The 72,089-nt window shown below is 45.9% G+C and overlaps 3 protein-coding genes across 3 annotated transcripts; all 3 read left to right on the top strand.

Annotated features, from left to right (window-relative positions):
• Positions 1 to 2,398: 2,398 nt before the first annotated feature.
• On the top strand, positions 2,399 to 8,158 carry LY6H (lymphocyte antigen 6 family member H; the record flags this gene model as incomplete). Its single annotated transcript, XM_069959604.1, has 4 exons — positions 2,399 to 2,409; positions 4,884 to 4,939; positions 7,658 to 7,777; positions 7,929 to 8,158. Coding segments are annotated over 4 exons (396 nt in total), but the record flags the coding sequence as incomplete, so codon positions are not given.
• A 10,913-nt stretch (positions 8,159 to 19,071) lies between these two features.
• LOC138784268 (lymphocyte antigen 6E-like) lies at positions 19,072 to 30,872 on the top strand. Its single transcript, XM_069959782.1, has 4 exons — positions 19,072 to 19,094; positions 22,268 to 22,440; positions 30,349 to 30,462; positions 30,658 to 30,872. Exons 2-4 carry the CDS (start codon positions 22,389 to 22,391, stop codon positions 30,858 to 30,860), a joined length of 369 nt encoding a protein of 122 aa, XP_069815883.1. The 5' UTR covers positions 19,072 to 19,094; positions 22,268 to 22,388; the 3' UTR covers positions 30,861 to 30,872.
• A 6,722-nt stretch (positions 30,873 to 37,594) lies between these two features.
• LOC138784266 (lymphocyte antigen 6E-like) lies at positions 37,595 to 66,241 on the top strand. The gene is made up of 5 exons (XM_069959780.1): positions 37,595 to 37,767; positions 42,288 to 42,349; positions 57,856 to 58,033; positions 65,734 to 65,847; positions 66,019 to 66,241. The coding sequence occupies exons 3-5, from the start codon at positions 57,982 to 57,984 to the stop codon at positions 66,219 to 66,221; spliced, it is 369 nt and encodes a 122-aa protein (XP_069815881.1). The 5' UTR covers positions 37,595 to 37,767; positions 42,288 to 42,349; positions 57,856 to 57,981; the 3' UTR covers positions 66,222 to 66,241.
• Positions 66,242 to 72,089: the final 5,848 nt, after the last annotated feature.

The raw sequence follows: 72,089 nt of genomic DNA, 5'->3' as shown, positions 1-72,089 counted from the left end.
CTTATAAAGCGATCAACGACTTCTCGTTCGGTCGTTAATCGTTAACTGCATTTCAACCGAACAATTATCGTTTACATTCGAACGATTTAACGATAATCTGAACGATAATCGTCCGGTGGAATAGGGCCCTTAGAGTGAGACTCTTGCAGTCCAGACTCTTGGCTGTCAAGGAGATGACTGTGTGGATGACTGGGTGGTGGACATAATAAACAAAATCGAGAAGTAGAAGGGGTTCTCCGAGCTGTCAAAAAGGGTAGTATAGACTGTCATAGAAACAAGGCCAGCAATCTTAGGCAGGGGTAGCAGGTAGCTCCATTCCTGGGTGCGACCCGGTTCCTGCCTCCACAACGTTGACCCAGTGTTCCATCAGGGAGATGTAGTTCCCTTGCCACAAGCGCTTGTCCATGTGTCGGTGGTCAAGTGGATCTTTGCGGTAACCGCGTTACTCAGCCCTGCTAGCCCGACCCTACTAGCCATGCCCCAACTAAGAAAAAATGGCAGCTCAATGTTGTCTGTGGAGTGGATTATTGGTAGTATGCTATCTATTATGCATTTATCACATATCTATCTATCTACACTTGACAAATCAACGCAGCACTCTAGGTATAGACGGTGGGTGCCAGCTGTCAACCGAGGATCAGTCGGCGTTCAGTAGATATAAAAAGCAAAGCACTGAGGCACTCCAATGATAGTGAATATTCAATCCATATGACAGGTTATGCGACGTTTCAGCTCTGACAAGAGCTTTTCTCAAGCATGTGAACAGATCTAAGGGCCCTTTTACACAGAAAGATTATCTGACAGATTATCTGCCAAAGATTTGAAGCCAAAACCAGGAACAGACTATAAACAGAGATCAGGTCATACATGAAAGCCTGAGATTTCTCCTTTTCAAATCCATTCCTGGCTTTGGCTTCAAATCTTTGGCAGATAATCTGTCAGATAATCTTTCTGTGTAAAAGGGCCCTAACACACAGGTGTATTTATTCAAAGTTCAAATTAATTAAATGACAATCATCTTAAAACTGTGCTAAAAAAATAGTGTTATAGTGCAATGTAAGGTCTGATGCATATTACGTCAGACAAATAAATACATATTGTGCAAGGTGAAAACTAAATTGTGTTGTAAAAAGGAAGTGTACATAATGAAATTCATGAATATATTTAAATTAACTAATTCAGAGCAGCTGGTTGTTACTCACCAAGCGCCATCATTATGAAAACAACTGTTAAACAGCACTGCCGGTGAGAGACCATATTCATGAGTGGTAACTGTGGAACGCACGCTATCTTGGACCGCACAGCATCGTGAAACGCATCTGGGAATGCGCACTTGTTCATCTCCTAGAATGCAAAGTCCCCCATGTTGGAGCGACTATCGTGAACGCCAGTCATCCTGCGGACCAATGGTACTTGTGCTCAAGTCTGACGTGTTAAGTAAGTGGGCAGATTAGAACCGTCAGTCCGGAATGTATGAAGAAACTTGTGGATAGATGGTGTGAACTAGGGATGTCACGATACCAAAATTTTTAGTTCGATACCGATACCAGCTTTCAGATTTCGATACTCAATACCAATTCGATACTAAATAAAAAGTTTGAGAAAAAAAAAACACGTAAAAATACAAATATAATTTCCCTCCTCCCTGACTACAGATATGTTCCCCCCATGCACAACATTTTTATTTATGTGACTTCTTGATCACTTTGTTACATTTTATAGTTCGGACAATTCACATGTAATGGATGCCAAATACATGTATGGTTTTTTTTTGTTGTTGTTTTTTTTTTTAAAAAAGGGAAAAGGGGGGATTATTAGAACCTTTATTATTTTTTTTTGTTTTATTTTAAAAACACTTTTTTTAAAAAAATTTTTATTCCCCTCTAACCTCAAACATACCTCCCTGTGCACAACAACTCCCAGAATACCTTCTTGTGGGGAGTTGTAGTGCACAGGGAGGTATGCTAGGAGTTGTAGTGCATAAGAAGGTATGCTGGGATGTTTTGAAAGGCTGCTGCTATGCAACTGCAACTCCCAGCATACCTCCTTGTGCACTACAACTCCCAGCATACCTCCTTGTGCACTACACCTCTCAGCATACCTCCTGGTGCACTACAACTCCCAGCATACCTCCTGGTGAACAACAACTTCCAGCATAATTCCTTGTGCTTTGCAACTCCCCACAAGAAGGTATGCTGGGAGTTGTAGTGCACAAGGAGGTATGCAGGGAATTGCAGTTGTGCAGCTCCTAACACAACAACTCCGTGCAGCATACATTCTTGTGCACTACAACTCCCAGCATGCCTCCTCGTGCACAAAGAGGTATGCTGGGGGATGTAGTGCACAAGGAGGTATGCTGCTGGGAGTTGTAATGCATTAGCAGCCTCCTGGCACAACAACTCCCAGCATGCCTCCTTGTGAACAACAACTCCCCACAAGAAGGTATTCTGGGAGTTGTTGTGCCACTGTATCGGTGGGCCCCGCGGGAACGGGGGGGGGGGCGACAGGATTGTGGACCCGGAGTTTGGGGAACTGGCTGGTGTAAGGGACCGCTGCCGCAGCACCGGCGGGTCCCGTATTTGGAATGGTTGAATGACTGCCGCCCGCGGGATTGCGGGCCGCAGTCATTAGCAGTGAGGGGCCGATCCATATGCAGCAGACTCGTGCTGCATATGGATCAGCTCTGCGGGGGTTAAATGCCGCTGTCGGTTATGACAGCGGCATCTACCCTTTAAAATAGCCGGCACTAGCGATCGCTATGTGCCGGCTATTTAAATTTGGCGCCGCCGGGAGCGCAGAGCGCGCTCAGGTAGCTGCCGGCCGTGTTCTCTGCACCATACTTCATGTTAATCTGCACTATTATGCAGATTAACATGAAGTATCGATACCAGGAAATCCTGGTATCGAACCGTTTTTCTGCCCAAAATATCGATAGTAGTATCGATATTTCGGTGCATCGTGCATCACTAGTGTGAACAGTCACTAATCATTCATACTAAGATCGCTACCACTAAAGCTCATCTGCATGGGGTGCAGGGATCGGCTCTGGAGTCATTTCACTGACATCAGTGTATTGGTTCCCCTCAGACATAGTCTCAGATGGAATCATATCACTGACCCCCATGGGGGCTATAGGGCGGTGTGTCTCACAGTCTACATATACTACACCATATTGTTTCTGACGGAGGCAAATGAAAATAAATTATATGGATATGCTGATATAAGGCTTCTCACGGGTAGCGATGTACAATGCAAAAAAACTACTGATTGGTTGATCGCCCAATGTGTGCTCTGAAGAAATTGCTTGATTTAGATCTAAAAAAAGAAAATTAAAAAATATGATAAGTTTCAAAGTAAATAAAATATAGACATGTTCATTAATTCTGAAGGAGAAATGTTACACAACCAGGTAAGTATGAGAGGGTACTATTTTCAGTATCTAGGTGTAATTTTCCAGCATAGAATGATGATCACCCCCTCCTAGTAGTGGGGTAATTTGATCAATGATCATCACCCGGATATCACTCTCTCTGTGTTGGCCTTCTGAGAAGTGCTTCGAAACTGGTAAGTCTAACCTGTTTTTACGTATCGTGTAGCGATGTTGGTATCTATCTATCTATTTATTATCTATCTATCTTGTGGCCAGAGGTATAATGCTGCTTTTGGCCACAAGAGTGGCTGGCAGAGTGAAGGGCCAATAGCTCTCTGACAGTCAGGGGGCCGCGGCTGCATCGTTTACCTGCGAGCGTTCATTGGAAACACTTACAGTTAAAGGACCGGAGCACAGAGCCGCAGCGGGTGACCGGGGTTATAATGTAGGCAATCTCCTTTGGCCTCCCTGGAGCTCAGGACTCCGGGTCGTAGCCCACATTGCCCTCATTATAATGAGCCTAAGCCTGCTGGTGCAAGGCAGGGACGGCACAGTGGAAAAATTAGTGGCGGCTAGTCACTGAATACCATGGGACGGCGACCGCCATCCGGGTGTGGAAAGCTTGCATTACCACAAGCCTAAACATCAACATCTCCAGGGCCAGCAGTTCGGAGATGGCTTCCCCATGTGGGTGACTTGTTTCAAAATTTAAAGAGGAAGTGTCTGACCACATCACGCACACACATACTGTATACACACACACACACACACACACACACAGACTATGACAGCTAGCCGTGGGTGCTATTTGATGTCCCCCTTGCCTATGCCATCTGTGGCTGTCATAGGGGTCAAAGGGGTGCATAAAAATATTTCTTTTGCTTAAAATGTGGCTTCTCACCATACTAATGTAGAGGAAAGAATGTTTCCTGGTGTATTTGTGGTGGAGTGTATAGCTGAGAGGCTGTGATAGTGGCTTAATACTGTGACTTTGGCGTGTTAGATGCAGCCAGGCATGCCTCTCCTGCTGTCCCAGTTGCATCCAGAGGTGGTGGCACCATTATCTGAGTTACCATTGTGGACGTGGAAACCTAAACTCAACCATTTAGGGATCACAAGTCACAGGCATTTTTTCCCATAGACTTTGATGGGGTTCAATATTCGGTTGAATAGTTAAACATCACGGTCCGTTCGAATCGAGCTTTCAAATGTTTCACTACTCACTCATCTCCAAAGGTGTGATATGTGGCTGGGTAAGTCAGGTGATACTGTATGGAGGATGTTGTATATACATCAGTGACAGCTTCTTTCCGCACATATTTGTGACAATAGGTGACGCATGGATGGTATGTGTTACTGTACAACCTATACACTAATACTCACTGTAGGACGGGGATAGGCTGAAGGTAGTTATAGTTTTCTTGTCTTTTTACACACCTCAAAAAACATATATATATATATATATATATATATACACACAGGGCGAGCCTCCCCGTTGCCACAGATCACAGAGCACAATGGCAGCGTACACAAGCCTCCTCCTGGGGATCACCCTCTGTGCCGCCACAGGTAAGACCCCACACCTGGTACCATACTGTAATGATGGGGGGGAAAGGTAGGACCCCACACCTGATACCATACTGTAATGATGGGGGGGGGGGACACAGGTAAGACCCCACACCTGATACCATACTGTAATGATGGGGGGACACAGGTAAGACCCCACACCTGATACCATACTGTAATGATGGGGGGACACAGGTAAGACCCCACACCTGATACCATATTGTAATGACGGGAGGACACGGGTAGGACCCCACACCTGATACCATACTGTAATGATGGGGGGGGGGGACACAGGTAAGACCCCACACCTGATACCATACTGTAATGATGGGGGGGGGGGACACAGGTAAGACCCCACACCTGATACCATATTGTAATGACGGGAGGACACGGGTAGGACCCCACACCTGATACCATACTGTAATGATGGGGGGGGGGACACAGGTAAGACCCCACACCTGATACCATACTGTAATGATGGGGGGGGGGACACAGGTAAGACCCCACACATGATACCATACTGTAATGATGGGGGACACAGGTAAGACCCCACACCTGATACCATACTATAATGATGGGGGGGACACAGGTAAGACCCCACACCTGATACCATACTGTAATGATGGGGGGACACAGGTAAGACCCCGCACCTGATACCATACTGTAATGATGGGGGGACACAGGTAAGACCCCACACCTGATACCATACTGTAATGATGGGGGGGGACACAGGTAAGACCCCACACCTGGTACCATACTGTAATTATGGGGGGGGGACACAGGTAAGACCCCACACCTGATACCATACTGTAATGATGGGGGGACACAGGTAAGACCCCACACCTGATACCATACTGTAATGATGGGGGACACAGGTAAGACCCCACACCTGATACCATACTGTAATGATGGGGGGGGGGGGGGAGGACACAGGTAAGACCCCACACCTGATACCATACTGTAATGATGGGGGGGATACAGGTAAGACCCCACACCTGATACCATACTGTAATGATGGGGGGGGGACACAGGTAAGACCCCACACCTAATACCATACTGTAATGATGGGGGGACACAGGTAAGACCCCCACACCTGATACCATACTGTAATGATGGGAGGGGGGCACAGGTAAGACCCCACACCTGATACCATACTGTAATGATGGGGGGACACAGGTAAGACCCCACACCTGATACCATACTGTAATGATGGGGGGGGGGGGCACAGGTAAGACCCCACACCTGATACCATACTGTAATGATGGGGGGATACAGGTAAGACCCCACACCTGATACCATACTGTAATGATGGGGGGGACACAGGTAAGACCCCACACCTGATACCATACTGTAATGATGGAGATGACACAGGTAAGACCCCACACCTGATACCATATTGTAATGATGCAGGTTGTAGTGCTGTATGATACCTATGAGATTGTATCACACATGGAAAGGTTACATTTGGTATCTCAGCAAATAGTATTATATGTGATGGGATTAGATACAACAGCTCCTTGTAACAAAACATAATAGGAAACATAATAATAATAATAATAATAATAATAATAACCTATTATATGTTATTATTTATAGAATAAGAGAAATACCAATAATAAGGAGAATAGTAACAATGAATAATCCCCCGAGCTATCAGTGGTCAGTATAGGAAATCCATACCGCCATCACCCGATCTCGCTTTCGTTGTATTTTAGCCTGGGATTCTTGGAATTTTGAATCACTGAGGGGGCAAGTTACTGCAGAAGAACACGACACAGTCCTATAGGTGTGACTGTCTCTTGGGGTCTGTCTATACTTGGGGATATGCTTGATCTCTTGGGGTCTGTCCCATGTCTTTTAGTATCTCTAGCTTTATGGGTGTGACATCTCTTGAAGTTCTACTTTCATTTGGGCCTTTCCTGTCTCTTGGGGTTTCTTTTGGTATGTGTAGCCTTTGGGGTATGACTTATCATTTGGGACCTGTTCTGTCTCTTGACGTGTTTCTCATCTCTTGGGGTATACCCTGTCTCTTGACGTGTTTCTCATCTCTTGGGGTATACCCTGTCTCTTGACGTGTTTCTCATCTCTTGGGGTATACCCTGTCTCTTGACGTGTTTCTCATCTCTTGGGGTATACCCTGTCTATTGACGTGTTTCTCATCTCTCGGGCCTGCCCTGTCTCTTGAGGTGTTTCTCATCTATTGGGTCATGTAAGTTTCTTGAGGTGTTTCTCATCTCAAGGGGTATACCCTGTCTCTTGAGGTGTTTCTCATCTCAAGGGTCCTGTCTCTTGAGGTGTTTCTCATCTCTTGTGGTATATCCTGTCTCTTGAGGTGTTTCTCATCTCTCGGGCCTGCCCTGTCTCTTGAGGTGTTTCTCATCTCTTGGGCCTGCCCTGTCTCTTGAGGTGTTTCTCATCTCAAGGGGTATACCCTGTCACTTGAGGTGTTTCTCAAGATCTGAATGGTGGGTATGTGTATTTTTTTTATTCACCCCCCACTCTTAGCACCTACATATAAACATATTTTCTCAAAAAACCCTTTTAACTAACCAGTTCCCAACCAGTGACTACCAGGGATCTCACTATAAACCAATGGTGAGGAAGGGAACGCGAGCCAGGTTAAATGCATACTAGACTTAGATGCACAGCTAAGCAGACAGTATCACACATGACGGGCTTAGATACACAGCTGTATGTAATCTATAACCCCTCTTCCTGCAGCTTACTCTCTGCGATGCTACACCTGCGATACAGAACTTACCAACACCAACTGCCTGACCGCGACCAACTGCACCAGTAACACAACGTCCTGTCAGACGGATCTCCTAATAATCAGAGCAGGTGAGTTTATCGCCCCCACCTCACCTATTATCATATCATGTAGCCCTGGTGATGGCTGACAGGTTGTCACAGCCCCGCCTCTTTTGGTAAGGTCACTGAGTAGTCACATGACTTGGACCGGTCAGTTTACAATTTTTTCCCTCTGCCATAGGTTCAGCCTCAGTAACCAGCATCACCAAGGCGTGTGCGGCGTCCTGCTCTGCGACCAGCTATAGTCTCGGTACAAACACCTTGTCCACATCCTGCTGCAACACCGACCTGTGTAACACCAGCGGGGGCGCCGCCATCACCTCCAGCTACACGGCCATCATCCTGGCGCTGGGATCCGTCCTGACCGTCCTGTGGAGCTCAGTGCTGTAACCTCACTGTATAATACACCAATAAAGAGAATATCACTATGAGATGTCGGCTCGCTGTCAGTCAATGGGAACATAGAGGTGACCCAATACTTCTCACAGCTGAGGGTCTGTTACACTTGTATCCAGATTAGACAACTATCTGCCTGGTGGTAAACAGCCTGGACCATAGACAGATACACTGTCTTAGTAAGGATGCCTTCACACCCACCAGATCCGCAGCGGGTCTCACTTCTGCGGTTTCGTAGTGAGAACCGCTGCGGATCCGGTATCAATTCACCCCTATGATAGCACATATTCGCAGCGGGATTAACATCCCGCTGTGAATATGTGCTTTAACTCCCTGGTGCCCGCAGCTCCGCCGTCGCATCCCCCATCCCCAGCGGCGGCGCATCCCCCCATCCCGGTCACATCCCCCCATCAGCCCATCCCCGGCCCGCTGCAGCGAGTCTTCCGGCTACGGTCCCGCTCAGCTGATGTGTGCAGGCTGGGGATGGGCTGATGGGGGATGTGAGCGGGATGGGGGGATGCGCCGCCGACGGGGATGGGGGATGCGACGGCGGGGCTGCGGGCACCAGGGAGTTAAAGCACATATTCACAGCGGGATGTCAATCCCGCTGCGAATATGTGCTATCATAAGGGTGAATTGGTACTGGATCCGCAGCTGATCTCGCTGCGAATCCGCAGAAGTGAGATCCGCTGTGGATCCGGTAGGTGTGAAGGCATCCTTAGGGTGGGTTCAGACTACGGAATCAGTGCAGATAAATTCTGGCGGATTCCGTCGCAGGTACGCGCTTATGGCCACGCGCCTCTCACCAGGCTCCATAGATACCATTCTATGGCCAGGCCGATTCCGCCAAAAGAATTGACATGTCCCTTCTTTCAGCGGAATGCGGAATCCGTCTGTGCATAGAGTAGTGTCTATGGAGACGTGCGTCGCCGTGAGTGCGTGCCAGCGTTGGAATCCGCTGGAATTTATCCACGCGGATTCTGTAGTCTGAACCCACCCTAGGAAGGACACAAGGGTTGTACTGCAATATCTGATGATCCTCATGGAGGATACATTGTAGCAAATCCTCAGCTGTGTGCAGGGTAATAGGCCACACAGGACATGTATGGGCCCCGCAGACACATCACACAGGACATGTATGGGGCCCCGCAGTCACATCACACAGGACATGTATGGGGCCCCGCAGTCACATCACACAGGACATGTATGGGGCCCCGCAGTCACATCACACAGGACATGTATGGGGCCCCGCAGTCACATCACACAGGACCTGTATGGGGCCCCGCAGTCACATCACACAGGACCTGTATGGGGCCCCGCAGTCACATCACACAGGACATGTATGGGGCCCCGCAGTCACATCACACAGGACATGTATGGGGCCCCGCAGTCACATCACACAGGACATGTATGGGGCCCCGCAGTCACATCACACAGGACATGTATGGGCCCCGCAGTCACATCACACAGGACATGTATGGGCCCCGCAGTCACATCACACAGGACATGTATGGGCCCCGCAGTCACATCACACAGGACATGTATGGGGCCCCGCAGTCACATCACACAGGACATGTATGGGCCCCGCAGTCACATCACACAGGACATGTATGGGCCCCGCAGAGCAGTCACATCACACAGGACATGTATGGGGCCCCGCAGTCACATCACATCACACAGGACATGTATGGGGCCCCGCAGTCACATCACACAGGACATGTATGGGCCCCGCAGTCACATCACACAGGACATGTATGGGGCCCCGCAGTCACATCACACAGGACATGTATGGGCCCCGCAGTCACATCACACAGGACATGTATGGGCCCCGCAGACACATCACACAGGACATGTATGGGGACCTTGTGTCCTGGCATCAGGTGGAGGTTACTGTCACACCAAACTCCTACCTAACCCCTATATACATTAAGTCCCCCCTTCATGGCAGTGGGACCCCCTAATGGGGGCCGGCATTAAAGACAGGGGTCAGGAATGAGGAACGTGACAAAGATCAGGATAGAGACTCCAGATTCCCCAGAACTCAATCCCATCCATCATCTGTGGGATGTGCTGGACAAACAAGTCCCATCCATGGAAGCCATTCTCCGAGGGACACATTATAAGACTATGAGGTCCAAACTGCGTCAGACACATCACAGGGTTATGGGGTCCCATACATGGAGGCTGTTCCCGGTGTGTGTGTGTGTGGGGGGGACTTTATAAGACTATGAGGTGGGACACATCACAGGGCTATGGAGTCCCATCCATGGAGGCCATTCTCCGGGGGACATGTTATAAGACTATAAGGTCCAGGCTGCGTCGGGCGCATCACAGGGCTATGCAGTCCCATCTATGGAGGCCGCATCTCACACCATACAGGATCTGATCCTTACAGGAGTGACATCCAGAAGCAGAGAGGGTAAGGTGTGCAAGTACCTCTCTGCATCCCTGCAACGTGTTTTATTGGCATGATGAGAAGCTACACAATACTTGTCAGGGGGTATTAATGATATGGCTGCTGGGTGTAGGTCACACACAGGATGCACTGTAGTAGAGATCCATACTGCGGCTATTTGCAGGCAGTGATGGAGATGACAGTGATAAGGTGCGGCTCCTGTCACTAACAATGGGCTGCGGGTGCGGCCGCTCACAGAACATCAGTATAATCTGCAAACAGGAGAAACCTGTAGGGTGTGGGGGGGTCACTCTCTTTTGTCAGAAGACAGATATAGCCCAAACATGTTTACTGTCTCACATATAGTGACGCAGAAATAAAGATGGTTGCACTTCTCAATAGAGGCACAGAAGCTTACTGGTTACTCTCACATTACTGGTTACCGTCACATTAGAGGTTACCATCTCATTAGTGGGTACAGTCACATTAGTGGGTATCGGCAAATTAGTGGGTAGCGGGTACTATTATCACCTAGTGATTACCCTCGGTCCTCAATAATAGTAAGCAAGAGAATCTTGCTGCTTAAGTGATATCCAATAGCACAGAAGCTAAGGGACAAGAACCTCTTATTATTCCTGGAACCTGCAGAGGCCTCAGGCCGGGTCTAGAGCTTTGAGGCTACTATATCACGTTTTCCTGAGACCTGCATCTCACACCCTCCTCGAAAACTGAAGTACCGCGGACCCCAAATTTCAGATTGCAGAGGGGGGCTATGTTCACACTACGTAAGTTTCCGGCCGTAGCGCGCTCCGTGAATAAGCGGCCGGAGATTTACGTAGTTTGCGTACAATGGAAAGTATACGATGTACGGCTGCACAGTTCACACTACGTACGAACTTACGCCAGGATCGTATGCGGCGCCGTAAAAATGAACCAGACCATTGTTTCAGGACGGAAATACTGTAACTTACGCCTGTAGCGTAACATGCGGTCCCGTACGGAGTGGTGATTTCTTCATTTTTGCACTTTGATTTGCCGATCCAAAAGGTTCTGTGGGGTGTCCGGGGCTAGCCGAAGATATCCAAGTAAAAGACCGCTGTCAGATCGCTACATACGGCGCTCGGGAAGCGTAAGTAGACTACGGGCGTAAGTTCACGGACCGTACGTAGCCGGCCGCAACTTACGTAAATCCCCAGCCGGAGTTTTACACGTATATGTCCGGCCGCGTAAAATATGCGGCCGGACATATACGTAGTGTGAACATGTGTGTGCAGCTGGGCTTATGCAGGAGAAGTCTCTGTGCCCAATGTCTCTTTACTGGGGAACAGCAGCTCCAGGAAGAGAGACTGCAGGGGAGTGATGTTAGAGATGAGTATACTTTCATTTTTTCACATGGAAGTTACTACACAGGGGGCCTATACTATGTGGAACTACACCAAGGGGGGGGGTATTATACTATGTGGGGGCTACAAAGGGCGGGCCAAACTATGTGGGGCTACAAAGGGGGGGGGGGCTATACTAAGTGGGGGCTACACAGGGGGGTTATACTATGAGGGAGCTACACAGGGGAGGGCTATACTATGTGGGGACTGCACAGGGGGGCTATACATTGGGGGGGGCTACACTTTGTTGGGGCTGCTGCACAGAGGGGCCTGTACTATTTGGGAACTCCTGCACAGAGTTGGGGCCTGTGCTATATGGGACTGCCTCATAGGGTAGCCTATACAATATAGGGAGTAGTAAACAAATATGGCCTAAACTAAATAGAACACTATATGAAGGCATGGCAGGGAGCTACTACTGTGGTGTTCCACCATGGGTGTTACTTGTCTTTACACCCCTCGCAAAAGCCTGTACTTCAAAGTAGCAGTGGTAATGAAGTAGTACCTAAGTTTTGCCACCAGATGTCGCTAGTATGTATACTGTATACCTAAGTATTGCACAGCTGTAGGTTACTAAAGGGTTATTGTCTCCAGGATCTGTGCACCAATGAGAGCTCTTTTTCTTCTCTGCCCATCTCCTTTCTTCTCTTGCGTTCTCTTCTCACCCACTCACAGCAGATATTACATATGCTGTAGGAAGTTGTCACATGGGGAGAGGAAGTGTAGCCACACCTTTAGCGAGTCTTACTCTGGTTTCTGTAGAGGAAGGACGCAAGCCAAAACAGTTGCTACAGCGGTTAAGTTGGCCTCTGGCTTTTGCCAGGTCCCCTGTTAGAGGATAAGTCCAGTGTAGTCTGAGGTGTGGTAGTGGACGCACACACATAGGACACAAGAACACTCTTCCTGAACGCAGCACTTCCACGCATTATGCAGTGCTAAACACCGTTTAGAGAGGACAATTCAGGGATCAACCCAGCCTGCGCTGTGAACAAGTCTAAAAGTGCAGGACAGAGGAACGGATCCAGATAGAGTACGCAGGCCTCTAGCAACTTTGCTCTATCTTGCAGTGCGGGTGTAACCAGAAAATTCTGACCACTCTGCTCATCCCAGGTAACATGGTCTGGGGGTTGTGTCACCTTCTAGGAAGGGTCACCCGACACTGGTGGGCAATAGGTGGTGCAAAGACCAAAAGAGTCAAAACAGGTGTGCCACTGTACAGAGGGGGCTGATTACTATAGTGGAGCATAAAAGAGTGGCCAAATACAATATGGGAACACAGCACACAGGGGGCCTTATCTCATATGAGAGCACAAAACATAAATCACACTATGACATACTATACCAGAGGAACGTGGCTCACAGAAAAAAGCACCCCAGCACGTTTCACAACTCCCTTCGTGGTTCCTCTGGTATAATATGTAAGGCTATGTTCACACTACGTGAACACCCGGCCGTTCCGTGACCCCGGCCGGGTCACGGCACAGCCGGTCTCAGCCTGGATCATCCTGGCCGGTACTTAAGTACCGGCCGGGTGATCTTTCCGGCCGCGGACCTCTGATGCGGGCGCATCAGCGTGCACCCGCATCAGAGCTTCCCATAGCCCACAGTCAAGCAAGCGGCCGGAGCCGCTTGCTTCACTGTGTGAACTGACAGGTCTTTCGGCGCCGCATGGGATCCCGGCCAGAGCGTGTACAATGTGTGTACGCTCCGGCCGGGATCCCATTGAAAATAAGACTATGTTCCACACCTCAAAACAACGGCCGTAGTTCTGCGCCGAGAACTATGGCCAAAGTTTTACGTAGTGTGAACATAGCCTCATAGTGTCAGTTATGTTTTGTGCTCTATCTCTTCCTCACTGTCTGTGTAGTCTGTGCTTTTGATGTTTACAACTTTTGCTTTTTTGCACGTCCACCACTGGTGTTGCTATTGGTTATACCCTTTGTAAAAGCCTGTACTTTTAAGTGTAAGTGGTGATGTAGTAGTGCGAATGTTTCGCCACAAGATGTAGTTATTGAAAGTGTGTATGCTCAGTTATGCACAGCTGTTGTACTCAAAGGGTTAATGTTTGTTTGAGTGTCACATGGATCTGTACGCCAATGAGAGCTCTTTTTTTCTTCTCACCTATCATCTCTCTCTTTACTTTTCTCATACGCACTCCTCACCCCCTAACAGCCCACCTTATAGGGGGTGTAGGAAGGAAGTCACATGGTTGGAGGAAGTGAAGGGTCTTTTGCCTTTGGACTCTGTAGAGGAAGGACACAAACCAGAACTCTCTCTACAGGGGTCCAGTTGGGCCCTGGCTCTTGTCAGGTCCCCAGTCTAAGTTGTGGACTAGATGCAGAACACATGTTCCTAGACAAAGTTTCTTCTAAAGTAACTCCACTCAACACGATGCAGTGTTAAGCCTTCACTAGAGAGGACAAGTCAGAGATCATCCTAACCCACGCCGTGGACAAGGAGAGACATAGTGCAGGAAAGTATCCATAAAGGAAGTAAAGGAACTGATTCAGATACTCTATGAACTCTATCTCACAGCGCAGGGAACCCTCAGCATTTCACTTATCCCAGGTAACAAGGTCTGGGGCTTGTGTCACCCTGTAGGACGGATCACTTGACACTGGTGGGCAATAGGTGGTGCAAAGACCAAAGAGTCAAAACACAGGCACAAGTATTCTCTCTTCTCAAGTATTCTTCTATTTCTACCTCCGAAGTTCCGGCAGAGCACAGTACTACATTGGGTTGGGACTCTCTCAACATCTTCCTCTCTACTCCTCTGATCTTCTCTTCAACTTCTCATCACGCAACCCAGTCAGCACAATTGTACCACTCTTTCTGCTCTCAGTACAGATCTGGATTCTAAAGTATTACGTATCTTATCAATTGTAAACTTTTGTATCAAGGCAAAGCTTTATAATCTGCTGCCTACCTCAAGTATCTCCAGAGTAAACAAGATTATATTTATGCTAAAGACTCTGTGATTTCTCGTCAAGCACCGACACAGCACACACACTCCTTGGGTTATCTCCCCTTTCTGTGGGTGGCAGTGCCGATCGTCCGGGTGGGTCACTACTCCACTCCGAACCACCGTGATGAGAACCCAAGGGACCCCGCAACAGCCCGTTAACCATCTGGCAAGTGACCGTCCGTTCCTCCACACCGGGGGTCACCACACTGGCATTACCTCTGGATATACAGTGTGGGATATACATGGCCATCTTTATTGGAGTTTATTGGGGATATGTGTATCGCTGCTATCAGAGTACTGTACTGTGCACTTCCAATTGGGCTGATAAATCTTTGTGTGATACGTACAGTAACTACGTATATTTGTTTGTAGAGTCTTATATATCCATAAATGTTGGCTCCTTTCCTCATTGTTTGTGTGATTCTTCTCTTCTTTGCTATTTTAATAATTTTTGATTATATGAATAAAGTAATATTTGTTTTCTAATAGATTTGGATGTGTTGATTCTTCTCTTAGGGGCCATTTTTTCCAGTTATAGGTGATAATTGCTTTGTAATCAGGTACCCTATACTAATGGTCCTTTAACATGGAACGATTATCGTTCGAATTTGCACGATAACGATCGAATTCGAACAATAATCGTACGTGTAAACGCAGCGAACGATCAAACAACAAGCGAGAAATCGTTCATTTTGATCTTTCAACATGTTCTCAAATCATTGTTGGTCTTTCAGCAGAAAATTCGCCGATCGTTCTGTGTAAACAGCCTTTCACCGATTTAACCTATGTGCGAGATAGGCTTAAGCGATCGCAAAACGATCGTAAAATGATTTTTCCGTACGATATATCGTTCCGTCTAAACGCTGATCGTTATAAAAATAAAAAAAAATCGTTACTTCGAAATCGTTAATCGTGCAATTGGGCAAATTATAGCTCCGTGTAAAAGTACTATTACTTCCTGTGTGGGATTTTTTGGTGCATATGTCTGTATTCTGTGTGTTAGTGTGCCACCAGCTTGTTGGAGACGGTCTGTGTGGGTTACCTCCCCCCTCTCAGCCTATTATTGCTAAATCTAAAGGCCCTATTCCACGGAAGGATTATCGTTCATAAACTCGCTCCAACGATCGCTCGTTAACAATCACTAAACAATTTTTTTAGCGAATGATAACACATAACACGTGGGAACGTGTAGTGCGATGATTATTCTGGGGTTGTTACATGGTCGTTTAAAACGTTCGCTGGGATGATCATGACCATACGACACACCTACTTTTTAAAAAAAGATTTTTAATTTTACGAATAGATTAGCAAATTATCTTTCAAAGACCAACGATTTTTTTTCCCACATGCTGAAAAACTATTTTGAACAACAATATAACGATTTCGCCTTTGTCGTTCGCTTGTTTACACCAATTCCACGAAGCGATTATCGTTAACGAGCTGTCGTTGGAGCAAGTTTATGAACGATAATCGTTCCGTGGAATAGGGCCTTAAGGGTGGTATTACGCAGGACGATTATCATTCGAAAAATCGTTAGATCGTTCGGATTTTAACGATTATCGCTTAGTGTAATAGCAGACAACGATTAAAGGACCAACAAAAAGTTGTTGGTCGTTTGATATAATTTGGACCTAGTTTTATCATTGATCGTTTGGAAATCGTTCGCATGTAATAAGTCGCTTTGTGGAATAGTACCCTTAGTCTCCTCATTCCACTTAGCCAATGGGCTGTCAAGGTGCCTCAGGCCTCTGCCCACCAATAGGGAAACAGCCCCTTGAGTCCATAAGTATGGGTGGAGAGTGCCATGTGAGTTTAGTGATCTTGATTTCTGTCTTCCAGAAGTATGGAGCACTGAGGTACCCAAGAAAAGGTACATGTCCACACTGTAAGATCCATCATCTCTACCTGTGAACTGCAGAGTTACTACTCAAAACTAGCCAGGGCTTGGAGGAATTGCATGTTGCCAAAAAGACGCCAAGGATGGCTCCTACTGACGTCCAAGTTGGTGCTAGAGCTCCTGCATGTGCCCCATCGGTGTTGTATGACAGAAAGGTCGGATTCTCTGGAAGTACGGTTCTCTCTCTCCTCAAATCACAGTCAAACCAAAGCTCTGAGGGTCCTCACCAGCGGAGTACAATTCTTACTGGACAGTGCCACCTTAAAGGGAACCTGTCACCCCCCGTGCCGGGGTGACAGGCTCCCGACCCCCCGTTAGAGACCCCTATACTTACCTCATCCCGCCGGGTCCCGCTTCTGGATTCGGTCGGGTCCCGGAGATCTCAGCCGCTGCAGCCCGGCGCGCGCGCTGAGAGATGAGTCCAACACCCATAGAGAATGACAGGAGAGTCCAGCGCTCCGTCATTCTCTATGAGCGTTGGACTCATCTGTCAGCGCGCGCGCCGGGCTGCAGCGGCTGAGATCTCCGGGACCCGACCGAATCCAGAAGCGGGACCCGGCGGGATGAGGTAAGTATAGGGGTCTCTAACGGGGGGTCGGGAGCCTGTCACCCCGGTACGGGGGGTGACAGGTTCCCTTTAAGCAGTCGCAAATCTCTCTGCCAAGTCTTCTTAAACTGGCACCCTAACCCAGTGACAGTATTTGTCCCAAGTATCCTTCCCATTTCAGATCTCATAATCACCAAATAACTCTGCAGAACCTGCATACAGCAGAGATACCACTACTATTTAAGGGTATGTTCACACTACGCAATCGGCAAAAAATTTCAAGCTGAGTCTGCGGAGTCTCTACTTGAAATTCTTTGTCGATTCCATAGTGTGAACATACCCTAAGGGGAAAATCACTGGCAGACCTGCTCCCAAGATAAACGCACCTTGTGAACAAGGATTGTATTGGACTGATTGATTCCTTCATCAAAGTGATTGTTGGAACTGTGAGAGTTAGTGTACAACTCAGACCCCGAGACAAGTGCCGCAGCAGTACCACAGCATCATCTGCAGACCCCTTGGTCACCACAGGAATCTTAAAGAGAATCTTAAAGAGGATGTCTCTTTAATCTGACACAGGGATAGATCGGCACCGTCACAGGAAAGCCGATGCCATTGCTGAAGAACAGGAGACGGGCTGGCCCGCCCCCAGTGGGAGGGAATTCCCTCCCCTCTATGACGCGGCTTCATAAGAATCAATGGAGCCGCGTCATACGGGAGTGGGGGATTCCGCCCACCGGTGGCGGGCCGGCCTGCCTCCTGTACTTCAGCTCTGGCTCGGGACCAGTGGATAGAACGGCGCCGTACACGGGAACCAGGCCACGGTTCAAAAAAAAAAACAGACAGCGTCACCGGCTTCCCTGTGACGGCGTCGATATATCCCTGGGTCAGATTAAAGAGGATGTACAGATACCTGATGGTACATCCTCTTTAAGGTTGAAGGAGCCAATAATCTACCTAAACAGGTGATTCCCAACCACATTGATCAAAATCCCTTATGAAATATACTTGTAACTACAAGACGGTAAGCTGATCCTTCCCCGGGGTGGGGATTATGTATTGTTTGTTACAACAGGTTGGAAGCTCCTCTCTACATAATCACTTACTGTTGAAATCACTGAAACGTCTGAGGATTACACTGAAACTTCCCTTAATATTGTGGAGTCCTGGATTATAGAGCTAGCTCAGAGATCAGACTCACAGAATTCCCTGCTGCCCGCGGATGCTACAGTATTGGACATCTCTAGTACCCCAATACTAAGCATATATATATATCCCTAGATCCATCCAGCTAACTACTGACCATCTCTAAACTCCAATAATTGACACTAAACTTTCAATCAGTGGCGTAGGCCATGCTTTGCCAAGGAGGGCCCAGGCCTAATAGTAGTTGTGTGGTCTGCCTTCATGGTGGTACAATACTGACAGCCATGGGACAGCGTCTCAGAGCAGCCAGCACCACAGCTCATCGGCTCTCACAGCCTCCCTACCCAGGGTGCTGAGTGTCAGAGCTGCCCCTCCTGTGCACAGTATCTTCTCTGGCACCCCTCTGGCATTGGCACATCATGTAAGAGCGGCCTGCAACCACAAACCACACCTTGGACCACAGTGTCTTAGAGGCCCCCTTCCAGCCAGCACCCAGCACCACCGTCTCAGAATGGCCTGCAACCTCAGTGTCCTGTTCTCCCAGCTTGATTGATGTCACTGGAGTGCTGGGGGTCTGTAAAAACAGAACACCATGGGACTACGCCGGCCACTGGGTCATGTAAGTATGGGAGGGGCATGCATAATTCATGGGGCCCCCTGCTATGGAGCCCTATCAATCCTAGCTATGCCTCTGCTTTCAAACCTTGCATGAATCAATAGTCCAAGTAATATATCTTATCAGAAAAAATGCATTTTTCTCTACTTATCTTCTCTCTCACTCCTAAACTTAATTTACTGTACAAAAACTGCTCAAACTGCCCATTCTGAAATAGATCTGCTCACTAAGGGACCAGGTTACAGCTACCCGTAGAAGTCTATGGAAAGAGGAAGAAGGGGGGAGGGGAATAGATGGAGAGAGAAAGAAACAGAGAAGCTGCTGGAAGTTCTAGTAAGTGTTATATCTCCCCCTAGTGCTTTATTCACAGCTCACACTGCTCAGTGCTGCTCTATAATGTCCTGTCCTCCATGCAGCTGCTGTTTCTAAGAGTATGGTATAAAATTATAGGGGAGCAGGATCCCTTCTTCTGTGTGTGGTATGTGGAAGAATCATAGCAGGCAGTCTGCGCACATTAGCTTAGGGACTAGGGAAAATGAGAAAAGATGCAGAGGGGAAAACTGGTGAATAATGCCATATCCTCATGTAGGTGTAAACACAACAGTATATCCTGAAAAGTCACCTGTAAGTGCAGTAAAAAGATACTGATCACCTCTAATCCTGTCATGTGCGGCTAACTAGCAACCTTTCTCTAATCTCCCCTTGATCTCTTCTCTCCAAATGGTCTAAAATTGAAACTTGACTGAACCAATGGCACAAAACCTGAGAAAGTCCATGTTGGCAAAGTCTCCAGTTGATTTGGGATACCTCTACACCACACACACACACACACACACACACTTCATGGAAACTGCTCTCAAGTGGCTAATGATTTAGTAACCGCCAGAGTCTCATAACAATAATCTGTTCCTTCTCCTTGACCAATCTTCTGCCTTTGACACAGTCCCTCCTCCTACAAAATAGCTATAAAAAATCTGATTAACGTAACAAATCTTTAATCCTAAATCCTCATAATGAGTTATCTAACAACACCAAGGAGAGGAAAAACCCCCTGTGGAGGGAACCTCTAAGGAAAGACATTTTATTCCATATTAACTGTTATAGGTGTTCTGGTCCAACACAACCTGTGACATTTGGTGAAGGAGAGCATTCAGAAAATATTTTAAAAACAATCATGATGGTGTGCTAAAGATCTTTTGTCAAATTATCAGGCAAAAATTTCAAACATGACTACATTCTTTTCCAGGTCGTCTAAAATGATAAGTTATTGTTACATTTAACCTAACAAACAATAGTTTTGATCTATTCCATTTACTTCAACCTTTATGGCCCCTTAAAACATTGTGCATACATAACCTCCTTCCTCTTCAAGTAGAACCACCCATGCTTCAAGAGTACCCATCATTTGAAAAGAATTCTGAAAACCTGCCTGGTTAGGAAAGTCTACTATATGTTGTTCAGCCACTTCTAATGTGAATTCTATTTTGGGTGGCACTATCTAGAGTTTTTGTATTTCGGGAGGCACTATATAGAGGCTACATACATCGGTAGACACTATGAGGATACTATTTCATTCAGGAGGCACTATGCAGGTTATTTTGGAAGGAACTATATACTGTAGAGGTTATATATTTTGGCAGGCACTATGAGGGTACTATTGCTTTCAGGAGGCAATGCGTAGAGATTATATCAGAGGTACTATGTACTATTTCTTTCAGGAGAAACTATGCAGAGATTATTTTGGGGGCACTATAGAGGTTATGTATTCCTGGAGGCACTATATAGAGGTTACGCATTTCAGGAGGCCGTACAAGGGTACTATTTCTTTCAGGAGGTGCGATGCAGAGATTATTTTTGGAGGCACTATATAGAGGTTATTACTTTAGGAAGCACTGTGAGATAAATTACATTGTAGCAGTGTATAGAGATGGATTCTTTCAGGGACACTATATTTATTTCCAGTGTCACATTATATGGGGGTATTGTTTTCAAGGGGACACAACGTGTCAGGGGGCATAAAATGTAACTGTTAGAGATGAGCCAAGCGAAATCCCCCCCACACAAAAAAAACCCACAAAACGGCAGCCACGGCTTCCACAGTACCTTGAGTTGGCGGGTACAAGGGATTATCCATAATTCCTTGCAGCTATCCTATCACTAGTCACGCTCTCGCTACTGTGCACCCCCCCCCCCCGCAACACCCCATAGACTGACTGCTTCTGGGGGGTGCGCATCGGTCTGTGTGTGTTATAGGAGGTCACAGCAACGCAGCACTGTAGTACAGAGAGGAATTACAACATTCTTCATTAGTTGTGTTTTGCGTCAGTGAAGTTCCTGATTAGTGGAGTGGGTTTCCAGATTAGTAGAGTTTAGGATAAGTGGGTTCCCTGATTAGTGGACTGGAGTTCCTGATGAGTTGAGTGGATTTCAGGATAAGTGGACCGGCGTTCTCGATAAGTGGAGTTCCAGAAGAAACAATATGTCCAAGTGTGGTAAAAATTCTGGTATGGCCAGTGTCAGAGGCCGAGGTGGCACACAAGGTGGTCCAAGTGGAGCCCAGGCTTGTGCGAGTGGTGATCCCAACCGGATTTAAGGAAGGGTTCAGCTTCCTGTAACACCAAGTGGGCAGGTGAATACCAGCCAGGTTGGGATTGTTGGATCCAGCTCCACAGCAGCTAGTAGACAATGCCAGAGACATCACTCATCTGAGGGTTTGTCCTGGAGTAGTGCCACTGTGGAGATGCAAAAGGACCAAAACACCAATAAAAACGTGTTTCGGCAACCCATTTGCCTTCATCATGGATGTTTCGAACCTTCTGCATCTTCGTAGTTCCGCTACAGTGAGATCACTCGGCACTTTTAGTGGACGCCGTGGTAGCGAGGCCGCCGGCCAGGGAACCCTATCGGCTTTTATACTATCCATTCACGATTCACCTATCAACCTTTTCTGATAATTTCTGGAGACCTATAATCTGCAGCTCCGGTACCATCCACTGTAAAGGGAAAGACATATACCTGAGGGTAACATTACCTCCACAAACCTGTCACACATTAACCATTTGTTATCACATATTTGAGACGCTAAGTGTTTACATATAGTAGTTTAATGGAGATTATGGAGTGACGTGCTTGGCTTGAGGGTGAAAAAACTATTATTTCTTCTTCACTTTCCTTAGGAGAAGGTGCGGCCGTGGAAATTTCTAGGAAATATTAGTTTTTTTTAAGTACACAAAGCCCTGTACAGTATATATATAAATAGAGACCGAGCCTCCCCGATCCCACAGATGACAGCTCACAATGGCAGCGTACACAAGCCTCCTCCTGGTGATCGCCGTCTGTGCTACCGCAGGTAAGACCCCACACCTGATACCATACTGTAATGATGGGGGGACACAGGTAAGACCCCACACCTGATACCATACTGTAATGATGGGGGGACACAGGTAAGACCCCACACCTGATACCATACTGTAATGATGGGGGGACACAGGTAAGACCCCACACCTGATACCATACTGTAATGATGGGGGGGCACAGGTAAGACCCCACACCTGATACCATACTGTAATGATGGGGGGACACAGGTAAGACCCCACACCTGATACCATACTGTAATGATGGGGGGGGGGGGCACAGATAAGACCCCACACCTGATACCATACTGTAATGATGGGGGGGGCACACAGGTAAGACCCCACACCTGATACCATACTGTAATGATGGGGGGGGACACAGGTAAGACCCCACACCTGATACCATACTGTAATGATGGGGGGACACAGGTAAGACCCCACACCTGATACCATACTGTAATGATGGGGGGACACAGGTAAGACCCCACACCTGATACCATACTGTAATGATGGGGGACACAGGTAAGACCCCACACCTGATACCATACTGTAATGATGGGGGGACACAGGTAAGACCCCACACCTGACACCATACTGTAATGATGGGGGGACACAGGTAAGACCCCACACCTGATACCATACTGTAATGATGGGGGAGGGGGGGGACACAGGTAAGACCCCACACCTAATACCATACTGTAATGATGGGGGGACACAGGTAAGACCCCACACCTGGTACCATACTGTAATGATGGAGGGGGGACACAGGTAAGACCAAACACCTGATTCCATACTGTAATGATGGGGGGGGGAGGGGGCCACACAGGTAAGACCCCACACCTGATACCATACTGTAATGATTGGGGGAGGGGGGCAGGTAAAACCCCACACCTGATACCATACTGTAATGATTGGGGGAGGGGGGGCAGGTAAGACCCCACACCTGATACCATACTGTAATGATTGGGGGAGGGGGGGCAGGTAAGACCCCACACCTGATACCATACTGCAATGATGGGGGGACACACAGGTAAGACCCCACACCTGATACCATACTGCAATGATGGGGGGACACACAGGTAAGACCCCACACCTGATACCATACTGTAATGATGGGGGGGGGGGGAGACACAGGTAAGACCCCACACCTGATACCATACTGTAATGATGGGGGGGACACAGGTAAGACCCCACACCTGATACCATACTGTAATGATGGGGGGGGGGGGGGCACAGGTAAGACCCCACACCTGATACCATACTGTAATGATGGGGGGGACACAGGTAAGACCCCACACCTGATACCATACTGTAATGATAGGGGACACAGACCCCACTCCTCCAACTCAACTCTTCAGTATGTCTGTGGGGTATACGGGTTATAGTCTCCTATATACAGATCCCTCCATCTCCTCTGTATATCTCTGGGGTATACGGCTTATAGTCTCCTATATACATTCTCCATCTCCTGGTGCTGATTTACTGTATTTATGTGTACTACACTGCTCTATTCACTGACATGTATCATATACTGAATGTAAATGAAGGGTTAACTGTATTTCTCTGTTTTGGAGTGCCACCTGCTTGCAGGGTCAGTCTGTCTGGGTCACCACCCCACTCTCGGCGTATCAGAGCTTAGTCTGTATCTCCTCATTCCCTTCAGCCAATGGGCTCTTAGTTCCATCAGTATCGAGAGCCAGAAAGAGTCTTCTTCAAGGGGTTTGGGCACTGACCGAAGCGAGACCAATGTGAGTCCATCTTTCCAAAGAACCAGAAGTCTGTGGTGGTGAACAAGTGAGGTCTGCTCTCTGCTGCCACCTCTGTCCATGTCAGGAACTGTCCAGAGCAGCAGCAAATCCCCATAGAAAACCTCTCCTGCTCTGGACAGTTCCTGACATGGACAGAGGTGGCAGCAGAGAGCACTGTGTCAGACTGGAGAGAATACACCACTTCCTGCAGGACAAACAGCAGCTGATAAGTACTGGAAGACTAGAGATTTTTAAACTGAAGTACGTTACTAATGTATACAACTTTCGGAAACCAGTTGATTTTAAAGAAAAAGGTTTTCGCTGGAGTACCCCTTTAAGACTCTTTAGATTTCCTCCTTAGTCTACAGATGTGAGGGGAAAGTTTTTAGCATTAGTGTTAATTCTTTTTAACACTATGCACATTTAGCTGCGTTTATGGACGTGCAGTTGTCTGGGTGTAACCGGCCTACTTGGTATCTCACCCTCTCCGAGTATTACTGCCCCCGGGGTAACCGCATTACTATTGGTCTTTGTTTTCTGTCTTTTCGCTATGTCAGTAATGGAATTCATTACCAATTGGCTTCCACCCTCTTCGGGCCCCATTACACAGACAGATTATTGAAGCCAAAGCCAGGACCAGGTCATAAAAGAAAAGACTGAGATTCCTCCTCTTCTCACATCCATCCCTGGCTTTGAGAATCTGTCAGATAAATCTGTGAGTGAACGCACCATTAGTGCCCCCACCCTCTTCACACCTCACACCATTATACATCTTAGGTGATCACTTACCCACATACATTACACAGGCCTACTAACCACAGCTTTCCTGATAAGATGATAGTACTCTGCGTCCACACCTACCAGAAAGCACATTACTAAGAGACTGTAATAAGATGGAGATACCTGGTGGCGTACAGAGAAGTACAGTACAGGCCCCAACATGGCTGCCGCTCACAGCTCTGGGTCCTGAGGAGCCTCATAGGGGATGGAGCATCATGTGACCTACTGGAGAACCAATCAGGAGAGTCTGATCAATCACATGTATATGTGCTCAGCAGTGACACCTGTGGTGGTTACAGGTACTGACTGTGGTGAATGTGTGAGGGAGCAGGAAAGCTGCAAGTAGTATATATAATATATATACATACCTCCCAACTTTTGTTTGGAGGAAAGAGGGACAGTCACGGCAATGTGCCAGGCCCCTATGGCCACGCCCCCATAGCCACGCCCGCATTAACTATTACCATTATATAGGAAACAAATATTCCCACCAGATCTTCACCACATAGTGACTTATCCCCCCCCATACTATTACTGCATAACATCCACTATACACAGAGCAGTACTCCCCCTCAGCACTGACCATATAGCGGTAGATTAGACTGTACACCTGCAGACCTTATAGGTGATTATAGTGCAGTTATTCAGTGACTCACAGGGGACGTCTTCTCTTGTTGATCACTTTTGTGGTTCTTCGCCATCATGCACGGCCATTTTGAAAACCTCTCCGGCCATCTGCGAGACAAACATTTTAGGCTCCTGTCTCCAGTATCATCCTCATCTGCTTCACAGTAACTCTCTGTGCCCCATATGGTACAGACCCCTCTGTGCCCCATATGGTACAGACCCCTCTGTGCCCCCATATGGTACAGACCCCTCTGTGCCCCCATATGGTACAGACCCCTCTGTGCCCCCATATGGTACAGACCCCTCTGTGCCCCATATGGTACAGATCCCTCTGTGCCCCCATATGGTACAGACCCCTCTGCGCCCCCATATGGTACAGACCCCTCTGTGCCCCATATGGTACAGATCCCTCTGTGCCCCCATATGGTACAGACCCCTCTGTGCCCCCATATGGTACAGACCCCTCTGTGCCCCCATATGGTACAGACCCCTCTGTGCCTCCATATGGTACAGACCCCTCTGTGCCCCCATATGGTACAGACCCCTCTGTGCCCCCATATGGTACAGACCCCTCTGTGCCTCCATATGGTACAGACCCCTCTGTGCCCCCATATGGTACAGACCCCTCTGTGCCCCCATATGGTACAGACCCCTCTGTGCCCCCATATCTCATTGTAGTAACCCCCATCTCCCATTAGAACACAATATAGTAACCCACCTCCCCCTAGGACACACTGTAGTAACCCCCCTCCCCAGTTAATCCCACTGTAGTTACCCCCCTCCCCAGTTAATTCTACTGTAGTAATCCCCCTCCCAGTTAATCCCACTGTAGTACCCCCCTCCCCAGTTAATCCCACTGTAGTACCCCCCTCCCCAGTTAATCCCAATGTAGTAATCCCCCTCCCCAGTTAATCCCCCTGTAGTAATCCCCCTCCCCAGTTAATCCCAATGTAGTAATCCCCCTCCCCAGTTAATCCCCCTGTAGTAATCCCCCTCCCCAGTTAATCCTATGGTAGTAATCCCCCTCCCCAGTTAATAATATGGTAGTAATCCCCCTCCCAGTTAATAATATGGTAGTAATCCCCCTCCCCAGTTAATAATATGGTAGTAATCCCCCTCCCCAGTTAATCACACTGTAGTTACCCCCCTCCCCAGTTAATAATATGGTAGTAATCCCCCTCCCCAGTTAATCCCAATGTAGGAATCCCCCTCCCCAGTTAATCCCCCTGTAGTAATCCCCCTCCCTAGTTAATCCCACTGTAGTAATCCCCCTCCCCAGTTAATCCCAATGTAGTAATCCCCCTCCCCAGTTAATCCCAATGTAGTAACCCCCCTCCCCAGATAATCCTATAGTAGTAATCCCCCTCCCCAGTTAATCCCAATGTAGTAATCCCCCTCCCCAGTTAATAATATGGTAGTAATCCCCCCTCCCCAGTTAATCCCAATGTAGTAATCCCCTCCCCAGTTAATCCCAATGTAGTAATCCCCTCCCCAGATAATCCCAATGTAGTAATGCCCCTCCCCAGTTAATCCCAATGTAGTAATGCCCCTCCCCAGTTAATCCCAATGTAGTAATCCCCCTCCCAAGTTAATCCCACTGTAGTACCCCCCTCCCCAGTTAATCCCAATGTAGTAATCCCCCTCCCCAGTTAATCCCCCTGTAGTAATCCCCCTCCCCAGTTAATCCTATGGTAGTAATCCCCCTCCCCAGTTAATAATATGGTAGTAATCCCCCTCCCCAGTTAATAATATGGTAGTAATCCCCCTCCCCAGTTAATAATATGGTAGTAATCCCCCCTCCCCAGATAATCCCAATGTAGTAATGCCCCTCCCCAGTTAATCCCAATGTAGTAATGCCCCTCCCCAGTTAATCCCAATGTAGTAATCCCCCTCCCCAGTTAATCCCAATGTAGTAATCCCCCTCCCCAGTTAATCCCACTGTAGTTACCCCCCTCCCCAGTTAATCCCACTGTAGTACCCCCCTCCCCAGTTAATCCCAATGTAGTAATCCCCCTCCCCAGTTAATCCCCCTGTAGTAATCCCCCTCCCCAGTTAATCCTATGGTAGTAATCCCCCTCCCCAGTTAATAATATGGTAGTAATCCCCCTCCCCAGTTAATAATATGGTAGTAATCCCCCTCCCCAGTTAATAATATGGTAGTAATCCCCCTCCCCAGTTAATCCCAATGTAGGAATCCCCCTCCCCAGTTAATCCCAATGTAGTAATCCCTCTCCCCAGTTAATCCCCCTGTAGTAATCCCCCTCCCTAGTTAATCCCACTGTAGTAATCCCCCTCCCCAGTTAATCCCAATTTAGTAATCCCCCTCCCCAGTTAATCCCCCTGTAGTAATCCCCCTCCCCAGTTAATCCTATAGTAGTAATCCCCCTCCCCAGTTAATAATATGGTAGTAATCCTCCTCCCAAGTTAATCCTATTGTAGTAATCCCCCTCCCCAGTTAATAATATGGTAGTAATCCTCCTCCCCAGTTAATCCTATTGTAGTAATCCCCCTCCCCAGTTAATCCCAATGTAGTAACCCCCCTCCCCAGATAATCCTATAGTAGTAATCCCCCTCTCCAGTTAATCCCAATGTAGTAATCCCCCTCCCCAGTTAATAATATGGTAGTAATCCCCCCTCCCCAGTTAATAATATGGTAGTAATCCCCCTCCCCAGTTAATCCCAATGTAGTAACCCCCTCCCCAGATAATCCCAATGTAGTAATCCCCCTCCCCAGATAATCCTATAGTAGTAATCCCCCTCCCCAGTTAATCCCAATGTAGTAATCCCCTCCCCAGATAATCCCAATGTAGTAATCCCCTCCCCAGATAATCCCAATGTAGTAATCCCCCTCCCCAGATAATCCCAATGTAGTAATCCCCCTCCCCAGTTAATCCCAATGTAGTAATCCCCTCCCCAGATAATCCCAATGTAGTAATCCCCCTCCCCAGATAATCCCAATGTAGTAATCCCCCTCCCCAGTTAATCCCAATGTAGTAATCCCCTCCCCAGATAATCCCAATGTAGTAATCCCCTCCCCAGATAATCCTATAGTAGTAATCCCAGTTCATCCCAATTTAGTAATCCTCCTCCCCAGTTAATCCTATAGTAGTAATCCCAGTTCATCCCAATGTAGTAATCCCACTGCAGACCTATCCCTGACAGAAAATAATAAAAACGACATATACTCACCTAGTCAGGAGCAGTCAGATCCCAGCTGGCTGTCTGTCTTCTCCCAGTTGGTCACAGGTCAGGGACACTGCAGGAGAGGAGCAGGCCGCCTGACACACAGCTCCTGCCCCCACAGCTCCTGCTCCAGCCCCGCGGTATCTGCTTTCTTCTCTCCGACCTGTCCCTGATCTGTGACGTCACCAGCAGCAGCCGCGGCAGCCTGTAGGAGACGGACAGGAGAGAAGAGGAATGCAGGTACCGCGCGGGGCTGGAGCAGAGAGCTTCCGGGCAGCAGCTGAGCTGTGTATCCGGCCGGCTGTCTGCTCCAGAAGCTCTCTGCTCATGCAAACAGCCTCCCTGAAGCCACCTGACACTGTCAGCAGCTGCAGGAGCCGCTCACACTGTCAGATGGCTTCAGTGACGCCTGCGGGACACAGGGGAACCTTCCCAGGACAGCGGGACATCACCCCCAAATTGGGACCGTCCCGCTCAAACCGGGACGGTTGGGAGGTATGTATATATATATATATATATATATATATATATATATATACACACAGCAGAGAGTGATGATACAGGAGCCAGACTGGCAGCAAGACTGGAGCTCTGGGCTAACAAGGTGGCCGTATTACAGGTGAGCTGTCCGGCTGCTGGGCTGGACTCACTGTCTCCCCCCGGCTGCTGGGCTGGACTCTCTGTCCCCCCCCCCCGGCTGCTGGGCTGGACTCACTGTCTCCCCCCGGCTGCTGGGCTGGACTCTCTGTCGCCCCCCGGCTGCTGGGCTGGACTCTCTGTCTCCCCCCGGCTGCTGGGCTGGACTCTCTGTCTCCCCCCGGCATTTATCTCTATGGTCATAGAGAGAACTGTGTGGTCATACAGATACAGCTGCACAGTCCTCTCTATCCTCTCCCTGCATTCCTCTCTATGGTCATACAGATACAGCTGTTGTCCTTTCTATCTGCTTCACAGATCACTAAGGCCCCGTTCACACAGAGCAAGAGGGGCAGAATTCTGTGGTGGAATTGTCCCCCGTGGAATGCCGTTAGTCTCCGTGCCATAATGACACTCTATGGGAGGCGCGCGCCGCATTGCTCAGCGTCTCTCAGCACTGAAGAATGAAAATGTTCGTTCTTCAGCGCCGAGAGATGCAGCGCCCACTTAACATAATCTGCAGTTCATAAAAGATCACTTTTTACTTAAACAAGCACCATGATGTATGATATAAAATAAGGTGTGAAAACTGCTAAATTTACTTATTACCCCTGTGTAGAAATGTCAGAATGCACAAAAGGGAGTGACAGTGTCACTTTAAGGATCTGAATCTGTATAGTCTGGAGGAAAGAAGGGAAAGGGGGGACAAGATGGAAACTACAAATGAGAGAAGCTGCTCCTCCACAGGTGTCGGGATAGCTGGATCCAGTCCTGGTAAACTTCTCCCAGTTTCCCAGGACTGGATCCAGCTTTTCCCGACACCTGGGGTGGAGTGGCAGGAAGTGAAACAGAGTTGTAAGGCAGGTGGCAACTCAGCACTTAGATACACAGCCTGTGTGATATGTGTAACCTCTCCGCTTTTGCCCACAGCTTTCTCTCTGCGATGCTACACCTGCGAGACACAAACGTCTAACAGCAACTGCCTGACTGCGACAACCTGCACCAGTACTGCAGCGTACTGTATGACGTCGGTGATATCTGATAGTGAGTTCATCTATTTACTTATAAGATGGCGGCTCCTGGAGTCGCCCTCATTCAGCTTCAGCCAAGCTTCTGACTACAATGACCACATATCATGAGTGACAGGTTGTCACAGCCCCGCCCCTTTTTAGTAATGATGCAGAATAGTCACATGACTCTGGCTGGTCAGTGATCACAATTTGTTTTCCTCGGTTCTAGGTAAGATCACCTACGTCACAAAAAGATGTCAAGACGTCTGTCAATCACTCACCGGCACCGTCAATGGAGTCACCTCCTCCACCACCTGCTGCAGCTCCGACCTGTGTAACACCAGCGGCGGCATCAGCATCAAGTCCAGCTACACGGCCATCATCCTGGCGCTGGGATCCGTCCTGATCATCCTGAAGAGCTCAGTGCTGTAACCTCACTGTATAATACACCAATAAAGAGATTGTATTACAGACTTATTAGTATTCAGCTTCAATATTTCTGCTTACTGTCACTGAATGAATAAATACTGATACAATTTACCTGAACTGATACATTGTAACAAACCATCAGAATGAGGGAACGACTTGGGTTACCGCTACTGATGTGTTTAGCTAATGGAAAACACAATTGTGACAAACCCTCAGCTGTGAGCAGAACTGGCTCAGAATAGATATCCAGCCTTGTGTTGCTTCCGTGTGGAGCCCATGCTTTAAGGGTACATGTACACTACGGAATCGCAACAGAAAACCCATTGCGGATTCTGCAGCTCGCACCCGCTTGTGGACTCTGGGGGCCGCAGGCGTCTCCGTCCGTGCAACAGACTCCATTCTATGCATGGGCAGATTCTGCCGTCCGTCCAAAGGATGAACAGGGTCGAGGTTCAGCATCGTACAAACCCAAACCATCGGCATCTGACTCCCGCTGCCTTCCCGTTCTGTGGGGGAAGATAGAGACAGCCCGAGTACTGCCTGGACAACAGGGATACAGTCTAGGTAAGAGGCTGTATCCCAGTTCTCCAGGCGATACTCGGGCTGTCTCCACCTTCCCCCACAGAACGGGAAGGCAGCGAGAGTCAGATGTCAATCGTTCGGGTTCGTACAAACTTGAACCTCGGCCCTGTTCGATCATCTCTACCTAAGGGCAGGTTCACACTACGGAATTCCCGTGGATAAACTCTGTGGAATTCCATCGGCTGTCCGTGCGCCTTTCCACCGGCTCCATAGACACCATTCTATGGGCCGGCGTATTCCGTTATCTGCCAAAAGAAGAGACATGTCACTTCTTTCGGCGGATAGCGGAATACGCCGGCCCATAGAATGGTGTCTATGGAGCCGGTGGAAAGGCGCGCGGACAGCCGACCGAATTCCGTGGATATTATCCGAGAGAATTCCTCAGTATGAACCCACCCTAAGAGAGAAGACTTTTACATATTAGAGATGAGCGAATCAGTCAAAAATTTATTTCGCAAGGTTCACGATAATTCAGTCAGATTCATGAATATTCGTGAATCACCTGCAAACGGATCTCAATAAAACCGTTGTAGCTACAATAGTGGGACAATTAGACTGTTTTGTGACCCAAAAAATAAAAAAATTTAAAATTTTAAAAATTATCAACCAGCCTGTCAATCATTCAATTTCCCCCCTGGACAGCAGTGGACCAGGGTGGATCTATAAAGTTTCTAATAAACCATTTAACAAGTTCCAATCCCCCTTCAAGTAGCCGTTCACTTCCCCTTGTGCGACACACTTTGTATCCCTGCTAGTTTAAGTGGCACCAATGTAAGTGTCAATTTCAATTTATCTAATTACGATTTTTATTAAGTTAATTTAGTTAATTTGCAGCTCCCAGTAAGACCCAGTGGTCAGGTGGTATTGATGGTATTGTGGAAAAGATCCTATAAAGTTCCATGCTCGTAGGATCACAGGTGAAAGAGGGGAGGAGATCCGGCAATCAGAACAAGCTGTGAGCAGCAGGCCAGAACACTGGAACTAAATGGATAAAAGGTATCGTAGTCCTGGAAATTATTATAAAGTGCTTGATATTTCTTGGGGTGCTAGCTAGACGCGTTTCGGAAAGGCTCTTTCCCTCATCAGTAGCGAAATGGTTAGTAGTTCATCAACCGTATTTTATATAAAGATAAAATGTAAAAAATAAAAGCAGGCTTGGAAGTCAGGATTTGCTGTAGGGGTCTCTCATAAACCTTGGACTGGATCACAGTACTTCTCTTATATTAAGTCCTAAAAAACAGATGTATGAGCGCAAACTTGATATATAATATAATAAAAATAAATAAAAATACTATAATAACAATTTATATTATGGTAAAACAGAGATAAATTATGTATTGCATAGGATCACATAAAAACGCATGGAAAACGCATGACAGTGCGAATATGTCTCTGTGCAAAAAGAAACGCATGGAAAACGCATGACAGTGTGAATATGTCTCTATTTGTGCAAAAAAATAAATAAATAAATAAAATTATATATTAGTAAATTGAGTGAAGATCAGAGACATCATGGTGCTGATAAACAGCCGGACACACAATGTGTCAGATAAACACACAAACTTACAAAAAGCCAAAAATTTCCAAATCTAAGTTTAGACCGTGGGGGGCTAGAGTTTGGAATTCATAAATACTTCTAGATTCAAATTGAGACATTCTAGTAATATGATTGCCACCCCTCCAATTCTTCTTATCTGAAAATAGTGCAATAAAAACAAGACCTGAGGGGTCCTGATTATGGTATTTTTTAAAATGCAAAGACACAGAGTGATTCTCAAAACCTGATTTGATATTACGAAATTGTTATTATAGTATTTTCATTTATTTTATTGTATTATATATCAAGTTTGCGCTCATACATCTGTTTTTTAGGACTTAATATAAGAGAAGTACTGTGATCCAGTCCAAGGTTTATGAGAGACCCCTACAGCAAATCCTGACTTCCAAGCCTGCTTTTATTTTTTACATTTTATCTTTATATAAAATACGGTTGATGAACTACTAACCTTTTCGCTACTGATGAGGGAAAGAGCCTTTCCGAAACGCGTCTAGCTAGCACCCCAAGAAATATCAAGCACTTTATAATAATTTCCAGGACTACGATACCTTTTATCCATTTAGTTCCAGTGTTCTGGCCTGCTGCTCACAGCTTGTTCTGATTGCCGGATCTCCTCCCCTCTTTCACCTGTGATCCTACGAGCCGTGGCCACGGCACGCCGATGTGCATGTGCAAGTGAGATTCATTGGGAGCCTGACTGCTAGAGACCCCGCAGCACGTCCCGGAGCGCTCCGAGCATCAGTAACTTGCCCACAAACTATTACATTATCGCCAGCAAATTGCTTACGAACTGCTGCACCGAAGCGGTAAGATTACAAGATATACAGCAAGCATTACGGATACTGTGAGATATACGGACATAATAGACTTTCAGCTGTTGGTACATTGCCATGGACATCTCCTTATTGCCTATATAAGATCGGATGCAATATTTTTATTTTGTTTGTATATCTGTATTTATTTTATATCGATATCTATTTTTACACATGAGGTTTATGAATACAGATTTTAGATATTGTCAGAAGTAAATCAACATAGTATGCTCTCACTCTGAGGTTCTTTCTCCATTTCCTTATCTGTTTCTTTACAAGAATAAACATACCATATCTCAACTGAACAAAATAATAAAAATTAACAAAACATTATTAAGCAAACCCTAAGATAAGGGTAAAACCGGTCCACCCTACATTCATTTCTCGCCACTTTCAACCTATACAATCTATAGCTACAATATATCCCCAAAATGTGAACATGTGAAGGTTGGCAGATAGTGGGAGGAACATGGTGACAGCAATGCAGCAGGCAGGGATGACACAGGTTTTGTGCATGGGTCACATGCGGAACCTACTGATGCTTCTAAGAGCTTCTAAGGATGTAGCACATAATTAGCACACATTTCAGCCACTCCTATGTGGCACGTCAGAGCAATCGCCAGATCCAACACCATTGTGGACTTCAGGAACATCAGCTCATTTGCAATGTGCCAATGTGGTTTAACTCCATCCTCCACAAGTTGGATTGGCTGTACGAAAAGACCAATGGTCTACAAAATCCCCAAATCACAATCCACAGAGAAGTCATGTCATGATGGTAAGGGGAGCAAGACAACAAAGATAGTCGGGGTCAAAAGAGCCAAGAGTTAAGAAACCAGTCAGCCCAACACTCAAGTCTCCCTCCAGCAGCAGCTGAAATTACAGGTTGAGTCGTACTTGGAGTTACCCTTTCCCCTAAATATTTTTGACAATTTTTGACCCATTGCAGTTCTGGGCAGAGGAGGTGGACATCTATCCACAGCTGGCAGAGTTTGCCTTGACCCTGCTGTCCTGCCCAGCCAGCAGTGTGGCATCAGAGAGGGCGTTTAGTGTGGCAGCGGCCATTGGGAAATCCAACGAGAATAAGGCTGTTTTGCCCCATTGTGGAGAGGCTGACCTTTATCAAAGTGAACCAAGCCTAGATAGGACCGGATTTCACCACCCCTGTGTCTGATGTTAAAGGGGTACTCCAGCGGGGGGGGGGCATTTTTTTCCTGGGAACGGGGAGGAGGTGGCTGAGGGAAACAACGTCCACTCACCTCCCCGGTTCCAGTGGCGGGTCCCGCATCACGGCGCTCCAGACCCCGATTCCTGGCCGCTTCCTGGTGTCTGATGCGGGCCCGAGACGTGACGTCTCAGGTCCGCTCAGCCAGTCAGTGACGGAGGCAGGATCCATTTCAAGTACGCTCAGATCCCGCCTCTGTCACTGACTGGCTGAGCGGACCTGAGACCTGACACCAGGCAGCGGCCGGGAACTGGGGACCGGTGCACCGCAATGCGGGACCCGCCTCTGGAACCGGGGAGGTGAGTGGACGTCTTTTCCCTTAGCCACCTCCTCCCCACTCCCAGGAAAAAAATGCCCCCGCTGGAGTACCCTTTTAAGGACTGAAACATCAGCCAGCGGTCAGCCAACAGGCAAGTACCTGTGTCTCTCTAAGTAAAGTCCCCATAAAGAATGTGCCCATCATAAGTGTCAGGATAGGGACAGGGAGACACAAGGACAGGTGAGCCCTGAAGCTGGCACCCGCCCCAATGGCCCTACCTGCTTGCCCCAGATGCCCTAGGTGGCAAACGGACAACTGGACGGCAGTCCCTGTACTGCTAGGGTGCAACACGAAACAAAACAAGACAGACACACACAATAAGAGCAAGGTCAGAATTCCGGGTCAGCAACAGTCTAGCGACGAGGTACAAAAACGTGTCCAAGGTATAGTCAAAATACAAGCCAAAAGGTCCGGTAAACAGGAATATCTAAGTCAGGGAAAACGCAAGGTCAAGAAACACTAGGAGTACTAGGCTCTATCACAGGCAAGATACTCAGACAGGGGATTATACTTATGGGACCTGTAGTCCCAGCCCCCAAGGCGTGATTGGGGCTGAAGCTCCAGGTCCTGCCCAGATACTGACAGCTGACTAGTGAGTCAGCTATCAGTCCATGATTAGTGAACTCACTACACCTACTGTATGCTGAGGCTAGGTTCAGGGTACAAACACACACAGCAGATACGCAGCAGATTTGATACTGTGTTCAGTTATTTAGATCTAATCTGCTGCGTATCGCAGCAGTAAATACGCAGCGTATAAGCCGTGTGTGTTTGTACCCTCACACTGCGTTTTCAGCATCCGTTTAACGCATCCGTTTTTTTTTTCAAAAAACGCATGAAAAACGGATTGCAAAAAACGGATTCATTTGTGTGCATCCGTTTTTCCATTGACTTCCATTATAAAAAAAAACGGATCCGTTTTTTTTGGCGGACCAAAACGGACCAAAAAACGTTGCTGACCCTATTTTTCTGGACGTTAAAAAAAACGGATCCGTTAAACGGATGCTGAAAACGCAGTGTGAACCTAGTCTAATCTGTCAGGGAGTGAATACTGGCCACTACTACAACCATGAATAGCAGAGCAAAACCTGACATGCAGTCTGGCTGCTAAGGACGCCGAGCCAAACGCATAGCCCGAGTCCTAACAATAAGTCTTTATAAATATCAAGTAATGTTCCCCTTTACTCGCCCAATAATATAATAATCCGCTAGGAAATACACATAGTCAATTTTCACACATTTATAGAACCCCATCTTCACATTTACTGCCCATGGTGTAGACCACTTAAACCATTTCCAACCCCGGCAGATATTATCCCCAGCAGCTCGATGCCTTCACAAGGTGCAGCATGTAACCCATAGCCCAAACACAGTGCACCATGTAACCTGTACCCCAAACACAGTGCACCATGCAACCCGTACCCCAAACACAGTGCACAATGCAACCTGTACCCCAAACACAGTGCACCATGTAACCCGTACCCCAAACACAGTGCACCATGCAACCTGTACCCCAAACACAGTGCACCATGCAACCTGTACCCCAAACACAGTGCACCATGCAACCTGTACCCCAAACACAGTGCACCATGTAACCTGTACCCCAAACACAGTGCACCATGCAACCTGTACCCCAAACACAGTGCACCATGCAACCTGTACCCCAAACACAGTGCACCATGTAACCCGTACCCCAAACACAGTGCACCATGTAACCCGTACCCCAAACACAGTGCACCATGCAACCAGTACCCCAAACACAGTGCACCATGCAACCAGTACCCCAAACACAGTGCACCATGCAACCAGTACCCCAAACACAGTGCACCATGCAACCAGTACCCCAAACACAGGGTTACCAGGCACCAATCCCCATGACTGTGCTTCTCAGAGAGGACATTTCCCTTCTTGTTACCATAGCTGTGGGCAGGGCCGCCATTAGGGCAGTACTAGCAGTACTGGTGTATGGGGCCCGGCCTATGGAGGGGCCCGTGCTGCCTCCCACACACTTAAGTTTGTGAAAAGCCTGGTTTACACAGAGTGCAGGGGGAGGGGACAGCTCCCGCTGATGCAAGGGGCCCCCTCTACTTAACTCAAACCATGGGGCCCCCCTCCTCCCTGCACTCTGTGGACCGGGCTGCAGAACTCCCCCTCCCCCACGGACCGGGCTCCGTCCTCAGCAGCTCCCTGGCTCTGACACAGTGACTTCCGGCCTGTGTGGTCTCCCAGGAGACAGGAAGATGCAGGGCCCAGGGGCCCCCTCTCCTCTCTCCTGCCTCCCTCTCCCTCTCAGCTGTGACGTCTTTTCCCTCCTGTATACAGCTCTGCAGTCGGGTGCAGAGGGGGAGGGGCTGCAGACTGGGCTGGGAGCAGAGACTTCACTAGTGACCCCCCTGGAGCGTCCTGCATAGAAAGTAAGTGTGTGTGTGTGTGTGTGTGTGTGTGTGTGTGTGTGTGTGTGACCATATATCTGTGTAATCTGCATGTGTGTGCTTCTGTATCCATGTTTGTCTGTGTGCTGGTAGAGGTATATATGTAATCTGCATGTGTGCATCTGACACTATGTGTGTGTGTCTGTATCTATGCTATGTGTCTGTGTATATAGGTATATATGGGATCTGCATGTGTGTGTCTGTATCTATGCTATGTGTCTGTGTATATAGGTATATATGGGATCTGCATGTGTGTGTCTGTATCTATGCTGTGTGTCTGTGTATATAGGTATGTATGGGATCTGCATGTGTGTGTCTGTATCTATGCTGTGTGTCTGTGTATATAGGTGTATATATATATGGGATCTGCATGTGTGTGTCTGTATCTATGCTATGTGTCTGTGTATATAGGTATATATGGGATCTGCATGTGTGTGTCTGTATCTATGCTATGTGTCTGTGTATATAGGTATATATGGGATCTGCATGTGTGTGTCTGTATCTATGCTATGTGTCTGTGTATATAGGTATATATGGGATCTGCATGTGTGTGTCTGTATCTATGCTATGTGTCTGTGTATATAGGTATATATGGGATCTGCATGTGTGCATCTGACACTATGTGTGTGTGTCTGTATCTATGCTATGTGTCTGTGTATATAGGTATATATGGGATCTGCATGTGTGTGTCTGTATCTATGCTATGTGTCTGTGTATATAGGTATATATGGGATCTGCATGTGTGTGTCTGTATCTATGCTATGTGTCTGTGTATATAGGTATATATGGGATCTGCATGTGTGTGTCTGTATCTATGCTATGTGTCTGTGTATATAGGTATATATGGGATCTGCATGTGTGCATCTGACACTATGTGTGTGTGTCTGTATCTATGCTATGTGTCTGTGTATATAGGTATATATGGGATCTGCATGTGTGTGTCTGTATCTATGCTATGTGTCTGTGTATATAGGTATATATGGGATCTGCATGTGTGTGTCTGTATCTATGCTGTGTGTCTGTGTAGAGGTATATATGGGATCTGCATGTGTGTGTCTGTATCTATGCTGTGTGTCTGTGTAGAGGTATATATGGGATCTGCATGTGTGTGTCTGTATCTATGCTGTGTGTCTGTGTAGAGGTATATATGGGATCTGCATGTGTGTGTCTGCATCTATGCTATGTGTCTGTGTAGAGGTATATATGGGATCTGCATGTGTGTGTCTGTATCTATGCTGTGTGTCTGTGTAGAGGTATATATGGGATCTGCATGTGTGTATCTGCATCTATGCTGTGTGTCTGTGTAGAGGTATATATGGGATCTGCATGTGTGTGTCTGTATCTATGCTGTGTGTCTGTGTAGAGGTATATATGGGATCTGCATGTGTGTGTCTGTATCTATGCTGTGTGTCTGTGTAGAGGTATATATGGGATCTGCATGTGTGTGTCTGTATCTATGCTGTGTGTCTGTGTATATAGGTATATATGGAATCTGCATGTGTTTGTATCCGTGTAGTTTCTCTATGTTGGCATATTTGTGTATCCTGTAATCTGCCTATCTGTGTGTGTATACATGTATTGGGGATCTATATATGTAATCTTCCTGGGTTTGTATCTATGTGATGTGTTTGAGCATACTTGTGTATAGGGCTGGGCGATTAATTCGCTCAGAATGTTAGAATCGTTTTGATTTTTTGTGAAAATCATAAATTCGATTTTCACAAAAAATCATTGAGGGCGGGACGGTGAGCGGCCGAGCAGCGAGAGAAGAGGGGCGGGTGGCCGAGCAGTCCAGAGATGGGCAGTGTGGGGCCGGCGGGCGCTGCCGTGAATGGGGTGGAGGCCATGGCAGGTGGATGAGGTCAGGAGATCCAAAGAGGACTGAGAGCAGGGCGCCCTCTGCCGCCTGACACCCCGCTGTCCCCGCACACTGACTGACTTCCCGCGCTTTTATTATAGCGGGGACGGGATTACTTATCTCTTCCTGCTCTGATAGAGGAGAATGGCCGCCAGAAGTGCTGGGGAAGTGTCACCACACCAGCTCACACGTGACTGGCCAGCTACTGCCAAACTACAGCTCCCAGCATGCCCTGACAGCCTGTGTATAACTATTACTGCCAGCATGCCCTGACAGCCTGTGTATAACTACTACTACCAGCATGCCCTGACAGCCTATGTATAACTACTACCCTCAGCATGCCCTGACAGCCTGTGTATAACTACTACCCCCAGCATGCCCTGACAGCCTGTGTATAACTACTCCCAACATGCCCTGAAAGCCTGTGTATAATACTCCCAAAATGCCCTGACAGCCTATGTATAACTACTACCCCCAGCATGCCCTGACAGCCTGTGCATAACTACTACCCCCAGCATGCACTGACAGCCTGTGTATACTACCCCCAGCATGCCCTGGCAGCCTGTGTATACTACCCCCAGCATGCCCTGACAGCCTGTGTATAACTATTACTGCCAGCATGCCCTGACAGCCTATGTATAACTACTACCCCCAGCATGCCCTGACAGCCTGTGTATAACTACCCCCAGCATGCCCTGACAGCCTATGTATAACTACTACCCCCAGCATGCCCTGACAGCCTGTGTATACTACCCCCAGCATGCCCTGACATCCTATGTATAACTACTACCCCCAGCATGCCCTGACAGCCTGTGTATAACTACTCCCAGCATGCCCTGACAGCCTGTGTATAATACCCCCAGCATGCCCTGACAGCCTGTGTATAATACCCCCAGCATGCCCTGACAGCCTGTGTATAATACCCCCAGCATGCCCTGACAGCCTGTGTATAACTACTACCCCCAGCATACCCTGACAGCCTGTGTATAATACCCCCAGCATGCCCTGACAGCCTGTGTATAATACCCCCAGCATACCCTGACAGCCTGTGTATAATACCCCCAGCATGCCCTGACAGCCTGTGTATAATACCCCCAGCATGCCCTGACAGCCTGTGTATAATACCCCCAGCATGCCCTGACAGCCTGTGTATAATACCCCCAGCATACCCTGACAGCCTGTGTATAATACCCCCAGCATACCCTGACAGCCTGTGTATAACTACCCCCAGCATGCCCTGACAGCCTGTGTATAACTACCCCCAGCATGCCCTGACAGCCTGTGTATAATACCCCCAGCATGCCCTGACAGCCTGTGTATACTACCCCCAGCATGCCCTGACAGCCTGTGTATAATACCCCCAGCATGCCCTGACAGCCTGTGTATACTACCCCCAGCATGTCCTGACAGCCTGTGTATACTACCCCCAGCATGCCCTGACAGCCTGTGTATAATACCCCCAGCATGCCCTGACAGCCTGTGTATAATACCCCCAGCATGCCCTGACAGCCTGTGTATAATACCCCCAGCATGCCCTGACAGCCTGTGTATAATACCCCCAGCATGCCCTGACAGCCTGTGTATACTACCCCCAGCATACCCTGACAGCCTGTGTATAATACCCCCAGCATGCCCTGACAGCCTGTGTATACTACCCCCAGCATACCCTGACAGCCTGTGTATAATACCCCCAGCATGCCCTGACAGCCTGTGTATACTACCCCCAGCATGCCCTGACAGCCTGTGTATACTACCCCCAGCATACCCTGACAGCCTGTCAGTCACCCCCAGTTCCCCTAGGTCACCCCCAGTCTTCCCCAGTCACAGGGGGATCGAGAATCGTCCAAATTAAAAATAAAATTGAGATTTTATTTTTTGGCCATATCGCCCCGCCCTACTTGTGTATATCTGCCAATTTGTACATTATGGGTTTGCACATCTATTATATATTTATGTCGTGTGTATTTCTGTGTGGTAGTACAATATATGTCCTGTGTGTAGTGTGTGGATATGTAGCACATGTATATACATTGATGGATTATACTGTAATATGGGTGGTATAGGGGGCAATCCAGGACTCTCAGGGGGCCCATAGCTGCTCACACTCTCCATATTGTGTTGCAGCCCCCACTCTACATGCCCCAGATTCCCAGACAGTCGCTGTATTCCAGTGGCAGGTGACTTCACACGTACAGTATTTCAACTTCCGCAGCAAAATCCGCTGCAATACTGTCATTTCCTATGAATCTACATTCTTGCAGCAGATTTTTCATTCCCTGTGACAATGTAGCCCCTGCCACTTAATCCACCAGCTGCCGGGCTAATATGTCACCTGGCTGCGCTCCCATCTGCTTCTCTGGGTCCTTGGCTTCCTGCTCAGCCACTGTGCGATGTCCCGCCGCTGCCACTGATTGGACGTCAGGGAGCCAGGAGCCAGAGAAGCAGGCAGGAGTGCGGCAGTGGTGGGTTAAGTGAGCAGGGGCTACATTTCCGCAGCGAATTATCTAAAGCCATAGGAATAACACTACAGAGCATCACAACTGTGGAACGCACAGTGTGAAATCCCCTGTGATACTGTATATATGAAATTTGTATAAGTGTAGGATGCTGGAAAAGTGCAAAGCCTAAGATTTTTGTCTGGCAGATTCTGCAGAGATAGAAAGAGAGAAGGAAAGTGAACGACTCCAAACGAAGAAGACGTCACCTGTGAGTCACTGGATGTAGCTACACTGTAGTGACTATATGGGTCTAATGTTGGTCTTTATATTGTGTTTTGTATAATAAGCAGTATGATAGTGCTATCCAGTCATTTGGGTGTGGGAATTTGTGGTCATGGTGTTGCTGTAGGATTTTCTGGTCATTTTATTCAGTATTGATATATGGCAGCATTATTCAGTCAATTGGGGTGATCGTATATGAATATATGATGTGTCAGTATTATTTGTGGAAAAATGACACTTTCAGCCATTCTTGCATAAACCAATAGTTATTTTTAAGGCTGAAAACATGGCCTAACTGACTTGTAATTTAGCACATATTATGGTCTTTAAATAGCCAAACGTATGTCCTGAGTTTACGTTTTTTTGGATTATTGCATTTGGTAATGTGGGGGCCCAGACAAGTTGGCAGTATGGGGCCCTGGAATTCCTGATGGCGGCCCTGGCTGTGGGGTTTTTAGTCACTTGCACTTGTGACAAGGAATAGTAGCATTCCTATCCTATGATTACGGACACACATGGTGAGGGGCTGATCACTGTTCTCGGGGTTTTTACGATATCAGGATGCTAGTCAAATCTCCCACAATGGTTCACGATAGGGTACTTATTGTGTGAGGTTTTAACGGCTCTTGTGGTTTGGTGTACGGCTATAGGAAGGGTTTGTGATGGGGTATATACCACAGGGGATGATGTCCTCTAACTGTGATACAACTATCTTCTAAAGCTACTAGCAGCAGCCATCTAATGCACACAGGGAGCTGCAATTTCCAGTTAGGATTAACAGTCCCAGGAACCTCTGTTCCACTTGGACCACCTTGTGTGTCACCTCGGCTGCTAATACTGGCCATACCCTGACGGGCCAGACTTTTTAGCACGCCTTGATTTTTTTTTAAGATGGAGAGGGAGAAAAATAAATTATTTATATCGGGGAAAGTGCCACTACTGGTTGAAGGGGGGGGGGGGGATCACTGAGTTACTGGGAATGAAAGGGATTGAATACTTTATTGTACAGGGGTTTGATGGGGATTTGAATGTTTTGTTATATTTTTGTCACATATGTTTTATAGTACAGTAAAAATTTACATGATCCACTAATCCGACTAAGTAGGAACTCCACGGAGCAGGAACACTGGGTTAACTTCACCTAGAGCACCCACAGACTGGTTTGTATTCAAACTGCTGGTTTACAGCCCCACAGACTGGTTTGTATGCGCATTGCAGGCTTTACAACCCCCCCCCCCGACTGGTTTCAATGGACACTTACCACTCCTCCCACACACTGGGATAATTTGACCCACAGACACCTACCCACAATGGACTCCCCTCTCTCTCTCTCTCTATTTCTCTCCCTGCCTTGCCCCGAATGCCTGCTGCGATCCTTCTGTCACACTGCCAAATGGCCTCCTCCTGGCAGTGGATCACATTATATACACGGTGGGGGGGGGGGAAGGTGCTGACATCACAGTGAGGTTTGCAGGTGATTGGACGGCCACAAGGCATTATGGATAATCCTTGTTCCCGCCAAGTCACAGTACTTTAACTATGCAAAAATACTGCAGAAACACCATCACGTGTTTCTTAACATCAGTGAGCTAGCCAGACCTTCCTCCAGGAAGGAACATACCTCAGCAGGGTATCCATCCACAGACAGCTGTTTCAGGGTATTTGCTATGTGGATTTGCTGCTGCTCTGGACAGTTCCTGACATGGACAGAGGTGGCAGCAGAGAGCACTGTGTCAGACTGGAAAAAATACACCACTTCCTGCCAAAATTGTACTAAACAAAAATAATTCTCAAAACATTATTCCCCACGCAGAAGAGGAAAAACTCTCTGTGGAGGAAACTTCTATGGAACCATGGCTGAAGGATTGCCTTGAGCTTAAAGAGTTAATGCCAAACTTTAATCAAATGAACATGAAATTGATATTGTCATCGCATATCAAGTACTTTAAACAAACAAACAAGATAAACACTAATATAGAATCACTTGTAAAGATTAAAAAAGGGGGTGGGAGTGGGAGGGAAATGTTTTTCTATAGGTTCTTCAGTATTACAACATCCTTGAGGAATTCCAAGGCTCAGCCTGTTCACCACCATGAGGTTTACCATCCTCTCTGAGTTAGGTCGTCCATAACATGCCTGCAACTTCCACTTGACTCCTGAGCCGCCACAGAGAAGCCATTAAAAACCTTTAAAAGACCCGATCGCCACCAAACCTGACCCTAGGGCCATGTTCACACAATGTACTTTTTTTTTTTAAAAGAACGGTCACTGTTTTCAATTAAATCAATGCAATTCCGCCTGTTTCATGTGCACGCCACAACGACTGTTGTTCAGTGCGGCCATGCAAAATAATGATCATGTTAATTAATAACGGCCGATGTTCCACGATCAGCGGCTGTTATTAGTTCTCCATGCTCCCACGGTTACCAGGTAATCATCCCTGGTGTGTATGGAAATCTATGCTGAATGGATTTCCATACACCTCGAATGGGCAGTATGGAAATAAATGTTCCTGCGGCTTTTAGAGCTCTGACGACCGCAGGAACATGCAAACAACGGCCAGTGTTCAGTCAGTATAACAATGGCTGTTGTTATAATGTGTGTGAACATAGCCTTATACCGAGAGATGCAATAACCACAAACAATGTGAATATGCAAAGGAAACACCTACACCAGTCAGGGTCTAGAGTCTCCACAATACAAGTATATATTATGTGGCTGATGACAGTAACCAACGTGACACAGATAAACAGAGCATAGTCATGGACTAACCACAACACACAGTATGCAATATTGTTGGACCTGATAACAATTGTAATATGTACTATTCAGTCATTTAAAAACACAATTATAATAAAATAAGATAAAATAAACCGATAGAAAACACATAAATCCAAGCCGTTGTTGGTAAAATTAGAACCGATGTTGGCACGCCCGGATTAAAGGGCATCCGGGGCATGTGCCTAGGGGCCTCCACCACTGGGGGGCCCCCACCAGCCTGAACCCGGAAGCAGGGTTCCGGGTTAAGGCTGATGAATTTACAGCATCCCCCAGCGGAGCCCAACCGGTGAGGGGTGCGTGGGGGCCATGGGGCTGGTGGTCAGGTTGGGGAATTAGTGATGCAACGGCACCCGCATCCAGGTCCCTGGCGGAGCGGTGTTCTCCTGCAGGTAGAGCACGATGAAATGACATCATTGCACGGCCCGCAGGAGAAGACCGCTCCGCCAGGGATTGCAGGAAGATGAAGAGGCTGGGCAGCGTTGGAACGGAGGACAGGTGAGGTTTATTATTTTTTACTTTGCACAGGCCGGGCCATTTATTTGGGGGTCTCCTATGGGCATCCTGGGGGGGTAACTACAATACTATGGGCATCCTGGAGGGGGGGGGTGACTGCAACACTAGGGGAGAGGTACATGCTAAGTCCCCAACAGTAAGCAGCCATCTGTATAGATTTCTGAATATTTTTTTTTATTTTTATTTTTTTATTTTTCTTGAGGGGGGGGGGGGGGGGGGGGGGGGGAATGGGGGCCCCCTCACAAAATTGTCGCCCGGGGCCTCCACCAACCTTAATCCGGCCCTGGATGTTGGTGTATAATAACCAGTAGCTGCTCCAGCAGGGCCCCAGCATAGCTTTCCGCATTGTATTAGTAATCTGTTACTGAATATACCGACAGGATTTATTATAAGTTGTTATATAGCCCTATGAAGGGAGGCACCGTGAATGACATTGCGGCAGAGGGGGTGACAGGTGTGCACAGTACAGAGGTGCCTTGGATTACAAGCATACTTCATTTCAGGTAAAACAAATATCTAGAATCAGCTGGATATGTGATATATAAGTTACTGTACAGTATAGCAATCAGCATGTGGTGTATAATATATAGTAACTGTATAACCCTGATAACCCAGCAGCTGGATATGTGATATATAAGTTACTGTACAGTATAGCAATCAGCATGTGGTGTATAATATATAGTCACTGTATAACCCTGATAACATAGCAGCTGGATATGTGATATATAAGTTACTGTACAGTACAGCAGCATGTGGTATATAATGTATAGTAACTGTATAACACTGATAGCACAGCAGCTGGATATGTGATATATAAGTTACTGTAAAGTATATCAGCATGTGGTATATAATATATAGTAACTGTATAACCCTGATAACCCAGCAGCTGGATATGTGATATATAAGTTACTGTACAGTATAGCAGCATGTGGTATATAATGTATAGTAACTGTATAACCCTGATAACACAGCAGCTGGATATGTGATATATAAGTTACTGTTCAGTATAGCAATCAGCATGTGGTATATAATGTATAGTAACTGTATAACCCTGATAACACAGCAGCTGGATATGTGATATATAAGTTACTGTACAGTATAGCAATCAGCATGTGGTGTATAATATATAGTCACTGTATAACCCTGATAACACAGCAGCTGGATGTGATATATAAGTTACTGTACAGTATAGCAGCATGTGGTATATAATGTATAGTAACTGTATAACCCTGATAACACAGCAGCTAGATATGTGATATATAAATTACTGTACAGTATAGCAATCAGCATGTGGTATATAATGTATAGTAACTGTATAATCCTGATAACACAGCAGCTGGATATGTGATATATAAGTTACTGTACAGTATAGCAGCATGTGGTGTATAATGTATAGTAACTGTATAACCCTGATAACACAGCAGCTGGATATGTGATATATAAGTTACTGTACAGTATAGCAGCATGTGGTGTATAATGTATAGTAACTGCATAACCCTGATAACACAGCAGCTGGATATGTGATATATAAGTTACTGTACAGTATAGCAATCATCATGTGGTGTACAATGTATAGTAACTGTATAACCCTGATAACACAGCAGCTGGATATGTGATATTATACGTTACTGTACAGTACAGCAGCATGTGGTATATAATGTATAGTAACTGTATAACCCTGATAACCCAGCAGCTGGATATGTGATATATAAGTTACTGTACTGTATAGCAGCATGTGGTGTATAATGTATAGTAACTGTATAACCCTGATAACACAGCAGCTGGATATGTGATATATAAGTTACTGTACAGTATAGCAGCATGTGGTGTATAATGTATAGTAACTGTATAACCCTGATAACACAACAGCTGGATATGTGATATATAAGTTACTGTACAGTATAGCAGTATGTGGAGTATAATGTATAGTAACTGTATTATTCCTGATAACACAGTAGCTGGATATGTGATATATAAGTTACTGTACAGTATAGCAATCAGCATGTGGTATATAATAAATAGTAACTGTATAACCCTGATAACCCAGCAGCTGGATATGTGATATATAAGTTACTGTACAGTATAGCAGCATGTGGTGTATAATGTATAGTAACTGTATAACCCTGATAACACAGCAGCTGGATATGTGATATATAAGTTACTGTACAGTATAGCAGCATGTGGTATATAATGTATAGTTACTGTATAACCCTGATAACAAAGCAGCTGGATATGTGATATATAAGTTACTGTACAGTATAGCAACATGTGGTATATAATGTATAGTAACTGCACAACCCTGATAACACAGCAGCAGCTGGATATGTGATATATAAGTTACTGTACAGTATAGCAGCATGTGGTATATAATGTAGAGTAACTGTATAACCCTGATAACACAGCAGCAGCTGGATATGTGATATATAAGTTACTGTACAGTATAGCAGCATGTGGTATATAATGTATAGTAACTGTATAACCCTGATAACACAGCAGCTGGATATGTGATATATAAGTTACTGTAAAGTATATCAGCATGTGGTATATATTGTATAGTAACTGTATAACCATGATAACACAGTAGCTGGATATGTGATATATAAGTTACTGTACAGTATAGCAGCATGTGGTATATATTGTATAGTAACTGTATAACCCAGATAACACAGCAGCTGGATATGTGATATATAAGTTACTGCACAGTATAGCAGCATGTGGGGTATAATGTATAGTAACTGTATAACCCTGATAACACAGCAGCTGGATATGTGATATATAAGTTACTGTACAGTATAGAAATCAGCATGTGGGGTATAATGTAAAGTAACTGTATATTCCTGATTACACAGCAGCTGGATATGTGATATATAAGTTACTGTACAGTATAGCAGCATGTGGGGTATAATGTAAAGTAACTGTATATTCCTGATTACACAGCAGCTGGATATGTGATATATAAGTTACTGTACAGTATAGCAGCATGTGGTATATAATGTATAGTAACTGTATAACCCTGATGACACAGCAGTAGGATATGTGATATATAAGTTACTGTACAGTATAGCAGCATGTGGTGTATAATGTATAGTAACTGCATAACCCTGATGACACAGCAGCTGGATATGTGATATATAAGTTACTGTACAGTATAGCAGCATGTGGTGTATAATGTATAGTAACTGTATAACCCTGATAACACAACAGCTGGATATGTGATATATAAGTTACTGTACAGTATAGCAGCATGTGGTGTATAATGTATAGTAACTGTATAACCCTGATAACAAAGCAGCTGGATATGTGATATATAAGTTACTGTACAGTATAGCAACATGTGGTATATAATGTATAGTAACTGCACAACCCTGATAACACAGCAGCAGCTGGATATGTGATATATAAGTTACTGTACAGTATAGCAGCATGTGGTATATAATGTAGAGTAACTGTATAACCCTGATAACACAGCAGCAGCTGGATATGTGATATATATAAGTTACTGTAAAGTATATCAGCATGTGGTATATATTGTATAGTAACTGTATAACCATGATAACACAGTAGCTGGATATGTGATATATAAGTTACTGTACAGTATAGCAGCATGTGGTATATATTGTATAGTAACTGTATAACCCTGATAACACAGCAGCTGGATATGTGATATATAAGTTACTGCACAGTATAGCAGCATGTGGGGTATAATGTATAGTAACTGTATAACCCTGATAACACAGCAGCTGGATATGTGATATATAAGTTACTGTACAGTATAGCAGTATGTGGAGTATAATGTATAGTAACTGTATTAATCCTGATAACACAGTAGCTGGATATGTGATATATAAGTTACTGTACAGTATAGCAATCAGCATGTGGTATATAATAAACAGTAACTGTATAACCCTGATAACCCAGCAGCTGGATATGTGATATATAAGTTACTGTACAGTATAGCAGCATGTGGTGTATAATGTATAGTAACTGTATAACCCTGATAACACAGCAGCTGGATATGTGATATATAAGTTACTGTACAGTATAGCAGCATGTGGTATATAATGTATAGTTACTGTATAACCCTGATAACAAAGCAGCTGGATATGTGATATATAAGTTACTGTACAGTATAGCAACATGTGGTATATAATGTATAGTAACTGCACAACCCTGATAACACAGCAGCAGCTGGATATGTGATATATAAGTTACTGTACAGTATAGCAGCATGTGGTATATAATGTAGAGTAACTGTATAACCCTGATAACACAGCAGCAGCTGGATATGTGATATATAAGTTACTGTACAGTATAGCAGCATGTGGTATATAATGTATAGTAACTGTATAACCCTGATAACACAGCAGCTAGATATGTGATATATAAGTTACTGTAAAGTATATCAGCATGTGGTATATATTGTATAGTAACTGTATAACCATGATAACACAGTAGCTGGATATGTGATATATAAGTTACTGTACAGTATAGCAGCATGTGGTATATATTGTATAGTAACTGTATAACCCTGATAACACAGCAGCTGGATATGTGATATATAAGTTACTGCACAGTATAGCAGCATGTGGGGTATAATGTATAGTAACTGTATAACCCTGATAACACAGCAGCTGGATATGTGATATATAAGTTACTGTACAGTATAGAAATCAGCATGTGGGGTATAATGTAAAGTAAGTGTATATTCCTGATAACACAGCAGCTGGATATGTGATATATAAGTTACTGTACAGTATAACAGCATGTGGTATATAATGTATAGTAACTGTATAACCCTGATAACACAGCAGCTGGATATGTGATATATAAGTTACTGTACAGTATAGAAATCAGCATGTGGGGTATAATGTAAAGTAACTGTATATTCCTGATTACACAGCAGCTGGATATGTGATATATAAGTTACTGTACAGTATAGCAGCATGTGGTATATAATGTATAGTAACTGTATAACCCTGATAACACAGCAGCAGCTGGATATGTGATATATATAAGTTACTGTAAAGTATATCAGCATGTGGTATATATTGTATAGTAACTGTATAACCATGATAACACAGTAGCTGGATATGTGATATATAAGTTACTGTACAGTATAGCAGCATGTGGTATATATTGTATAGTAACTGTATAACCCTGATAACACAGCAGCTGGATATGTGATATATAAGTTACTGCACAGTATAGCAGCATGTGGGGTATAATGTATAGTAACTGTATAACCCTGATAACACAGCAGCTGGATATGTGATATATAAGTTACTGTACAGTATAGAAATCAGCATGTGGGGTATAATGTAAAGTAACTGTATATTCCTGATTACACAGCAGCTGGATATGTGATATATAAGTTACTGTACAGTATAGCAGCATGTGCTATATAATGTATAGTAACTGTATAACCCTGATAACACAGCAGCAGCTAGATATGTGATATATAAGTTACTGTACAGTATAGCAGCATGTGGTGTATAATGTATAGTAACTGCATAACCCTGATGACACAGCAGCTGGATATGTGATATATAAGTTACTGTACAGTATAGCAGCATGTGGTGTATAATGTATAGTAACTGTATAACCCTGATAACACAGCAGCAGCTGGATATTTGATGTATAAGTTACTGTACAGTATAGCAATCAGCATGTGGTATATAATGTATAGTAACTGTATAACCCTGATAACACAACAGCTGGATATGGGATATATAAGTTACTGTACAGTATAGCAGCATGTGGTATATATTGTATAGTAACTGTATAACCCTGATAACACAGCAGCTGGATATGTGATATATAAGTTACTGTACAGTATAGAAATCAGCATGTGGGGTATAATGTAAAGTAACTGTATATTCCTGATTACACAGCAGCTGGATATGTGATATATAAGTTACTGTACAGTATAGCAGCATGTGCTATATAATGTATAGTAACTGTATAACCCTGATAACACAGCAGCAGCTGGATATGTGATATATAAGTTACTGTACAGTATAGCAGCATGTGGTGTATAATGTATAGTAACTGCATAACCCTGATGACACAGCAGCTGGATATGTGATATATAAGTTACTGTACAGTATAGCAGCATGTGGTGTATAATGTATAGTAACTGTATAACCCTGATAACACAGCAGCAGCTGGATATTTGATGTATAAGTTACTGTACAGTATAGCAATCAGCATGTGGTATATAATGTATAGTAACTGTATAACCCTGATAACACAGCAGCTGGATATGGGATATATAAGTTACTGTACAGTATAGCAGCATGTGGTGTATAAGGTATAGTAACTGTATAACCCTGATAACACAGCAGCTGGATATGTGATATATAAGTTACTGTACAGTATAGCAGCATGTGGTATATAATGTATAGTAACTGTATAACCCTGAAAACACTGCAGCTGGATATGTGATATATAAGTTACTGTACAGTATAGCAGCATGTGGTATATAATGTATAGTAACTGTATAACCCTGATAACACTGCAGCTGGATATGTGATATATAAGTTACTGTACAGTATAGCAGCATGTGGTATATAATGTATAGTAACTGTATAACCCTGATAACACAGCAGATGGATATGTGATATATAAGTTACTGTACAGTATAGCAGCATGTGATGTATAATGTATAGTAACTGTATAACCTTGATAACACTGCAGCAGCTGGATATGTGATATATAAGTTACTGTACAGTATAGCAGCATGTGGTAAATATTGTATAGTAACTGTATAATCCTGATAACACAGCAGCTGGATATGTGATATATAAGTTACTGTACAGTATAGCAGCATTTGGTATATATTGTATAGTAACTGTATAACCCTGATAACACAGCAGCTGGATATGTGATATATAAGTTACTGTACAGTATAGCAGCATGTGGTGTATAATGTATAGTAACTGTATAACCCTGGTAACACAGCAGCAGCTGGATATGTGATATATAAGTTACTGTACAGTATAGCAGCATGTGGTATATATTGTATAGTAACTGTATAACCCTGATAACACAGCAGCTGGATATGTGATATATAAGTTACTGTACAGTATAGCAGCATGTGGTATATATTGTATAGTAACTGTATAACCCTGATAACACAGCAGCTGGATATGTGATATATAAGTTACTGTACAGTATAGCAGCATGTGGGGTATAATGTATAGTAACTGTATAACCCTGATAACACAGCAGATGGATATGTGATATATAAGTTACTGTACAGTATAGCAGCATGTGATGTATAATGTATAGTAACTGTATAACCTTGATAACACTGCAGCAGCTGGATATGTGATATATAAGTTACTGTACAGTATAGCAGCATGTGGTATATATTGTATAGTAACTGTATAACCCTGATAACACAGCAGCTGGATATGTGATATATGAGTTACTGTACAGTATAGCAGCATTTGGTATATATTGTATAGTAACTGTATAACCCTGATAACACAGCAGCTGGATATGTGATATATAAGTTACTGTACAGTATAGCAGCATGTGGTGTATAATGTATAGTAACTGTATAACCCTGGTAACACAGCAGCAGCTGGATATGTGATATATAAGTTACTGTACAGTATAGCAGCATGTGGTATATATTGTATAGTAACTGTATAACCCTGATAACACAGCAGCTGGATATGTGATATATAAGTTACTGTACAGTATAGCAGCATGTGGTATATAATGTATAGTAACTGTATAACCCTGATAACACTGCAGCTGGATATGTGATATATAAGTTACTGTACAGTATAGCAGCATGTGGTATATAATGTATAGTAACTGTATAACCCTGATAACACAGCAGATGGATATGTGATATATAAGTTACTGTACAGTATAGCAGCATGTGGTGTATAATGTATAGTAACTGTATAACCCTGGTAACACAGCAGCAGCTGGATATGTGATATATAAGTTACTGTACAGTATAGCAGCATGTGGTATATATTGTATAGTAACTGTATAACCCTGATAACACAGCAGCTGGATATGTGATATATAAGTTACTGTACAGTATAGCAGCATGTGGTATATATTGTATAGTAACTGTATAACCCTGATAACACAGCAGCTGGATATGTGATATATAAGTTACTGTACAGTATAGCAGCATGTGGGGTATAATGTATAGTAACTGTATAACCCTGATGACACAGCAGCTGGATATGTGATATATAAGTTACTGTACAGTATAGCAGCATGTGGTGTATAAGGTATAGTAACTGTATAACCCTGATAACACAGCAGCAGCTGGATATGTGATATATAAGTTACTGTACAGTATAGCAGCATGTGGTGTATAATGTATAGTAACTGTATAACCCTGATAACACAGCAGCAGCTGGATATTTGATGTATAAGTTACTGTACAGTATAGCAATCAGCATGTGGTATATAATGTATAGTAACTGTATAACCCTGATAACACAACAGCTGGATATGGGATATATAAGTTACTGTACAGTATAGCAGCATGTGGTATATAATGTATAGTAACTGTATAACCCTGATAACACAGCAGCTGGATATGGGATATATAAGTTACTGTACAGTATAGCAGCATGTGGTATATAATGTATAGTAACTGTATAACCCTGATAACACAGCAGCTGGATATGGGATATATAAGTTACTGTACAGTATAGCAGCATGTGGTATATAATGTATAGTAACTGTATAAACCTGATAACACAGCAGCAGTTTGTTGATACAGGATGGAGCTGCAGATCCCCATAATGCAGGAACGTAATACAACAGGCTAGAATAGAGAAGCATGGCTGCTGTCAGAGGGCTGTGTGGTCAGCATAGACCAATCAGGAAGTGAAAATCACAGAGCTGTGCAGGAGGACAGTGACAGAGACTATATACAGCAGATTGAATGGCTGAGTGTAAGTGCAGGCATATTATAGCAGCAGTGTTTATAGCTAAATGTGAGTGCAGGCACATTAAAGCAGCAATGTGTATAGCTGAGTGTGAGTGCAGGCACATTATAGCAGGAATGGAGGGAATGGGAAACACAAGGGCGGACAGAGACTGCAGGGAGGGGTTTCAGCTATGAAGAGATTACCTCCACAGTTCTGTCCCCTGATGCAAGCCTCAGCCTGAAGTGGATCTGCTATGATTTGGAAAGTGAAGGAGACTTCCTGGGTCAGAGTACAGTGCTGTAGACCCCAATATGCAGACCATACCCCTCCTCCACTCCCCCTCCCACCCAGTACAGGGAGCTCTTACACCACAGCAATGCTCTTACACCAAGTTAAGATTTTGAAAAACTGTGATCTTTTCTTGCAAAACGCTCTTAAACCAATGTACCACAGTATTTTGGCACAATGTATGGCACTATGGATAGTCAAGTATAGTATGTGGAAGTCTTAGTATTTTATGGGAAACAGTATGTGAGAATAAAGATGTCGAGGTGGGTAACTCTATCCCAGAGAAGGTGTCGCGTGTGAGTAACTTGGAGGTAAATGTTTGTTTTGCCTGTGAGTCACTCATCAGGTCTATATTCTCCGTATGGAATGAGATGATGGATGACACCAATCCTGCAACAAATCCAAGCACACACTCACTATTCATATTTATACTGGGAGCTGTAGGTTCTCACGGTGCAGACTCATATAGCAGAGGAAAACCTGACCTGGTAAATGGAATATGTCATTATGGCCGTCAATATCCACATCATGTGTGACCCAATACTGTACCTGAAAGGACTGATACCAGAGGTGTTATATACAGTCCTGTTATTCTGGGTGTTATATATAGTCCTGTTATTCTGGGTGTTATATACAGTCCTGTTATACTGGGTGTTATATACAGTCCTGTTATTCTGGGTGTTATATACAGTCCTGTTATACTGGGTGTTATATACAGTCCTGTTATACTGGGGGTTATATACAGTCCTGTTATTCTGGTGTTATATACAGTCCTGTTATTCTGGGTGTTATATACAGTCCTGTTATTCTGTGGTGTTATATACAGTCCTGTTATTCTGGGGGGTTATATACAGTCCTGTTATTCTGGGTGGTATATACAGTCCTGTTATTCTGGGTGTTATATACAGTCCTGTTATTCTGGGTGTTATATACAGTCCTGTTATTCTGGATGTTATATACAGTCCTGTTATTCTGGGGGTATATACAGTCCTGTTATTCTGGCTGTTACATACAGTCCTGTTATTCTTGGGGGTTATATACAGTCCTGTTATTCTGGGTGTTATATAAAGTCCTGTTATTCTGGGGGTATATACAGTCCTGTTATTCTGGGTGTTATATACAGTCCTGTTATTCTGGGTGTTATATACAGTCCTGTTATACTGGGGTGTTATATACAGTCCTGTTATTCTGGGTGTTATATACAGTCCTGTTATTCTGGGTGTTATATACAGTCCTGTTATTCTGGGTCTTATATACAGTCCTGTTATACTGGGGGTTATATACAGTCCTGTTATACTGGGGTGTTATATACAGTCCTGTTATTCTGGTGTTATATACAGTCCTGTTATTCTGGGTGGTATATACAGTCCTGTTATTCTGGGTGTTATATACAGTCCTGTTATTCTGGTGTTATATACAGTCCTGTTATTCTGGGTGTTATATACAGTCCTGTTATTCTGGTGTTATACACAGTCCTGTTATACTGGGTGTTATATACAGTCCTGTTATTCTGGTGTTATATACAGTCCTGTTATTCTGGGTGTTATATACAGTCCTGTTATTCTGGGTGGTATATACAGTCCTGTTATTCTGGTGTTATATACAGTCCTGTTATTCTGGGTGTTATATACAGTCCTGTTATTCTGGGTGTTATATACAGTCCTGTTATACTGGGTGGTATATACAGTCCTGTTATTCTGGGTGTTATATACAGTCCTGTTATTCTGGTGTTATATACAGTCCTGTTATTCTGGGTGTTATATACAGTCCTGTTATACTGGGTGTTATATACAGTCCTGTTATTCTGGGTGTTATATACAGTCCTGTTATTCTGGGTGTTATATACAGTCCTGTTATTCTGGGGGTTATATACAGTCCTGTTATTCTGGGGGGTTATATACAGTCCTGTTATTCTGGGGGTTATATACAGTCCTGTTATTCTGGGTGTTATATACAGTCCTGTTATTCTGGGTGTTATATACAGTCCTGTTATTCTGGTGTTATACACAGTCCTGTTATTCTGGGTGTTATATACAGTCCTGTTATTCTGGGTGTTATATACAGTCCTGTTATTCTGGTGTTATATACAGTCCTGTTATTCTGGGTGTTATATACAGTCCTGTTATTCTGGTGTTATATACAGTCCTGTTATTCTGGGTGTTATATACAGTCCTGTTATTCTGGGTGTTATATACAGTCCTGTTATACTGGGTGGTATATACAGTCCTGTTATTCTGGGTGTTATATACAGTCCTGTTATTCTGGTGTTATATACAGTCCTGTTATTCTGGGTGTTATATACAGTCCTGTTATTCTGGTGTTATATACAATCCTGTTATTCTGGGTGTTATATACAGTCCTGTTATTCTGGTGTTATATACAGTCCTGTTATTCTGGGTGTTATATACAGTCCTATTATTCTGGGTGTTATATACAGTCCTGTTATTCTGGGTGTTATATACAGTCCTATTATTCTGGGTGTTATATACAGTCCTGTTATTCTGGTGTTATATACAGTCCTGTTATTCTGGGGTGTTATATACAGTCCTGTTATTCTGGGGTGTTATATACAGTCCTGTTATACTGGGTGTTATATACAGTCCTGTTATTCTGGGTGTTATATACAGTCCTGTTATACTGGTGTTATATACAGTCCTGTTATTCTGGGTGTTATATACAGTCCTGTTATTCTGGGTGTTATATACAGTCCTGTTATTCTGGGGGTTATATACAGTCCTGTTATTCTGGGTGTTATATACAGTCCTGTTATTCTGGGTGTTATATACAGTCCTGTTATTCTGGTGTTATATACAGTCCTGTTATTCTGGGTGTTATATACAGTCCTGTTATACTGGGTGTATTATTATGTGAGAGGAGGGAACATCACTGGGCGGTGGGTGTCTCTGGTTCCAGCTCTGGTCTCAAACAGGGATTAGGGATGAGTGACATGTACTGCCGGAGGGTCAGGTAACAATTGATGCTTCATTGTTTTCTTTAGGGGGAGGAGAAGATGTGGCTGAAGGGAAAGGCTAGTTTCATAGAAAAATATTTTGAATAGACAAAGCCCTATATATATATATATATACCGGCCAATCCTCACCTATAACACAGATGACAGCTCACAATGGCAGCGTACACAAGCCTCTTCCTGGTGATCGCCCTCTGTGCTACCACAGGTAAGACCCCACACCTGATACCATACTGTAATGATGGGGGGACACAGGTAAGACCCCACACCTGATACCATATTGTAATGATGGGGGGGGGGACACAGGTAAGACCCCACACCTGATACCATACTGTAATGATGGGGGACACAGGTAAGACCCCACACCTGATACCATATTGTAATGATGGGGGGGGGGGACAGGTAAGACCCCACACCTGATACCATACTGTAATGATGGGGGACACAGGTAAGACCCCACACCTGATACCATACTGTAATGATGGGGGGACACAGGTAAGACCCCACACCTGATACCATACTGTAATGATGGGGGACACAGGTAAGACCCCACACCTGATACCATACTGTAATGATGGGGGGGACACAGGTAAGACCCCACACCTGATACCATACTGTAATGATGGGGGGGACACAGGTAAGACCCCACACCTGATACCATACTGTAATGATGGGGGGACACAGGTAAGACCCCACACCTGATACCATACTGTAATGATGGGGGGGACACAGGTAAGACCCCACACCTGATACCATACTGTAATGATGGGGGGACACAGGTAAGACCCCACACCTGATACCATACTGTAATGATGGGGGGACACAGGTAAGACCCCACACCTGATACCATACTGTAATGATGGGGGGACACAGGTAAGACCCCACACCTGATACCATACTGTAATGATGGGGGACACAGGTAAGAACCCACACCTGATACCATACTGCAATGATGGGGGACACAGGTAAGACCCCACACCTGATACCATACTGTAATGATGGGGGGGACACAGGTATGACCCCACACCTGATACCATACTGTAATGATGGGGGGGGGGCGACACAGGTAAGACCCCACACCTGATACCATACTGTAATGATGGGGGGGGGGGCACAGGTAAGACCCCACACCTGATACCATACTGTAATGATGGGGGGGATACAGGTGAAGACCTCATACCTGATACCATACTGTAATGATGGGGGACACAGGTGAGACCCCACACCTGATACCGTACTGTAATGATGGGGGACACAGGTGAGACCCCACACCTGATACCATACTGTAATGATGGGGGACACAGGTGAGACCCCACACCTGATACCATACTGTAATGATGGGGACACACAGGTAAGACCCCACACCTGATACCATACTGTAATGATGGGGGACACAGGTGAGACCCCACACCTGATACCATACTGTAATGATGGGGACACACAGGTAAGACCCCACACCTGATACCGTACTGTAATGATGGGGGACACAGGTGAGACCCCACACCTGATACCATACTGTAATGATGGGGACACACAGGTAAGACCCCACACCTGATACCATACTGTAATGATGGGGGGGACACAGGTAAGACCCCACATCTGATACCATACTGTAATGATGGGGGGGACACAGGTAAGACCCTACACCTGATACCATACTGTAATGACGGGGGACACAGGTAAGACCCCACACCTGATACCATACTTTAATGATGGGGGCGACACAGGTAAGACCCCACACCTGATACCATACTGTAATGATGGGGGGGCCACAGGTAAGACCCCACACCTAATACCATACTGTAATGATGGGGGGACCTAGGTAAGACCCCATACCTGATACCATACTGTAATGATGGGGGGGACACAGGTAAGACCCCACACCTGATACCATACTGTAATGATGGGAGGGGGGACAGGTAAGAACCCACACCTGATACCAAACTGTAATGATTGGGGGGGGGGGGGGGGGACAGGTAAGACCCCAGCCACATGTCACACACACTACACATCATACATAGTGCTATGTATAGTGGACTATATGTGACAGCTGCCATCCAAAAGGTCACATACACCTAAGTGTTTCCTTACCCTGCAGCTATACAGCATATAGAAGCCCACTACCAGTGACCTCTCTTCTGCCCTCTAGTGTCCTCTCTTCTGTGCTGCCCTCTAGTGTCCTCTCTTCTGTGATGCCCTCTAGTGTCCTCTCTACTGTGCTGCCCTCTAGTGTCCTCTCTTCTGTGATGCCCTCTAGTGTCCTCTCTACTGTGCTGCCCTCTAGTGTCCTCTCTTCTGTGATGCCCTCTAGTGTCCTCTCTTCTGTGCTGTTCTCTAGTGTCCTCTCTTTTGTCCTGCCCTCTAGTGACCTCTCCTCTGTGCTTCCCTCTAGTGTCCTCTCTTCTGTGCTGCCCTCTAGTGTCCTCTCCCCTGTGCTGCCCTCTAGTGTCCTCTCTTCTGTGCTGCCCTCTAGTGTCCTCCCCTCTAGTGTCCTCCCCTCTAGTGTCCTCTCTTCTATGCTGCCCTCTAGTGTCCTCTCTTCTGTGCTGCCCTCTAGTGTCCTCTCTTCTGTGCTTCCCTCTAGTGTCCTCTCCCCTGTGCTGCCCTCTAGTGTCCTCTCCTCTATGCTGCCCTCTAGTGTCCTCTCTTCTCTGCTGCCCTCTAGTGTCCTCTCCCCTGTGCTGCCCTCTGGTGCCCTCTCCTCTATGCTGCCCTCTAGTGTCCTCTCCTCTATGATGCCCTCTAGTGTTCTCTCCTTTGTGCTGCCCTCTAGTGTCCTCTCTTCTGTGCTGCCCTCTAGTGTCCTCTCTTCTGTGCTGCCCTCTAGTGTCCTCTCTTCTGTGCTGCCCTCTAGTGTCCTCTCTTCTGTGCTGCCCCCTTAGTGTCCTCTCTTCTGTGCTGCCCTCTAGTGTCCTCTCTACTGTGCTGCCCTCTAGTGTCCTCTCTTCTGTGCTGCCCTTTAGTGTCCTCCCCTCTAGTGTCCTCTCTTCTGTGCTGCCCTCTAGTGTCCTCTCTTCTGTCCTGCCCTCTAGTGTCCTCTCTTCTGTGCTGCCCCCTAGTGTCTTCTCTTCTGTGCTGCCCTCTAGTGTCCTCTCTTCTGTCCTGCCCTCTAGTGTCCTCTCTTCTATGCTGCCCTCTAGTGTCCTCTCTTCTGTGCTGCCCACTAGTGTCCTCTCTTCTGTGTTTCCCTCTAGTGTCCTCTCCTCTATGCTGCCCTCTAGTGTCCTCTCTTCTCTGCTGCCCTCTAGTGTCCTCTCCCCTGTGCTGCCCTCTGGTGTCCTCTCCTCCATGCTGCCCTCTAGTGTCCTCTCCTCTATGATGCCCTCTAGTGTTCTCTCCTTTGTGCTGCCCTCTAGTGTCCTCTCTTCTGTGCTGCCCTCTAGTGTCCTCTCTTCTGTGCTGCCCTCTAGTGTCCTCTCTTCTGTGCTGCCCCCTTAGTGTCCTCTCTTCTGTGCTGCCCTCTAGTGTCCTCTCTACTGTGCTGCCCTCTAGTGTCTTCTCTTCTGTGCTGCCCTCTAGTGTCTTCTCTTCTGTGCTGCCCCCTAGTGTCTTCTCTTCTGTGCTGCCCCCTAGTGTCCTCTCTTTTGTGCTGCCCCCTAGTGTCCTCTCTTCTGTGCTGCCCCCTAGTGTCCTCTCTTCTGTGCTGCCCTCTAGTATCTTCTCTTCTGTGCTGCCCTCTAGTGTCCTCTCTTCTATGCTGCCCTCTAGTGTCCTCTCTGCTGTGCTGCCCTCTAGTGTCTTCTCTTCTGTGCTGCCCTTTAGTGTCCTCTCTTCTGTGCTGTCCTCTAATGTCCTCTCTTCTGTGCTGCCCTCTAGTGTCCTCTCCTTTATGATGCCTTCTAGTCTCCTCTACTCTGTGCTTCCCTCTAGTGTCGTCTCTTCTGTGCTTCCCTCTAGTGTCCTCTCTTCTGTGCTTCCCCCAGTGTCCTCTCTTCTGTGCTGTCCTCTAGTGTCCTCTCCTCTATGCTGCCCTCTAGTGTCCTCCCTTCTGTCCTGCCCTCTAGTGTCCTCTCCTCTGTGCTGCTCTCTAGTGTCCTCTCTTCTGTGCTGCCCTCTAGTGTCCTCTCCTCTATGATGCCCTCTAGTGTTCTCTCCTTTGTGCTGCCCTCTAGTGTCCTCTCTTCTGTGCTGCCCTCTAGTGTCCTCTCTTCTGTGCTGCCCTCTAGTGTCCTCTCTTCTGTGCTGCCCTCTAGTGTCCTCTCTTCTGTGCTGCCCCCTTAGTGTCCTCTCTTCTGTGCTGCCCTCTAGTGTCCTCTCTACTGTGCTGCCGTCTAGTGTCTTCTCTTCTGTGCTGCCCTCTAGTGTCTTCTCTTCTGTGCTGCCCCCTAGTGTCCTCTCTTTTGTGCTGCCCCCTAGTGTCCTCTCTTCTGTGCTGCCCCCTAGTGTCCTCTCTTCTGTGCTGCCCTCTAGTATCTTCTCTTCTGTGCTGCCCTCTAGTGTCCTCTCTTCTATGGTGCCCTCTAATGTCCTCTCTTCTGTGCTGCCCTCTAGTGTCCTCTCCTTTATGCTGCCTTCTAGTCTCCTCTCCTCTGTGCTTCCCTCTAGTGTCCTCTCTTCTGTGCTTCCCCCAGTGTCCTCTCTTCTGTGCTGCCCTCTAGTGTCCTCCCTTCTGTCCTGCCCTCTAGTGTCCTCTCCTCTGTGCTGCTCTCTAGTGTCCTCTCTTCTGTGCTGCCCTCTGGTGTCCTCTCTTCAGTGCTGCCCTCTAGTGTCCTCTCCTTTATGCTGCCCTCTAGTGTCCTCTCTTCTGTCCTGCCCTCTAGTGTCCTCTCTACTGTGCTGCCCTCTAGTATCCTCTCCTTTATGCTGCCCTCTAGTGTCCTCTCTTCTGTCCTGCCCTCTAGTGTCCTCTCCTCTATGCTGCCCTCTAGTGTCCTCTCTTCTGTGCTGCCCTCTAGTGTCCTCTCTTCTGTGCTGCCCTCTAGTGTCCTCTCTTCTGTGCCACCCTTTAGTGTCCTCTCTTCTGTGCTGCCCTCTAGTGTCCTCTCTTCTATGCTGCCCTTTAGTGTCCTCTCTTCTATGCTGCCCTCTAGTGTACTCTCTTCTGTGCTGCCCTCTAGTGTCCTCTCTTCTGTGCTGCCCTCTAGTGTGCTCTCTTCTGTGCTGCCCTCTGGTGTCTTCTCTTCAGTGCTGCCCTCTAGTGTCCTCTCCTTTATGCTGCCCTCTAGTGTCCTCTCCTCTATGCTGCCCTCTAGTGTCCTCTCTTCTGTCCTGCCCTCTAGTGCCCTCACCTCTATGCTGCCCTCTAGTGTTCTCTCTTTGGTGCTGCCCGTCTGACCTGGTATCCAGCTACCTCCGATCCTCCAATCACCTCCATTTGTGCTCCCCTCTTGTTCGTACCTCACACAATCATCTGTAAAGTTTTGCATCAGGCTCTTTTCCACCAAACCTTCAAAAGTAACCTGAAAACCTATCTCTCCATACAACCAAGAATAATTCTGGCGTACACCAGGGAAAAAGTGCAGATTCGTCCCTTCACCCTGGCGTACGCCTGCTGTATGCCCCGTTCCCCCAATGGGTGGGCTGGAGGACCTTGGGGGGCGTGACAAGGCGGGAAGGAGGTGTGGTCTCCTCCTGCGCCTCATTTATCATTATTTATGCCTGCCCACAGGTGTAAATCATGATCCAAATCTACACCTGCTGGAAGCTGTGGAAGCAGGTGTAGATTTAGTACGCCGGCCACAGGTTCGGGCGCCTCTTAGTGAATCCTGCTGGGGAAAAGGGGGCGGGGCCTAATATAAGACCAGGGTACTTGTACGCCGGTCTTCATAAATCCCCCCCTATGTGTATACGTTCGGGCCGTGATTCCATAGATGGCAGCACAATGTAAGTTTCATATTAAACACGTAGTGTGAACATATGATGTGCCTAATAATGAAAGGTAATGACAATACATACATCTATCAATACATCATACACAGATATAAATGCACATTACATACACACATCATACAGACATAAATGCACATTACATACACACATCATACACAGATATAAATGCACATTACATACACACACATCATACAGACATAAATGCACATTACATACACACATCATACACAGATATAAATGCACATTACATACACACATCATACACAGATATAAATGCACATTACATACACACACATCATACACAGATATAAATGCACATTACATACACACACATCATACACAGATATAAATGCACATTACATGCACAAATCATACACATATAAAAAATGCACATTACATACACACATCATACACATATATAAATGCACATAACATATACACACACACATCTTCCAAATATAAATGCACATTACATATACACATCATACAGATATAAATGCACATTACATATATAAACACACACATTTTCCAAATATAAATGCACATTACATACACACATCATACAGATATAAATGCACGTTACATATACACATCATACACAGATATAAATGCACATTACATGCACAAATCATACACATATAAAAAATGCACATTACATACACACATCATACACATATATAAATGCACATAACATACACACACACACACACACCTTCCAAATATAAATGCACATTACATATACACATCATACAAATATAAATGCACATTACATACTCACATCATACAGATATAAATGCACATTACATACACACAAATCATACACATATATAAATGCACATTACATACATACATCATACCGATATAAATGCACATAACATACACACATCATACACAGATATAAATGCACATTACATACACACATCATACAGATATAAATGCACATTACATACACACATCATACAAATATAAATGCACATTACATACTCACATCATACAGATATAAATGCACATTACATACACACAAATCATACACATATATAAATGCACATTACATACACACACATCATACACAGATATAAATGCACATTACATACACACACATCATACACAGATATAAATGCACATTACATACTCACATCATACAGATATAAATGCACATTACATACACACAAATCATACACATATATAAATGCACATTACATACACACACATCATACACAGATATAAATGCACATTACATACACACACATCATACACAGATATAAATGCACATTACATGTACAGACATCATATAGATATATAAATGCACATAACATACACACATCATACACAGATATAAATGCACATTACATACACACATCATACAGATATAAATGCACATTACATACACACATCATACAGATATAAATGCACATTACATACACACATCATACACAGATATAAATGCACATTACATGTACAGACATCATATAGATATATAAATGCACATAACATGCACACATCATACAGACATAAATGCACATTACTTACACACATCATACACAGATATAAATGCATGTTACATACACACATCATACACAGATATAAATGCACATTACATATACACATCATACAGATATAAATGCACATTACATACACACATCATACACAGATATAAATGCATGTTACATACACACATCATACACAGATATAAATGCACATTACATATATAAACACACACATCTTCCAAATATAAATGCACATTACATACACACATCATACACAGCTATATATGCACATTACATACACAGATATAAATGCAGTCTCAGTCTAATGCAGTGACTCTGGGCTTGCATGTTTCTCCCGTCTTGTCCGGTCTAGGTGCCAACTGGCAATTATCAAGAGTGTAAGTGTTATCTGCGGCCACTACCGCTGTGTGTAAGAGAAGCTATTAGTATTGCTGGTATTATTCAGTACTGGCACCATCCTATAAGCAAGTACTGATTGGGAGGCAACCCTAAAGATAGGCTTAGATACACAACCCAGCACTTAGATACACAGCCTGTGTGATATGTGTAACCTCTCCGCTTTTGCCCACAGCTTTCTCTCTGCGATGCTACACCTGCGACACACAAACGTCTAACAGCAACTGCCAGACCGCGACAACCTGCGGCAGTACTGCAGCGTACTGTATGACAACGGTGACATCTGATAGTGAGTTCATCTATTAACGTATAGGATGGCGGCTCCTGCCGGGCATCTGGCTACAGGGACCACACAACATGAGTGAGAGGTTGTCACAGCCCCGCCCCTTTTAGTAATGATGTAGAATAGTCACATGACCCTGGCCAGGCAGTGATCACAGTTTGTTTTCCTCGGTTTTAGGTAAGATCACCTACGTTGCAAAAACATGTCAAGACGTCTGTCAAACGCTCAGCGCCTCCATGAATGGGGTCACCGCCACCACTACCTGCTGCAGCTCCGACCTGTGTAACACCAGCGGCGGCATCAGCATCAAGTCCAGCTACACGGCCATCATCCTGGCGCTGGGATCCGTCCTGATCATCCTGAAGAGCTCAGTGCTGTAACCTCACTGTATAATACACCAATAAAGAGATTGTATTACAGACTTATTAGTATTCAGCTTCAATATTTCTGCTTACTGTCACTGAATGAAAACATGCTGATACAGTTTACCTGAACTGATACATTGTAACAAACCATCAGAATGAGGGAACGACTTGAGTTGCTGCTACTGATGTGTTGAGCTGATGGAGTATTCAACTGTAGCAAACCCTCAGCTGTGAACAGGTGTGTTCCAGAAGAGATATCCTGGCCCTGTGTCAGGGAGATAAGCCTCTGGTTGCTTCCATGTAGAGCCCATATGAGAGGAGACACCTACATATACCCAGGCAGCATATGTATGACAGGTGGTCATCAAGTGACCCAAGAGGGTCCTCTCACTTCCCAAGTATGAGCACAGTACACTGCAATATATCAGTGTTAGTGGACAGAGGTCAGTATTGCTGTGTACATTACAAGTGATCAAACAATCTGATTGGCTGAGGGGCCCGGTAATGCAATGGCCACTAGAAGGGCCACCCAGAGGGGATGGACTAACCCAGAGGGGATGGACTAACCCAGGGGGGATGGACTAACCCAGAGGGGATGGACTAACCCAGAGAGGATGGACTAACCCAGAGGGGATGGACTAACCCAGAAGGGATGGACTAACCCAGAGGGGATGGACTAACCCAGAGAGGATGGACTAACCCAGAGGGGATGGACTAACCCAGAGGGGATGGACTAACCCAGAAGGGATGGACTAACCCAGAAGGGATGGACTAACCCAGAGGGGATGGACTAACCCAGGGGGGATGGACTAACCCAGAGGGGATGGACTAACCCAGGGGGGATGGACTAACCCAGAAGGGATGGACTAACCCAGAGAGGATGGACTAACCCAGGGGGGATGGACTAACCCAGAAGGGATGGACTAACCCAGAAGGGATGGACTAACCCAGAGGGGATGGACTAACCCAGGGGGGATGGACTAACCCAGAAGGGATGGACTAACTCAGAGGGGATCGACTAACCCAGGGGGGATCGACTAACCCAGAAGGGATGGACTAACTCAGAGGGGATGGACTAGCCCAGAAGGGATGGACTAACCCAGGGGGGATGGACTAGCCCAGAAGGGATGGACTAACCCAGGGGGGATGGACTAACCCAGAAGGGATGGACTAACCCATAAGGGATGAACTAACCTAGAAGGAATGGACTAACCCAGAAGGGATGGACCAACTCAGAGGGATTAGACTAACCCAGAAGGGATGGACTAACCCAGAAGGGATGGACTAACCCAGAGAGGATGGAGTAACCCAGAGGGGATGGGCTAACCCAGAAGGGATGGACAAACCGAGAAGGACTGGACTAACCCAGAGAGTATAGACTAACCCAGAAGGGATGGACTAACCCGGAGAGGATGGACTAGCCCAGAAGGGATGGACTAGCCCAGAAGGGATGGACTAACCCAGTGGGGATAGACTAACCCAGAAGGGATGGACTAACCCAGAAGGGATGAACTAAGCCAAAAGGGGATGGACTAACCCAGAAGGGATGAACTAACCCAAAAGGGGATTGACTAACCCAGAAGGGACGGACAAACCGAGAAGGGATGGACTAACCCAGAAGGGACGGACAAACCCAGAAGGGATGGACTAACCCAGAAGGGATGGACTAACCCAGAGGCGATGGACTAACCCTGAAGGGATGGACTTACCCAGAGGCGATGAACTAACCCAGAAGGGATGGACTAACCCAGAAGGGATGGACTAACCCAGAGGGAATGGACTAGCCCAGAAATGATGGACTAACCCAGAGGGGATGGACTAACCCAGAGGGGATGGACTAACCCAGAAGGGATGGACTAACCCAGAGCAAATGGACTAGCCCGGCCGGAAGGGATGGACTAACCCATAGGTGATGAAGTAACCCAGAGGGGATGGACTAACCCAGAAGGGATGGACTAGCCCAGAGGGAATGGACTAGCACAGAAGGGAAGGACTAACCCAGAGGGGATGAACTAACCCAGAAGGGATGGACTAGCCCAGAAGGGATGGACTAACCATGAGGGGATGGACTAGCCCAGAAGGGATGGACTAACCCAGAGGGGATGGACTAGCCCAGAAGGGATGGACTAACCTAGAAGGGATGGACTAACCCAGAGGGGATGAACTAACCCAAGGGGGATGGACTAACCCAGAAGGGATGGACTTACTTTCCCTATAACATATAATTATACCTTGTCAAACTGTGGCAATGTAGTGCCCCAAAGCGGGTGTGCCACCACTCTTCCAAGCACACCTATGTATTTCTATGCTCTGGGCTAGAGGTCTGCACTTCACTGCCCACCACAAGGTGTCTCACTGTTCTTATGCACTTAGCACAGCTGAAGGGAGTATAATGGGTTAACACTGCACTTGTGTCCTAATACTATCGCCACATTGTTGTCCAATCCTTGAGCTGGGTAACTCAAACCCTTCCACTTATGAAGTGATATATATTTAAAATGGTATAGTGCGCACTGAGAATCAAACCTCCTGACACACTGATGGTTAAGGTGGATCTCCTTTATTCAAAGATGTCAGCCAGTTTATATATCCCAGGGGCGTGTGTTCTTCTACTAAGGCTTGTGTCCGTACTTCATTGGCTGAAGTGCGAAAAGAGTTACTTGCCTAGCACTAGTGTTACTTACATAAGCTATGAAGAATGTAAACATCTGTCCGTGTTTAGAAGGTCAGCGCCATATTGTAATCACTTTACTAAATATACAATATATGACATCCTTAACACTCCAAGGCATAGTCCTTTCCAGAAAGTTACCCACCAATAGAAGATTAGTCCCCTCCTTTCCTATTAAGCTCCCTTTTGGGCCTTGGTGGGTGTCGTCTAGTCTAGAGGTGGTTATAGTGAGTAGTTCCAGCTAGTTGGTGTCAGAACAGGGCAGGTAGGGACAAGACACAACAGTGAGCCCTGATGCTGAACCCACCAACTGTCCCTACCTACTTGCCTCAATCGGCCCTAGGAGGCCGTGGACAACCACAAAGACGTTCCCTGTACTGGATACGTGCACACAGAACAAGACAGACAAACAAACAGAATAGCGGATAGTCAAACAAGCAAAATCAGAACCAAACGGGCAGCGCAGTACAAAATCAGGTAACATTTGAATAGTCAAAAAGTCAAGCAAGAGGTGAGGTAACAAAGTCAAGCAAGCAGAGGGAGTTAAGACAGGGAGCACAGCAATAGACAGGGGGAAGCTGGGATCAGGGTGTTAATCTAATAGCCAGCGCTGGGACTCTGCCTCAGCTTCCTTTTATGCTGAACCAGAGCCCAGTCCGAATCCCCATTGGACCGGCACTCTGATTATCCAGGTTCCAGACAGACAGAGAAACCAGTCTAAAGACCTACTCAGCTGGAAAAATAAAGTCTCCCAGTAAATCAGTTTAACTCCTGCATTGCCAGATAGCTGAGAAGCAAGTGGCTTCTATGTGGCGCATAGAAGTAAAAACAGGCCCAGTTCAGACCAGGTTACCGCACAATCCTGACAGTACCCCCCATCTTACGAGGGGCCTCAGGACCCTTATCCAATGGACCAGGCTTGGAAGGATTACGTGCATGAAATTGCCGAACTAAACGTGGGGCATGCATGTCCTTCCCAGAAACCCACGTAAGTTCCTCTGGACCAAAGCCCTTCCAGTGGATTAGATACTGTATGGAACCCTCGCGTAACCTTAGGGTCTTAGTAGAGAGCCAAACCTTTTCCCCTACTACGTATTGATGGCCAGGTATGCGTCTTTTATTGGCATGTTTCTGAAAAAGCTCTTGGGCTTTAACCAGGCTCTGATGAGCCTGGGGCCAAACTGTGCACAGTTTCGAAAAAATAGCTTCTACTGAGGGGTTAACTGACTCGGTGGCATAAATAGACGAGTACCTCGGGTTAAAACCATAGCTGCAGAAGAACGGTGGCATCTTTAATGAGCTGTGCTCATGATTGTTTAAGGCAAACTCTGCTAAGGATATAAAGTCCCTCCATTTATCTTGGGCATCAGCCACAAAACACCTCAGAAATTGTTCCAGAGATAGGTTAATCCTTTCAGTCTGTCCATTCGTCTGTGGATGGAAGGCAGACGAGAAGGACAAGGAGACACCCAATCGCCACAGAATTCTCTCCAGAACTTAGCAACAAACTGAGCACCTCGATCAGACACAATGGTCTCAAGAATACCATGCAGGCGCAGAATGTGATTAATGAATAGTGTGGCCAGGGTACAAGCATTAGGTAATTTGCATAAAGGGATAAGATGGCACATCTTAGAAAACCTATCCACAACCACCCAAATTACAGTTTTTCCCTTGGACAGAGGCAAGTCAGTAATAAAATCCATTGAGATATGGGTCCAAGCTCTCGTAGGCACAGGTAGAGGGTGTAATAACCCTTCAGGTGGCCTCCGAGGCACCTTGGACCTAGCACAGATCTCACATACATCCACAAAGGCCTTCACATCTGCACATCACGGCTGCAAAATGGCCACTACCACACCAGGCGATAAGATGGTATCAGGATGGATCAAAGCAGCGGGACAAAGCATCAGCCTTGACATTCTTGGAACCAGGCCGGTAGGTTATTTCAAAATTAAACCTAGTAAAGAACAAGGCCCATCTGGCCTGGCGTGGAGTGAGACATTTGGCTTGATCCAAATACATGAGGTTTTTGTGATCAGTGATAACCACCACCTTATGTTTAGCTCCCTCGAGGAAGTGTCTCCATTCGTCAAAGACCATTTTTATAGCCAACAACTCCCTACTGCCTATGTCATAGTTGCACTCTGTCTTGGAGAACTTCCTCAAGAAGAATGCAACGGGTCGGAGGTTGGTAAGAGCTGCGGACCCCTGATATAGAACAGCTCCTACCCCCACCTAAGATGCGTCCACCTCTACTACAAAAGGACGCTCAAAGTACGGCTGAATCAGCACCGGAACCTTAGTGAAAAACTGCCTGAGCCTGTCAAATGCCAAGTTAGCATCAGGGGGCCAATTTACCAGATCTGCCCCCTTCTTGGTAAGATCGGTATAAGGTTTGGCTATGAGCGAGAAGTTTTTGATAAATTTCCGTTAATAATTGGCAAAACCCAAAAACCTCTGTAGAGCCTTGAGGTTATTGGGTCTCTCCCAGTATTGGGTCGCTCCCATCTGTGGTGTCCCCTTGCATCGGCTCCTCCCGAGGGGGTGCAACAGGAGGGGTAGGTTTGGGGAAGGAGGTTGGAGACAAAGAGGTTCTAGTCAGGTGTGGGGAACCCCTGTCCCTCTGTCGGTCCCTCAACCGCCGTTCCACCCGAATGGCCAAGGTCATACTCTCTTCGAGGGTGTGGGGTAGGCCACTAGCATGTCTTTCAGTCGGTCACTCAGCTCGGCCCGGAATTGGAACCGGAGGGCAGAGTCGTTTCAAGTGGAAGGGCCGCTCCACTGCCGGAACTCTGAAGAATAGTCCTTTACTGGACGTTAACCTTGCTGTAATCTGGTTAGTTGGCTGCACAATCCGGGTCATCATACAGGAGGCCCAATGCGGAGAAAAACCTGTTGACTGTCTGCACGTTGGGGGAGTCAGGTGACAGGGAGAATGCCCATTCCTGAGGGGGCCCCTGGAGAAGGGACATAACTATGCCCACTCTCTGAGCTTCGTCTCCAGAGGAGCAAGGACATAGCCTGAAAAACAGTTTACAACCCTCCCGGAAGGTGCGGAAGCTTCTCCTGTCCTCCTTGAATTTCTCTGGACTGGAGGCTCAGGAGGTACCGGGGAGGTCATAGTAACTTGTCGGGGGGCTGTCTCCTGCTCTTGGACCCTTTCAGCCAGCTCCTGCACCATGGTGTTGAGCTGCTGCATGTGGTCCACT

Source organism: Dendropsophus ebraccatus, chromosome 2 (genome assembly GCF_027789765.1).
Source record: "Dendropsophus ebraccatus isolate aDenEbr1 chromosome 2, aDenEbr1.pat, whole genome shotgun sequence".
Lineage (NCBI taxonomy): Eukaryota > Metazoa > Chordata > Amphibia > Anura > Hylidae > Dendropsophus > Dendropsophus ebraccatus.
The sequence above is the reverse complement of the archived record's forward strand: the minus strand, read 5'-3'. Positions and strand labels throughout refer to the sequence as shown.

Excerpts from the sequence above, each read along its gene's own strand:
- LOC138784268 (XM_069959782.1), top strand. The coding sequence starts at position 22,389 with ATGGCAGCGTACACAAGCCTCCTCCTGGTGATCGCCGTCTGTGCTACC. Across the intron at positions 22,441-30,348 it reads CGCCGTCTGTGCTACCGCAG|CTTTCTCTCTGCGATGCTAC; the intron begins GTAAGACCCCAC and ends TTTTGCCCACAG. Across the intron at positions 30,463-30,657 it reads GACGTCGGTGATATCTGATA|GTAAGATCACCTACGTCACA; the intron begins GTGAGTTCATCT and ends CCTCGGTTCTAG.
- LOC138784266 (XM_069959780.1), top strand. The coding sequence starts at position 57,982 with ATGGCAGCGTACACAAGCCTCTTCCTGGTGATCGCCCTCTGTGCTACC. Across the intron at positions 58,034-65,733 it reads CGCCCTCTGTGCTACCACAG|CTTTCTCTCTGCGATGCTAC; the intron begins GTAAGACCCCAC and ends TTTTGCCCACAG. Across the intron at positions 65,848-66,018 it reads GACAACGGTGACATCTGATA|GTAAGATCACCTACGTTGCA; the intron begins GTGAGTTCATCT and ends CCTCGGTTTTAG.